The sequence below is a fragment of the Mastigoproctus giganteus genome, chromosome 7, assembly GCF_048544385.1.
Source record: "Mastigoproctus giganteus isolate SK-2022 chromosome 7, ASM4854438v1, whole genome shotgun sequence".
Taxonomy (NCBI): domain Eukaryota; kingdom Metazoa; phylum Arthropoda; class Arachnida; order Uropygi; family Thelyphonidae; genus Mastigoproctus; species Mastigoproctus giganteus.
The window spans coordinates 202,471,799-202,530,302 of record NC_143581.1 but is presented as its reverse complement, the minus strand read 5'-3'; the positions used below and the strand labels follow the sequence as shown (position 1 = coordinate 202,530,302).

General features: G+C 39.2%; 1 protein-coding gene and 1 pseudogene across 1 annotated transcript; one reads left to right on the top strand and one right to left on the bottom strand.

Annotated features, from left to right (window-relative positions):
- Positions 1 to 8,221: 8,221 nt before the first annotated feature.
- LOC150083592 (cytochrome P450 4c3-like) lies at positions 8,222 to 34,252 on the top strand. The gene is made up of 11 exons (XM_090378534.1): positions 8,222 to 8,285; positions 15,015 to 15,127; positions 17,239 to 17,324; positions 17,991 to 18,181; positions 20,254 to 20,320; positions 20,839 to 20,968; positions 22,770 to 22,958; positions 23,171 to 23,344; positions 29,742 to 29,808; positions 32,723 to 32,902; positions 34,083 to 34,252. The coding sequence occupies exons 1-11, from the start codon at positions 8,222 to 8,224 to the stop codon at positions 34,250 to 34,252; spliced, it is 1,431 nt and encodes a 476-aa protein (XP_090234660.1).
- An 8,955-nt stretch (positions 34,253 to 43,207) lies between these two features.
- Positions 43,208 to 44,374, bottom strand: LOC150083591 (retinol dehydrogenase 12 pseudogene; annotated as a pseudogene).
- Between the last annotated feature and the right edge of the window lie 14,130 nt (positions 44,375 to 58,504).

Sequence of the window (58,504 nt, the reverse complement as noted above, 5' to 3'; positions counted from 1 at the left end):
GGACGAAAACAGAGACCAAGTGATTGGAACGGTTCCCGACTGCACAGATCAGAGAAGAGCAGAACAGAGACGACCATTGTCAAGAAGAATCTGACAACTCCTACCAATCTTGAAAAAATAAATAAATAAAGCATGGTGTGAGGCTCAACTACAAAGAACAACTAATACGGATACAACCGAACCAGAAGCGGAGGAACGCCAAGAACCCAGAGCAACCAAAGTGAAAACAGACGAGATCACGGTATCTAGAATAGAAGAGTGGAAGAAAGCGCTAGCACAATTGGAGGCAATGGACCCCACAAAGACCCACACAATGCCGAAACAGAGACCGAACAGAATCCTGTGGCAAGTCACACACCACCTCAATCGGTGAATAATACCGAATTTCCTTAACAACAACGAAGCAACACTAGACACCATCCACACAGTCATTTACTATACCGCTGTAGAAGCAATCAGGATGAACGGGAGAGAAATCAGTGCTGGGGAAAGAAGGCAGAAGAAAGAAGATAAGCCAACTAACCCAGTACTAACTGGGTAACAGAAGTAAGAAGCACATAATAAAAGTAAAAGACATCCTCAAAAAAGACAACATCCACAGCAAAAAACATGAGACCTATAATCAGAGAATCGAAGAATACCTTGACATCCTCAAACAGAAACGCCTGGCACTCAGCAAGGGACTTCACCGTTACAGGAAGTTTCCCCAGAAAAAAAAAACAGGATATTTCAAGGAATCCAGACAGCCTTCTAGAGGAAAATTGGACAGGAAGAGAAGGAAGACAACGGACCCCACAACCAACCAGAAGGCACTTGAGGGGATCTAGGGTAACCTGTGGAGCAGCGAAGTTAAACATAACGACTACCGTGTTCCCTGGATAGATCTAGAAAGGAAGAAAACTAAAGATGTACAAAGATACATTATGGGAGATTGGGGAGAAAGACGTTCAACAATCGATCAGAAAGTCCCACAACTAGCCAACCCCAGGAACAGATAACATCCACAACTACTGGTACAAGAAGTTCAGCTTCACACACAGGCACACAGCGGAGCGATTCACCCAGATAACAAGGCACCCTGACAGAGTCTCCGACTTTCTTATTCAAAGAATCACATACCTGAAGGCTAAGGACCCAAATACAAGAACCCCAATGAAATACAGACCGATTGCCTGCTTCCCAACTATGTACAAGATCTTGAGCAGCTGCATAACTAAGAAATCAGACCACTTGGAGGGCTAGAACATCATGACCGAACAATAGAAGGGATGCAAGCGGATGAAGGAAGAATACATGGAGAAATTAACAATTGACACTGCAGTTATGAAGCAAGACAACAAGAAGCGCTGCCACCAGTACATGGCCCACCTCGATCATCTCAAGGCGTTTGACTACCTGCTCACAGCTGGCTGATAGAAACACTGAAGGTCTTCGAAATCAACCCAACACTGACACGCTTCCTGGAAGCAACCATGGCAAAATGGAGCACCATCAATGTCAAAAATCACGACGAGACCTTGGAGGAAACTTCCAAGGAGATGCAATGAGCTGTCTACAGTTCTGTCTAGTCCTCAACCCACTATCCACCATGCTCAAGAACAGCAAGTACTGATATACCCTAAAAGAAGGGAGGAAGAACCTGTGTACCCTCTCCCACCTGATGTAAATGGACGACATCAAACACCATGCTCCAACCGAAAATCAAATCCAACAGCTTTTCCGGATAACCGAAGAGTTCAGAACTGTCGTCAGGATGTAATTTGGTCAAGACAAATGAAAGAGCTATAAACTGCATCAAGAACATCCAGTCGGACGAAACTACAGCTGAAAACCGTTGAAGAGATTGAAGGCATGAGGGAAGGAGAGACCTACGGCAGCTTCAACATGGCGTGCTTTCTCTTGACGAACAAGCTCCGATCAGTTCAAAAGTTCTAATCTGGGAATGATGCAGGCTCAGTCAAACAAGGAGATCAAGGCCAGCCTGAGTGAGAAATATCATCAAGGCTATGAAGCCTGCTAAAATCAAATCTAAATGGCAGAAACATGGGCCCAGCTATTTCGCAGTCCCAATACGAACGTACTTCTTCGGGATCATAAACTGGATCAACACTGAACTGGAGGAGATTATGAGATTGACCAGTATAATGAAAGTCAAAAACTGGTAACACCACCCAAGTCGGCCATCGAGAGACTGATCACAGCCTGGAAAGAAGGAAAAGAAGGGCTTGACTGACCTCTTTGAACAAGAGAAGAAGGCGATTAAGAAACTGCGGGATTACTTCCAGGAAAACTGAGCACCAATCTACCAAGCCATAAGAAAGATAGACAAACGGCACATAACATTCAACCTTAACAAGGAGATCCTATTCACACAGACAGAAGAAACAAAGACAAAACGATGGGCAAAGAAGGCATCCCACGGTACACTACAATGACTTTCATCCAAATTATTATATTAGGGTCACCCGTAATTTCTTACATAATCTGCATTTGTGTCTGTAAATCCTGTCTGTTCTCTGGTCAATTTCACTGACTTGCTGGACGAAAAAACTTTCCTACCTAAGCCTGAATGACCTTCATCAAGACTACATATATAAAAGATGTCTTCAAACGAATGGCTTACGAACGGAAAGCCCTTTCATTCCAGAAACCGCAGGATTCATGCTCGCCATCCAAGACCAGTTCACCAATTTCAGGAATTACAGGAAACGCATCGCAAAGGATCGCAGATTGACAGATGACATATCTTGACGACGCCATCTAGCCCAAGACACAATTCAGCACATCACCAAGGAATGTAGGGTGATCACCAAGACGGAGTACACTCACAGACACGACCAGGTCTCCAGAATAATACACCAGAAAGCTAGTGTAAAAATACCAGTTGTTCAAAGAAAGCATTACAAGTATGAACCTCAGGCTGTACTAGAGACCCTACTCACAAACTACATTGGGACTGTGCCATGATAACGGACAAGTCGATCTCACGCAAGAGACCAGACATAACCCTTATCGACCAGGAGGAAAGACTACCTGCCTGATCGACATGGCGGTGCTGTTGTTGTTGTTGTTGGAGGATTTTAAGATCATCGGCGAATAAATCCATATTGCTCTGCGTATATTGTCTGTAAATTTCGATTCTGGGTTCAATTTTCTGTTTGCTGGACGAAAAACCCGAATTTCGGTGAGAAAACACCACGCTACTTTCGCCTGAAACCGACTAACTCAGCCACGTTATGAAAAAGGCTCATAGAGGATAATAAAAGTTTTATAATAATAATATAAGGAAGCCTTCCAATTCCTTCCCCTACTATTTTTCTCCATCTCCTACTATACCTTCAACAATCTACTACTGTATTTCCTTGTTGACCCCCTCACTTTTCAGGGGTGAAATACTTTCCCTTCCCACTCTTCGGACTCTCCTCTATTTTCCAAGTTTCCTTAGATGTCCTTCCTTGTAACCTTGTAAGCAGGCAGCAACGTGAGGGCTAGTGGCCTTGGCCAGCCTTCTCGCCTTAAGCCAGAGGAACCAGGAAAGACTTCCTCTGTCTTAGGGAAACTCCTCGCTAAGAGGGGTTCCCCCAAATACCGCTCCGATGAAAGATACAATACAATATACGATTATTCATTTGTGTCAACCTTTTAAATTGCATTTCTTAATGAGGTAGACTTATGGTCAAGAGGAGAAAGAAACAAAAGTGATAAATAGATAGAGGAAATGTTGGTTGCTCTTAATATACAAAGTTCCTTGTAAACATTGACATAGCAGGAAGAGAACGCCAAAAATACTTGTGAAAGACACATGATTTTGTCTCATTAACCTGCGTAGTGGAACTTTTGAACTGACCAGGGCTTGTTTGTCCAAAATAAAGCAGCCCATGTTGAAGTTACAGTCTGCTACATGTGATTTATGTGAAATATCGGACATTGGACCATGCCTTGCATTCAAGTTTGGTGATTTATACTAATACGAAGCTATTGCTTTGCTTGAGTGACGTTAATCGTGGAAGAAAGCAAATCCCTGCCAATTTCAACCCTTGAGTTTTACTGGATATATATCGATGTCACCCTATGCCATAATGGTTGATCAATTTGAGAGATTGTTAAGAGATTGGTCGCCTGTTAAGCATGGATGCACAGAGATCCTTGCTTTTTAATTAATCTTTGTATGGTGCTGCTTTTATGATTGTTGTTAGATTGGAGACTCAGTTGTGCAGCAATTATTTTGGAAAAGAATGTGATATTTGTTTCCTTTATCTGGAGATTCATTTCTTCAGTATTTTATTGTTCCACACCAAATTTCAGCTCCATACATTCGGATGAGATATCTGTTAAAATCTCCAGGACACGCATCTCTGAACACGCTTTAGTAATAATGATTTGTTTACAAGGGTGGCAGTTAACCGCTCGATGGCCCATCCAGCTTAATGGATTTTTCTCTGAGAAAGAAGCATTTAATGGTTGTCGAAGGATTTCTATAATTGTCCCTCAAATTACTGAGAGAAAATTACAGCAACCATCTTTTATTAGTTCCGCATTACATTACTAAATAGTTTTACAATAATTTTAAATGTTTTTCCGCGTGAAACACGTCAGACATTTTCCTCCTGGAAGGTTCTATACTTTCACCAAACACCAAAATTGGTCCAATTCTTGCGATTTTCCCAATCTATTAAGTAAGATCGTTAAACATTGCATGCGCTTCTGATTTTCCAAATGTATCCGCATTGTAATATTCCCTCATTTTCGGTTACTGTCTAATTCCCTCTAACATTTCATTGAAAAAAAACCATTTCCTCATCTGTCAAAAAAGAGTTGAACCGTATCATTACGAAAATAGACTCCAGCTCATGATCTGTCATTTTGTCTCCAGTTTTGCTAATTGCTGGTAAAATATCCAAAGACTTCATTGCAGAGTTCATTGAACTGTACAGAGAAAATCCTTGTTTTGTAAAAAGTTAAATCGACCTACTACACGGGTAAACATTTAAAGAGTAAGATGTAACAATTCGGATAACTCGAATTCTACGAATTCGGATAACTCGAATTCTCGTAGAATTCGAGTTATCCGAATGCAGCATTAGTCAATAGAACTTTTGCAATTTTATCTTGTGTATATAATGAGAATGGTATTTTTTTATAATTATTTTAACTTAAAATTTTAAATTAGAAATTTTAAAATGTCGATTCAAATGAGCATTTCTAGACCCCCCTCCGTACTAATGTTACAGGGGAGAAACTTTTCACAGAATCCCTCATCCAGCTCAAGGCGAGTCTCGAAAATTCGTGCAATTGTACGCGCTCAATAGACCAGAAGCTCATATTGCGTGCGTGCGTGACTTAGATTTACAGTTGGTCCTCCTGGGGGCGGATTTTCACACTAGTTTTTCCTGTCATTTTACGCCCGGCTATGCACTAGCGGCTACGATAATTGACGATGTGTGCGTGTGTGTGGCTGAAGTACACGAGATTGATATCGGGTCAATTAAGCGTTTTCTGTAATGCCACTGTAGATCCTTCGTTTCATTCACTTCTGTTTGGAATTCAATTAGATTCAATAAGATACACAATGTGAAGTCCTACAATTTATCTTATCATTTTAACGCATATCCGGAAAGGATTCTAAAAGCGGAAGTAGATCCCATTTGAGCTACAGTACCTGTTTCCACAGTTATTTCCATCTGCAGTTAATTTTGCTGCTTGGGATAATTGTCTTCCTTAGGGCGAGTTTCTTTTCTTGGCACAGATCTGCTCGAAGGAAATAAGAGACTTCAATAGCTCACATTACTGACCCATATCATCAGATAAACGTGTACCAATGTTATCTCTCCTCCGATTGGAAGTTTCCTCAATCGTTAAGGTATACTCAGTGATACTGGCAACAACCCTTGCACCACCTTTTTTCAAATATATATCGCCTCTACCAAATAGTTTCCTTCTTCCTACAACTGCAGACCATGTTGATAAAAATATCCCTCCACCCAAAAAACGCCTTGTAAAGTAGTACTCACAGTACCACTTAAATTTTTTAAACTTACAATAAAAGAAATAAAGTTTAATAATCTGATTTTAATATAATAGCTTTAATAAAACCAAAAGAAAATTCGGAGTAACTTTTGCACTCAATTTCTTGAATTATTTTTGATCTGTACACTTACCCATGCATTGTCAGTTTAACGTTGAGTTTATAATTCCTGTCGTGCAGTCTACTTGCTCCCATTAAGACAAATGATCCACTTTCAGAGTCCTTTCATAACACGACAAAATCGAAAGAATAACGCCAAGCGCAAAAGATATGTCCTCTTTGGAAAGACGCAATAGCCAGTTCAGTGTCAGAGTCACCTTCCTCCAGGTTATTTATCCCTTTCCTTCAAGCATTAATCCATTCTCTCCTGGAATGTAGAAAAGCCCTCCAACCTCCCCAAGGAGACTTCATTTCAACATGTTCTGAAAGTCAATTAACACTGATAGTCATGTCCGGTTTTTGGCCATAATGACTGCTTCAATGGTGTTGGTGGCATTTTCCTCCATGCCTGTCTAATGTATTCCTGAACTTCGCTAATAACTCCAAGGGAGCTCCACTTTGTCGTAATTGTGCCTTCCGGTTAATTCCAAAGTTGATCACTTGGGTTGAGATCTGCATTTGTAATGTCCAAGGCAATATACCCATGTAATATTCTACAAACCATGGTTCCAATCCTTGCTTTGTGCTCGAAACCTTGCTGTGTTAGAAGATGTAATCGCTATTTCCTTAAATTAGCACAGAATTGATCCCAATGTAGGACCACGAGAAACATTCTCAGCCAACCACTCCTTCCAACTGCACAGTTGGGACCAATAAGGGGAAGTAGGATTGATGTAGAGGCCTTAGGCAACCCAGAAAAGAAGTGTATGCAGACCGGCACAAGTTATTCCTTTATCAGACATACCAGCGAGTCGAATTTCTTTGACCAAAAAGATTTAAACACTTTTGATTCCATACTCTACTATTGTTTTTGTGATGGTTTAGGCGCATCAGCGAAGTAGGCCATATTGCCTCGTATATAATATGTCTGTAAATTGTGTGTGTTTTGTGGTCGGTTTGCTGTTTGTTGGATGAAAAACCTTTCTGGGAGAAAAAACCAAATTACCCACGCCTGAGACCAACTGACCCAGCCACGTTGTGAAAAGTGCCCATAAAAATTCTTCCTGCCATCGACAGAACCCGAACTCAGGTCTCTTCCACCCGGTGTGGGGAGGACAGCGAATCTACCAACTGTAGAACCTACGAGGACAGGTTCAAATTGAAAACAACTCAATCCCAACTTACATGCAACATGGATTCTAGTAACAATAGACAACAGTGTTGTTGTGGGGATTCGCGTTTAAACATAAAGCAATATTAAATACTTTTTCTATCGAGATTACAAAATTACACCTTCAAACGGTGGATAATTACATTCTTCATAACTCAGAGCGTCTTGAGGAAAAATATGGTAAAAAAATTTTGTGCTTAAACAGAGAAAATGAGAGGAATGGACTTCCTTGTCATTCAAGTAAAATGACAATATTTTTAGTTTTTTTTATTTATATTTAGATTAAGGAAAGTTTCTCGTATTACATTAAGGAAATTTTCGAGCTTTAAATCAGACCTTGAGTTACTATTTGTCATATTTCAAAATAGGTCAGAAATCTGCCGCTGGTGATGATGAATTTCGATACACGGAAGACGGAAGTGACTGAAGGATTACTTCCTTTAAAAACCTCATAGTTTTCGCTGTCTGGCAGGAACCAACAAAAAACAAAAAATGCTAATTTGCCTCAAATAGCTTAGAGCATGGGGGGACCCTTCCTTCTCCATTCCGCGCTGGACAAGTTCGGGTCAATGACTCTCCCCCCTCTCATCATGGACATCACATTTTGGTATGCTAAGTGGAAATTTCCCTTTCTGTTGAATACATGACATCAGCGCAATTTGCCCTAGAAATACTCCACAGCACGTGCTTTGGTTGATCTTCTGCACTCTGCCACGAAATAAGACAGGTCTAAGTTAAATGTGGAAGTTGGAGGAGAGAAAATAGAACAGATGAAGAGTGTAGGTATTTGAGAAGCCTATTGATGGTAGAAACAATGAAAAACAGAGGAACAAGAATAGCAGTGGGTGAAAAAAAAAAGATTTTGAAAATGGAAGAAGAATATTATGTGGGAGATTGGGAATTGATCTAAAGGAAAGATTAGTACGATGTCTGATATGGAGTGTGGTATTCATGGAACACAAACGTGGACATTGAGAATGGAAGATGATGGTAAAAGATCCTTCTCCACACCACACATCTGACAGTATTCAGATGTGGGTGTGGAGAAGGATCTAAAAGAAAAGATGGGTAAGAAATGAGGAATGAGGAGGCGTTGTGAAGGTTGGAAAAGAAGAAATGTTTATTGAAATAATCAGAAGGCAGAAGAGAAATTGGATTGGAACATCTGTGTTGCGAGGTGAATCGTTGTGGATGTGGTGAGGAATTTTAAGGGAAAGAGTCCTAGCGAGAGATTGAGAAAAAGAAAAACTATGATAGATGAACTGAGAGGGAGAGGCTGATATGGAGAAGTCAAGAGGCGGACTGAGGATAGTGAAGAATGGCCTGCCTTGCCAGGTGGTGATGATAAACATTGATGATGGTGGTGATGAAATTAAAATGGATGATAATGATTACGATTAAAATTGAGGATGATAACACTCATTATTAAAACTGATAATGATAACACTGGTGATAGAGATGATTAAAATTGTATTAACTTTTAGATTTTAGATTAAATAATTATAGTTTTGCCTAAATCAGCTAAGTTTTTCTCAATGGGGCAACACCCTGTCCTCAACTTAGTCTAAAAAATCGCCAGTATACATCTGAAACGAACGTGAGCCGATGTTATGAAACAAAAACAGGACAAACAACGGTTGTATGTGTTTTTGGCTCTTCAGTACGCGTGTTTGGTGTATGAAGACAGTAGCGCATCTGACTCCTCATGCCTAAGACGAATTTTACTCCATAATTGCTTTGTGCACTCTACCATCCAAAGAATCTTTTCTCTCGTTGCGTTGATGACCTCAGAGAATCGACATTCGTTTCCGGTTTCAATGTTCGCAAGAGATTACATCATGCTTTCTAAATTTAATCCTTTTTTATTACTGCCTGAAGTAGTTCTATTTTGAATTTAACTTCTCGCTTTCCGTTCTCCTTTTGCCTTTTAATTTCTTCTAAATGTAGACCCACGCGAGAATAGTATTTCCCTATTGCTTTTCTATTATATAGAAACAATAATTTGTAAGACGAGAAGATTTACAGCATTCATTCATTCTTTGTTTGTCAATACGTACATAAAAGCAATCAGCGCCACAAAAAATACTCGAAAATGCTTTATGGCTGCTATAAAGCTCGTGTTCTATTAACTCAAGCACCGTTTCAAGTAGGACAGTGGTGGATTTATCTCTAAGTCGCCTATAGGCAAACTCTTTTAAAGGCGTTTTCCTCACGATGGACAAAACCTGCAGTCGTGGTCAGAAAAGAGAGAGAGAGAGAGAGAGAGAGAGAGAGAGAGAGAGAGAGAGAGAGAGAGAGAGATACCCATGGATAAATTTCAGATTAAGTTAGCTATTCTTAGGAGAAAATAATCAGCTAGATTAAAAGCAAACACTTGGAATATTTTATGAAAATTTGGTACCTCACTATTCAAATAACTTAAATCCTTCAGTTGACAAAAATTCTTTAAAAGAATTCCGGATCAGATCCGGATAATGGCTCCTTTGAAATAATATTAAGAGATATTCAATTTAGAATGGTTTCCGTACAACGAAATGATTCATACACCCCTGAGAAGTTCGTTGTAAAAGGATTTTACTGTATTACTGGAAGATTTAAACCCACCCATATTTAAATCAAAGATTTTTCATTTGATCTTCGATGCTTATTTCAAATACTTGCAAAAACAGGACATTCATTTCGAAATCCTAAGATAGTTCCACCCTACAGAAACAAGGCATCGCTCCAAAGATTTTTCACAAACTATTCGGTAACACTGGAAGCCGGTACATTTTTTGAAACGTTTATCTCAGATCATAAATGGATTGCAATGAGAATCTCTCCAAATCCAAAGATTATCAACAATGCTGGAAGCAACAAAACCAAAAGCGTGATTAGGACTTATAATCCACATACACCAATTTTATGACTTAGGTTCAACACTTTCCCTTGGTGCACTGAATGATGTAGAATTGGATCCTGCTGCTTGTTGAATCCCACTGTGGATATCTCTTATTGCCAGAGAAGCGATGTCAGAAGACACCTTCTGAAGAAGCAATGGCAAACCCTGGAAGTTTGCAGTTTACTAAATGAAACTGCCACCGTGGTATTTTCTTCAAACTTGTCATTCACATTAAACTGTTAATACACTGATCTGTCTTCATATCGTCAAAGTTTTCTTCATATCTTCCAGGACAAAGGCGTGGTAGAAACCGTACTCTAGCCACTGCAATTAAGGGAAGATCCATACGCTCCACTGCAACTTAGGTTTCCACCATACCCATCCCCAACAGAATGGATGCAAAGCCAAGAACCGCCCTTCAAATTAAAAGGCCATCATTATTACCAAACAGCAACACCGCAGGATTTGATGATACGTCACAATCAAATGTCTCAGACCATTTCCTCTACATCCTCTTCTGCGTGGATAATTGCACTTTTCTGAACTCGTCTTCCCTAACCAACAGATTCAACGCTCAGTTGTTCCTTCCAAAGTTAAATGCACCCATCCGAATATAGGCCAATTTCAACTAGTGTCAGCAATACACTGCAGGGGGCAGCACCACTTCTCAGTAGTAACACAAGATAAACAGAACGTGCGTCCTGCCAGTCTCGCTGTCGCGGCCGCTGCGGTCGCAGTTAATGAACTGTGCGTCTTCACCGCTCTGGGATGGAGAAGTTATGAGAGCGTGAAAGAGGTTGTAAGCGGTTGCCAAGGTTACAGTTTGTTATTTTCAGTGCTGTTTCTCAAGCTGGACGATGCAGAACTACACTGACAAGGAGGATGCTGCCTTAGTGTGGATTTTTATTGACAAGATTTACGTTCCCGAGTTAAACATTCCCATTTGCATCCTCCTCTTATTTTTAACGACTTCACTGTGCCACTATCGATATCAGTTCCACCACGCGCTTGCTAATCTACCCGGCCCTCGTCCGCATATTTTGATAGGCAACTTCGATCTTGTGTTCAAGAGTTTCCGAAGAAGTGGAAAGATCTGTTTCCATACACGTAAGTGGAATCTTTTCGTATTTATATAAATGGGAAAAAAATTTATTTTCTTTCTGCTTCTCTTTCGTTTCAAATTTCATTGATGACGTGATGCAACTCCACGTCGTCAATTTTTCCCCCTCTTCATCACCAGCTTCAGAGCTGGTGATGAAGAGGTCTTTGCTGCATGGAGTATTTCTTTTTAACCGCGTGTATAATCTACTGTACTTATGGATCTTTTCGCGTATGACATTAATGCAAATACAAAATAATTAAATACCTTTTTGCCCTACATGGATTTTGGTCCAAGAGAGGATTCTTTTAAATTCCAGTCTGGTTACTGAACTGGATCCATAAATCTTGTCCATTCTTTATTTATTTAAAGATAACTTTGTATAATTTAATACACATGAAACCAAACAACTGTTTGCTTTTCTTGAGATATAAGTTCCCTTTTCAATTTTATCCGCCATTGTTGAACTTCTCTGGCTTAAATTCTATCAGATTCATCTGTTGCCTCTATCGTTCTCACAGCTCCACTAATCACTTGGAACTCTTTGACCTCCTCTCTTTGAAACTCGGCTTGCTCCAGTCCAATTTTCCTAATCGTGAGGTAATTTTATTCGGTGATTTTAATATCCACGAGCCCAGGTGGTCGAGATATTTAACTTTTAGCAATTACTGAAGATCTTAAGGGTGGGAAATTTGTTCATCTACCTTCCAGTACACTCTGTGCAAAGTAATAAAGAAATCCATAAAGCACCAATTCTTTAACTACCTCTAAACCTTCCCTCTGATCAATGATCGCCAATATGGTTCCGTAATATATTGGCTTATGTTACTCATTTTTGTACCAATTCCATTTAAAAAATTAGGTGAAACTCAAGCAGTTGCTCTTGACATTGCAAAGGCTTTTGATCGTGTTTGGCATAAAGATCTTCTAAACAAGCTTCCATCTTATGGATTTCCGACTAGTTTTTGTAATTGGGTATCCAGGTTTCTCCCTGAGATTGGGTATCCAGGTTTCTCTCAGGTTTCTCAGCGTATTTTACATAGATAAAATATTCTACTAAAATAGTATGAACATAAAAGTTGAGTGACGAATCTCACAGCTGATAATCAGAATTTAATCAGTAATCCTTGCCTATGAAACCTGAATTTATAAGGCCTAAGGCAAACCGAATCCGAAGAGTATCACGCTGTTCCTTCGACTACACTTCGTGCAAACCAGTTAGTACATAGACTTTCCAAAGGACTGTTTGGGGATGTAGATCGACGGGTCACTGGTAATGAATTTATCCTCCTCGGCCGAAGATCACGGAATATTCTTTGTATACTCGATACTGACCAAACTTCTTAGGTCAATGTCCTGATGCGTGGTAGCAAACGCAGTGGGAGAGCCGTCGGACAACAAAAAAAAAATGTTTCAGCCATGCGCAGAAAGATCCGGGTGTATATTTCACTTGGACCGACAAATTCTTGCAGGAAATATGTTTAAAAACTCAGATACGTGCTTGAAAATATCTCATCACCCTCAGTTTTCAAATATCGCAGGGTAATAACCGAAAACTAAGACCTGTAGTTGGTTTAATCATATTTTCCATCTATTTTATCTCTTTTTTTTCTTCTAGAGGATTTTGGAGATTTCTGCAACATTCGAGAATGTTCCAGAACGTTTTAGAATATTGTTACGTGCAAAAGAAAGGTCAAGGTGTTTCTTGATAGAACTTTCGACGGAGTTCTCTAGAAACTTGTGTTTCAGAGGGTGAGTTGTGAACAAAGCAAACAAGTGTTTTAGTGAATTAGTGTTTATAAACAAGTGTTTTGCGCATTAGTGTAAATCGAGAACTGTGTTTAGATTAGAAATAAAAATCTACAGTTTCTTAATTGTGTTCTTATGAACGCGTATCTCAACTGTACATGAAATATGTCGTGTTCTTGCCGAAATAAGCCTGATAGCTCTTTCTTCATTTGCGGAAGCCACTGTCACGACTTGAGAGAAAAGCCTATTCACTCTATTTTAGATGTAATGTTGAAAATCAAGAAAAAGTATTGGCTCCAAAGATTTCCTGTAGCTCGTGTTCAAGGACATTAACAGGCTGGCTTAGAGGTAGTCATAAATCTATGTTTTTTGCTCTTCCGGTGATAAGGTGGAAACCTCGAGACCAGATAAACGATTGCTACTTTTGCTTGACCAATATTTCTGGTTTTTTTGGGTAACCCAAGCATAAAGTAGAGTATCCCAACATACCGTCTACTCTAAGGCCGTTTCTTCACAATGATACAATGCAAGTGCGAAAGCTACCAGAAACTTATGGACTTAACTCTTATTCTGGACGGAAAAGGAGTCTCAAGAAAATGTGGAACCCAGAACGAGTACAGATCCACATTTCAACTCTTGATACACCAAAGCTACGTCTAACCACTCAGGCAGAATCAAATGACTTGGTCAGAGATTTGAACCTCTCCAAAACCAAGGCTCAATTACTAGGATCACGGCTTCAGCAGTGAAATCTTCTTGAAAAGGGTGTCGTTTTATAGGAAGAAGCAATTTGACATAACGACCTATTACTGTCCCACTCTTTGGGTTATTGTAACGATGTCCAGGAATTATTGAAAGAGCTATATCTGGAGAACGTCCCCGAGTAGTGGAAGCTTTTCATTGATTCATCCAAAGTCAGTTTGAAAGCAGTTTTACTCCATATACTTATTTCCATTATGGAATACTCCATAATGGAAATAAGTATCCATGTATACATCACATGAAGGAGACGTACAAGAACCTACAGGTTATTTTTCCAAAAATGTGCCATCAAGAATACAAATGGAATATCTGTGCCGACCTAAAAGTGGTAGCTTTGCTGATTGAGTTGCAAGGGATGAATACACCAAATACTGCGAGTGGGACAGCCGAGCGAAGGATTGTCACTACAGGGTATAGCATGGGTGTTAGGAAAAAATGCCCATTCTTTTGTTTTTCTGTGGTATTTTGACGTCCGCATAAAAATTAATTATCCTGAGTAAATCTATTCGATTTGTATGATTTTTATGAAACTTAGACTGGCTCGGCAACCTTTTCTAAAATAGCCATGTTTTTCTATGAAATTCATGCTGTTCGTGGGTGCATATTGTCTGTAAATTGCGTGTTCTGTGGGCGATTTTCTGTTTGCTGGACGAAAAACTCGAGTTTACGGGAGAAAAAACCATGCCACCCTCACCTAAGACCGACTAACTCAGCTACGTTGTAAAAAAGGCCCATAAAAAGCCCGTCGTTCATTGACAGGACTCGAACTCAGGTGTTTTCCACCCTGTGTGAGGGAGTGCGGCTATCCTACCTACCCACGAGGGCTCAGTAGAAGTTAAAACCCAATTTCACACAACCCTTTCTTTCTATAGCTTGTAGAAATCAAAATCTACCTCTGGAAAGAATAATACCTTAGATTCTCCAAAGAACAAGTAAGGATCTTCAGATACAGATGATTTCTTAGATAAAACTAGCTTTAACCCTAATTCCTAAAAGTAAGATGATCACATCAAATTCAAATTAATCAATCTCATGTTCTTCATGGATTCAATCTTATTCAAGGATTTTAGGATCACGTACGTGTACAACGAAGAAAAACACTAAATTGTGCTTCTCATTCAACACATCTTCCAATTAAATTAAATTACTGAAAACGGATAGAAGTGGGTACCCACTTCTATCCATTTTCACTTATTTCTTGTTAATTGTGTGCTTTTATAATCCACAGTTCTAACTCAGGAAATGATGGCATGGATGCATTTGTTCGCCAAGGAAAAGTTATTTGTTACGTGGACTCCCTTTAAGCCTATTGTCACGTTAAAAAACGGTGATGCTATTGAGGTAAGTCAATATCTTTTAATTATTAATAAATAAATAAAAAATTTAATTGTAAATATAAACGTTGATCAACTCAAATTAAAACCATTTTTCAAAATTGGTTTTAATTTCTGATGTTTTAATTAGAGATAAGAAACTGTTCTTGCAGCCTTTGACCCGCAGCTCACGAGAATCCATGCAGTTGGTCAATTTAGCATTTTATACGTTTTGGCCCTTGCCAAAAATCGTTGGACGCCCTGTACGAATAACCACTATGCTATCCGAGCAGACAAAGGACAATGGACATCGTTAATAGTGTAGCAGCTTGACCTGCAACACTAGTAACGATAAAACATTCCATCTTCAGCACAATGGGTGGAAAAACTTAACTTTCAAAGCTTGTCAATGACGCGAGGAACTGTTATGCATTTTTGTACTTCGTGGCTGAGCTAGTCAGTCCTCAGGATGGGCAGCAAGGATTTCTCCCAGGAAACTCTCGTTTTTTTTCAGTAAAACAAGCAAATCGAGCAGAGAACCATGCAAATTACATTCATAATATACATGTGCATTAGTCCTTTGGTCCATATGACAGTTTTTTGTCCAGCGACATTGACCTCATTTCATTTACGGATGCTCCAAGTGCCTTCATTGACGCATGCAGTCTTTTACAGATCTATCCTCTTCAAGTAAAGCTGCAACACTATTAACGATGTCCATTGGCCTTTGCCTTTGTGGGTAGCGTAGGGGTTATCCGCACAGGGCATCCAACGATTTTTGGCAAGAGCCAAAACATATACAATGTTAAATTCGTCGAACAGAAAACCAATGACATAGATGCAAACTTAAATAACTTCAAGGGATGTGTCAGGGTACCAAACTTTCCTGGAAAAATTATTCGTAATTATGTGTGGCAAAATTTATGAATTCATCATCCTCCCACACTCCGCGGAAAGGTCTAAGTTCAACTTCCGTTAGTGACGCGAGCAATTTTTATGGACTGTTTTCACAACGTGCTGAAAGCTCCGATCTTCTGTTTTTCATTGCCAATTCTGAACAATAGGGTCCTTGTTATAAACCAACTTTGACTCAATATTTCTGAAGAGGACTAAGTCTCCAAGAGATTTGCCTAAACAATCATAATCGTATTGAGACTGAATTCTTAAAAAAAAATCTAATGCTTAAAAAATCTAATCTAATCTAATCTAATCTTTAAAAAAATCTAAAATGTTGCGAACAGCTTATGGAGGATGAGGACCTGTTCCACGACTGGATGCTTGCAGAGCTCATCCACCCTCCTTATTCCTCTGACTTGGTTCCAGCAGACTTTTTCTGTTTCCCAAGGACTATCACCATCACAGTAGACGACTTTTCCAAGTACTTTTAAAATATATATGGACGATGTAAAAGAATATTTGGTCCCTTGAGGACTATTTTGAGGGAGTAGATTAACAAAATATATTTATAATCCAAATTTGAATTCAATATTATTCCTTTTTTGGCCATCAGTACGTTTGAATAATCCTACGGCTGAATCTTATTATAAAATGAATATTTTTATCGGTGGAATTCAACTGTGAATTCAAAGTCTGGATTGAGAAAATCTCCAGCTTTCCACCCACTTTTTACTTAATTACAAAACTTCTTGCCCTGCAAAAACCCAAGGTTCGCAGCAATGTACTTTATCTTAACAGGGAATTTCCATGGTGTTGCAAGCGCTTTTAAATACATTTCTTTGATAGAGCGCAATTGGCAGATTAACCTTTTGGTGATGTTGTTACGTCACCAAAAGGTTAATCTGCGAATTATATCGTCAAAAAGTTAATCCGCCATTTTGCCATTGCCTCAACTTTTAAATAAAGTGAATATGAACCTTTTTGGTGATGTCATTTTTGAAGGTAGCGTAATACCAGGGGGAGTCGTTATCAAGGCGAAGTTTGTTCTGCTTCTAGATTTACAATAAATACCACTTAACTAAGCAGTTTAAATCTTGCTTGCGATTGGAAAACTTAAGAAAGGACAAGATACCCCTCTTAGCTTCATATACATGTAATCAATGAATATTAAATTCTGATTTAATGTCAACCTTGCATAACTGGAAGCACTGTATCATCTCCATTTTTTTCTTACTGTTGCAGATGATTCTGCGTAACACCTCTCAAACTAATAAGTCAGCAGAATACAGATTCCTCACACCATTGCTAAGAGAAGGATTATTGCTGAGGTGAGAATTTCACTTAAGTTATTTGATGAAAAGTGCCCAAATAAATTATATTGATTTTTAACATTTTTTATCTCATAGACATTTTAAAGTAGGTTTTGTTGTTGTTGATGATGTAGTTAGGTTTCAGGAGAATCAGTGAATAAGGCCATATTGCTCTGTGTATATTGTCTGTAAATTGCGTGTTTTATGAGATCGATTTTCTGTTTGCTGGACGAAAAACCCGAGTTTCCGGGAGAAAAAACCATGGTACCATCGCTTGAGACTAACTCAGCTACGTTGTGAAAAAGGCCCATAAAAATTCCTCGCTTCATGGATGGGACCCGAACTCAGCTCTTTTCCACCCGGTGTGGGCAAGATGGCGATTCTACTAACTGTACTACACCTGTCGCATCTTGGTAGCTGCGATCTCTCGAATGTTTAGGCTCAATATGGTCTAAATCTCTGATTCACCTTAAATCTTAAACTAGGTTTTTCCAATTTATGTCCTTTTATGTGTGTTGTCTGAGAAAGAGTAAGAATATCATCACAATTTAGTTTATTTAATCCACTGAAAGCCTTAAACCTTATTCTATTTCAAAACATGTTCACAAAAATCTTCCCTCCAGCCAATTATGATATAATTTCAGCCATTCCTGGATGGAAAAACTGATAACGTGTCTTTTACAGTTCTGGCGAAAAATGGAAGAGCAGAAGAAAGTTGCTGACTAAGGCATTCCACTTCAGTATACTGGAAGAATATATGCACGTGTTTAACGAGCAGAGTTGCATTCTTGCTGAGAAATTAAAATCCACATTCGATAAAGAATGGATCGATGTCGTTCCCATTGTCTCTGCATATGTCTTTGATGTCATCTGTGGTGAGTGAATGAACTGAAAACAGTTACTTTTATCATTAGAAGTGGAAGTATTAGTATTATTATTATCATGAATCAGTTTATTGAAGTATATCAACGTCCTGGAAGGCCAAGCTTGCTTGGAGGTCGCGCAGGTGGAGTAAAAATTATCACATAGCTGCCATTCTCCATATTTACGACGGAGACTCAATTTTTATCCCTTTTTATCCGTCTTTCAGTCATAATATAGTTTTGATCAGTCTCTTTCGCACATGAATAATAACTAAACTAAATATGAATCTGTAATAGACCAGTAATATAAGCCAGAAGTTTCAATGCTATATTTCTTATGTTTTTTTCTTACAGAGTTGAATACGTGATACCATGGATAAAGTTGAATATCGTGCATTATCAAATTCCTGTTTTTGCTAGGCAAACAACCAAGGAATATCCATGAAGATGTCTACGGTTTATAAGGACATCTGTTCATCTCAATACATTGAAAAACACTGGTAGAGACAATCATTTATGGCCGAGAGAGCGTTCGTGATGAGGAAAAAAGTAGGCTGTCATCCACATTTAACCCTGCTGAATTCGTGTAGAAAATTTAACAGCTGATCATTAATGACTACCGGATAACAAATAAACCACAGCTGAGACTGGGATAAGCTGTGGATTAGTAGAGCAGAATTCACAATTATTTGAATATGAATAAGGTCTTAATACGCTTGCTCACCGTCTTCAGACAGAAGAAAGGCAGACCTGTTCTGCTGAATTAATCGCCATGTCTGACAGCGATCCTGAGCTGTTTCCTTTTCCGATTGGTGATTATGGATGAATCGTGGATACATCGCTTCTACTCAGGTCCACAACGGTTTCAAAACAATGGAAACATCCATCATCACCAACTTCCAAAAAGGCCAGAGTGCAACCATCTGCAGGGAAGGATGAGATGGGCATTGTTCTCAAATAGTACCTGGAGTAGGGTTCCACCATCAATGCACATTAATACAGTAATTGTGTGAAGCAATGCTCGGTAATGGCATGCTGGTACTTCACGACAACACACCAACCCACACTTCTCTCTCAACCACTGATCTTGCTCGGAAGTTAGAACTTCGTATCTTTCCCCACCTACCTTATTCCCATGACTTGGCACTTTCTGACATCTTCCTCTTTCTGCAGCTGAATCGTTTTTGCGTGGAATGCATATTTTTGGCAATGCAAGGGTAATTTCTGCAACAGAAGCATGGTTTCAAGAGCAAAGTTAGACCTTCAAAAATGGCATAAGGAAGCTCGGCGAAGGCCGGGAGAGATGTGTTGCTTTGGGTAGTGACTACATAAAGAAAGAGTAATATATATTCCAAATCTCAACCTCCTGGGACACGTAGAACATGGTCAGGAGAAAAACTTTATGATATCCCCTCGTATATATGGTGCAAAGCTAAATTTAATTTAACGATGCCCCTCAATAAGATGCCAAAGAAATACGATTTCTCGTAGTTTTTCGAACACTGGGAAAGGTAGCCCGATTGTTTTGTATGTCGATGAGATTTTTCAGTTTCAAAGGGTGGGAAGGATGCAATTTAATCAAACATCGTCCATCGTGCCCGCTTTTTTCAGATAAAAAATAGGTAATGTCCTGCTTTGCAAAGGGCAAAGGTTGCCAGTTGCATATTACAGTTGAAATTTTTTGATCACACCAGAGTTCGCCTCAGGTAAGTTTGGGATCATCAAATTCGTTCTTTGAAGGAAAGTTAAATTCATTACTTGATTAATAAAATCAAGACTGGTGGTGGTGGGTTGGAGACCCGAATCTGCAATTGACCACCAGTATTCCCTGTACTTTTAATCAGTGGTTTTCAAGCAATGGCCTATTTAATAAGCAGAGTATGTCAATGGTTTGCTGAAAGTCTGAAAATATTAATTATAATTTATACTTAGAGAAGATCATATTTAGAAATATAATATAAAAACAAAATTTCATTTTCTTAATGTTAATTACTTCTGAATTCCATAAACAATTTATGAAATTATGCAGTAGAATTAAAGAATGTATATTTTGAGGTCTAATTTATGTATAATTTATTGTGCAGAGGCTACCATGGGAATTAAAATCGGTGCTCAATCTGGCAATACAGATTATCCCAAAGCACTTCATTAGTAAGTTTCAAATTTTGCTTTATTTTTGGTTAAAACATTTACAAAAGTTCAACCTCATTAATGGTTTTATTTATGTATTTATAAACAGTATTGGGCGAGCCTCGAAAGTTCTTATGTGATTCACATTTTTCATTATTCACAAAACGAACACAACTGCAGTATATGTCAAATGTTTTATATTTTATAAGTGTGGAGAACACGAAATTCATTTATGGATAGTAAAAGTGAATAATATATGCATAAAATAAACTGTTGTTGGAATTACTTCTGTAAATTACCTCTATTTTTTACAATTGCACTTCATTGGAGTAACTTAGACCGAATAAGTGGGCCACGATGCGAAAAATCACCAATAAAAATTGCTGTCATGCAGAAAACTTTGTGACACCAGGAATTTCCTGTTGTCATCACGTTAATTAGCCACCCATGTCAATATTATAACGAGATGCTGTTATTAACTCAATTTTCGTAACTGTTTCTTATCAGAAATTGTCAACTCATAACTTATTTTTGTTTAGCGTAACTCAAACTACATTTTATCGGACATTTTCTCCCTGGATGTGGCCAGATTTCCTGTTCTTCAACTTTTTTCCTTCAGGAAGGCAGTTTAAGAGCGCTCTTCATACAGTGCACAGTCTCAGTCGGAAGGTGAGTACAAATTGGGATTCAATTTTACGTTTTTTATATCGAGCTGAGCAAAACATGTTTTTTATGAATCCCATTTCTCTCATTTTTGTAAAGGATTCGATTAATAAAATTAACGGTAGATTAACGGTAGATTAATGGTAAGATTAACGGTAGTCTTTAGCAGAAAAGTTTGGAATCACATTTCATTTTTCTTAATTTTTAAAGATTATATTAAAAATGAACCAATCTGTTTTCGAATTTTTCTTAAAATGCTTTCTATTATATAGAAAAATCAAAAAACAAATAATATTTAAGGAATTTCTAGAATATTCTCGAATATTCTAGAAACGTGTAGAAGGTTCCTGATTATGGTAGAACACTGTAGAAGATTCCTAAATGTTGAAGTTGATTCTAGAAAGTGGGAATATTGTTTCAATATTATAGAAGCTTATAAATGATTCTAGAGTGTTTTGAAGAGTAAAAGCTGTGACTTATAAAATCGAAGACCCGTCATTCAGAAAGAGGGTTTGGTGCAAGTTTTGCGTGTATCTGATAAACATGGCAAGAAATAAGGAACTGAGTGTTGAAAGAAGAAGTGTTATTATAACTCTGTATAAAGAAAGTTATTCCATGAAAAGTGTTGGTATTGGAAATGAACTAGGTGCTTAATTTAAAAGAGTAAAAACTACCATTCGACGATTCAACGAGACTGGCAGTTTAAAGAACAAACCAAGATCAGGACTACCGCGCGAAACAATGGAAGTACAAGATAAAACCATACACTGATTTCTAAATGCAATCCTCGAATTACTGCACCCGAAATCCGAGCTGAATTCAATACCAACAGAGAAACTCCCGTGTCTACATCCATTGTAAAACTTCGTCTTAAACAATCAGGACTTCATGGTCTTGTAGAGGTCTAAAAACCCTTATTAAAACAGGAATATCGAAAGAAACGGTTGATTTGGGCTAGGAGCTATCGATATTGGACAATTGAAGAGTGGGAAAACATATTGTGGACGGATGAATCCAAATTTGAAAATTTTTGATTGAAGCGTAGAGTTTATGTGAAACGATCAACTGAAGAAAACATTGTGTCACTTGTTTAGTTCGAACAGTTAAGCACGGTGGTGGTTCCATCATGAACTGGAGTTGCTTCTGCTTTTCTGGAGTGGGTGACATCGTTAGAATTAAAGGAATTTTAAGAAAAGAGGGCTATATAAACATTCTTGAACATTTTGCAATACCCTCTGGACATTGTGGAATAAATTTTATATTGCAACAAAACAATGAACCGAAGCATAGCTGTGCAAGAACTTTCTAGCAACTAAACTACAGTGGAGGGAGTGGGAGATATTGCAAACTATGGTGTGGCTACACCAATCGCCTGTCTTAGACCCAATACAGCTTTTATGGGATAATCTGGACCGCCAAGTCCGTGAAGTCTGCCCATCTTCACAAAATTTATTAGAAACTCTGCTGCAGATAGCTTGGAATAATGTTAGTGAAGACACTATTCAGAATTAATCGCCAGAATGCCACGTCTCTGTAAGACGGTGATAAAATCTCGTGGAGGATATTTTGATGAAAAACCACTGCTGTTAATATTAATCATTTCAATTTTATTTTGCAGTAAATTTTTCAGTGCTTAATAAAAACACATCTTAAAATAGTTTGTAGTATGTTGTTTTTTATATTAAACCTTACATTATCATAGCTAAATTCAAGAAAATGTACGAAAACTGTTGTCATATGTCGTGATTCCAAACTTTTAGCCGGGAGTGTAAGTGGAGTGAAAATGGTGTTGTCTTCCTTATTCCAGGTTATCGAGGACAAAAAAATCTCATATCTACAAAACTCCACATCCATTGAAGAGGAGGATCCTAACCAAAATGGATATCTCAAAAAGAAGAAAATTTCCCTGCTGGATCTGCTGTTTCAGCAACACTTCTCCGATCCATCGTTCACTGAAGCAGATATCAGCGAAGAGGTGAACCAGTTCATAATTGCGGTAAGTCTTGATATCTTCTAAGAAAACAGAGTCCTCACTACTTTAAGAGGAAAAATTGGGGCCTGCGAAGCAATTGGGATAAAAAGCATAAATATAATGTTGTAAAAAACAATTCCAATGAATTTTTTGTATTTATCTTTGAATGTCAATGTTACTTGAATTCAAAACTTATTTTAACTTAAGTTTTCGTTTTTTATTATTGCTTTTTTCAGGGCCATGACACAACAACATTTGCCTTGTCTTGGGGTCTCCACTGCATCGGACTCTACCCTCATATACAGAAAAAAATTCAAGAGGAACTGGACTCACTATTTGCGGATGATATCGATCGTGATGTAACAATATATGATATTAAAGCCATGAAGTACCTAGAATGTGTGGTGAAGGTAAATTTGAACGTTAAGTAAAACAACAGGGTTGAGTTTTTTGAATGTTACACTCAGAAAGCAAAGTGGGTATAGACTTGTAGACAAACGTTCAGGTAGAGACCACTTTGCGCACTGTCTATTAAATTGAATTCAAAGTGCAAATGAGTAATCAAACCATAAATAATCTATATTTGAATATGAGAATGATATATCTGCTATTTTTTTTATGTGAACCCCAAACACAAGAGGTATTAGAACCTATAGTACTTAGTACTGTGCTTGGGTTGGAGGTTGCGAAGACGAAAGAAGATATTTGTTGACATTGGACTTGAACTTCTGTCGAATGTAATTTTCAGGAAATACGTACGAAGGAAGGTTGTTCCAGAAAACGGCAGTTGAATGAATAAATGAGGAAGATGACAAGTTGGTTCTGTGAGATTGAAGTTGGACAGTAAATGGATGTTGGCTGGTGGCGGCACGTATTCGGACTGTTTTGAAAGAGAGAGCGGGAATTATAGAAGCCAATTCAGAAGAACAGTGCCCATGGAAGTATCTGTAGAAGAGGCATGCAGCAGAAACAGTGCGTCTATGAGACAGCGAGTGGAGAGACTCTGTTAGAGATGAATCATTAATTAACCTAACTGCCCTCTTCTGAATGGAATCAAGAAGCCTGAGAGACGTTTTGGGGGCACCACCCCAGTTGTGGGAACAATATTCCATTGCAGGGCGGATTTGCGATTTGTACAGAGTGAACAGCTGTTTGGAAGAAAAGTAACGCCGAGAGCGAAAGAGAAAACGAAGTTTTTTAGATGCAGAGGAAGCAATATTTGTAATGTGCTTGTGCCAAGAGAGATTAGAAGTCAGGGTAATCCCCAAAAGAGATATATCATTTTGCCTAGAAATCGGAGTGTCACTAAAGATAAGCATAGGAGCAGAAGAATCCTTTTTGCGAGATATAAGACAAGACTGAGTTTCAGAAGGGTTGAAATCAACTAAGTTGTCTTTGCCCCACTGGAGAATTACCTGAAGATCGGCATTTAAGGAATTGGTAGCATATTTTCGGGCATTTGAAACTGATTGAACAGGACAAGGTTTCTCAAAATGGAAAGTGGAATGCAATGTGCTATCATCAGCAAATCTATGGATAGGATTTCCAGTCAATGGAAGAAGGTCATTAATATAAAAGAGGAAAAGAACTGAACCTTGGAGGACACCGGCATTAGCGGAGAAGTTAGAAGACAGAGAGCCATCTACCATCACCCTCAGTGAGCGATCAGAGAGAAAACTGGATAACCAATTACTAAACACAGTTGGCAAACCATAAGATGGAAGCTTGTTTAGAAGACCTTTATGCAAACACGATCGAAAGCCTTTGAGATGTCAAGAGCAACTACTTGTGTTTCACCGAACCTTTCCATTGAATTAGTCCATAAATGGGTAACATAAGCCAGAATATCACCAGTGGATCGACACTGACGGAATCCATACTGGCGATCGTTGATCAGACGGAAGGTTTCTAGGTAGTTTAAGAGTTGGCGGTTAATTGATTTCTCCATTACTTTAGAAAGAGTAGAAGTAATTGCAATGGGACGATAATTGGATGGGAGGGATTTGTCACCCTTTTTAGGAACTGGCTGAATATCAGCAAATTTCCAAGCAGAAGGAAAACACCTTTGGAATGAGAAAGAGAAAAAAGGCGGCAAAGAATAGGAGTAAGTTCAAGAGCGCAGGTTTTGAGAACAATTGGAAAAATACCATCGGGACCTGGAGCTTTCTTAGCATCAACATTCGTAAAAACCCTTCTGACATTCTTTTGACGGAAGACCACAGGAGGCATTGAATGGAGCGTGTTGGGAATGGCGGGAGGTGTTTTACGAAGATCATTAATACATGAGTTCGAAGAAAAATGGGATGCTAGCAGATCAGCTTTATTCTTGGCTGAAGTGACAACACAACCATCTAGTTTTGACAGAGGTGGGAGCAGAGATGGGCAAAAGTTGCGGCCAGTAGCTTTGGCAAGAGACCAGAATGCTCGGCTACCATTAGGGCAAGAAGCAAGTTTTCTACTCTTAGCCTGTTCAAACTCTAGATTGGACTGATTAATAACTGCTTTACAATTGTTGCGAGCTTTGGTGTAGGCAGAAAATGAAACTGAAGAATTAGAAACAAGCTAATTACGATATGCAACATTCTTCTCTTGAACAGCCTTAGCACATTTATTGGAAAACCAAGGTTTAGATAAAGGACGAGATTTTAAAGTAGAGTGTGGGATAAAGGATTTCATTCCTGCAAGAATATGTGCACATGTGTTTATGTAAGGGGCGGCTCCTAGAACGTCAGTACAACTCCGCCTCGTATCTCCGTGAAGAACAGTATCACTACAAATGGGCCAGATATGTGTGTGACAGAGGTTTGCGTGTATTCTGTGTGTTCTGTTGTTATGTTCTGGCCACTTGGCTACCCAGAAGCATCAATCATCTGGACAGATGATTCTGGGTACTCGTCCACACCACGGGAAAGTGGGCCAGTTCCAGTAGATGGGAAACCTATGGTCCCAGAGTATGAGACAAAAGACAAAAAAAATCCTTCTCTGGAGCCCACTTCAGAGGGGAAAAAAAGAGAGAGAGAGAGAGATAAAGAAAATAAGAGTAGATCTTCCAGTTGTGCACCCATTAAGAACGGCAGCATCAAAATACTTCGATGCCTCCAGCCAGATGGATTTGATCAACCTCGTATCACTGGAATCATACTTTTCTTTAGTTCAAATACTTCTTTAGCAAATACCTGGAGCATCTGAAACTTACTACAGTCTCTTAAAAATATGGCTTCTTCTCCTGGAGCTATACTCTCAAGAATTTCACGTATCTCTGTCCTGGCATTGTCATATATTCGACAATCAAATTGTATGTGCTGCCAGCCTTCCCTGGCCCCCTCAAAAACAAAAGTTACTTAGTCCTAATGCATATAATTTCTCATTCATCGACCCGTGCCCTGTTAACAAAAATGACGACTGTAAACTAGGCGTAAACCAATTGCGAACTTTTTTATCATTGAGAAAAGTCACGTTCGGGATAAACAAGTTGGTCACTCTTCCAGTAGATATGGTATCCCATCTTGTCTGCCATAAATTGATTACTTCGTTCATACATCTTTTATTTTCGCTTCTACAGTCAGAGCGAATATTAATCTCCATACCAAAAAATTCTATAGGAATTTCCCTCTTAATACGGTAGCAAAAACCACGATACAACAAATGTAGATCCAAGGGTAGCGCTCCGGCCTACACCTGTAGCGCTGCAGTGGACACCGTTCTGCACACTCTTAGAATACCAAGAAGCATGATGCGCTGTATCGAATTTAGTTTAGCCCGAAACCTAGCTATTTTAACTCTATGGAACCAGGCTCCTGCAGCGTACTTAGTTATAGGAAGGAATACTGCCTTGTAATACAGAAACAGTGTTTTATGTGATAGGCCCCAGTCAGATTTTGAAATTCTAATGATAGCACAAGAAAATTTCCTGATTTTATTGCTTAAATATAATAAGTGCCGGTGAAATGATAACTTACTGTCAACAATAATTCCAAGGTATTTGCTGTCAAGGATCATAGGTAACTGTACACCATTCAACTTGATCTGAGGAGGTCGATTTATATCCAAAGCTGTTTTAAATAAAATCATTTTAGTTTTGTAAGGACTAATGGCAAGCTTATAGCTCTGAGACCAAGAACTTAAGTCTGTCAGCACACTACTAGCTCTCTGTTCTAAGAGTGATCGAGATCATCCTGCAATTATAATTGTCAGATCAAATGCCAGCACCTTACAATTAGGGAACGTGCGAACCAACCAATTCTGTAAGACTAGGTTTCAAATAAGGGGTCCCAAGACGGAGCCTTGAGGACACCCTCTCACAACCCCGTCTTCGTAGCTCAAAGTGGTTGGACTTCACTAGCACACATCTGTTTGAAAAGTAACTGTTGAAAAGCATATATAATTCCTTGGAACAATCAGCGTTTCTTAAGTGAGCCATCGCTGCCTCCCACCAAACTGTATCAAATGCCCCTTAGAAATCCACGTACATTGCTAATTCATATTTGGATGTAGAATTCTCAATATACGTTCGAAATGCCACTAGATAATCTTCACAGGATTTCCCAGGAGTGAACCCATATTGCTGAGGCGATATCATATCCTGTTGCACTAGCAGTTCGATTACCCGTAATGCCATTAACCCTTCAAGGATTTTACCAAGGTTTGCCAAAAGAGCGATCGGGCGATATGATTTAGGTTCAGATAGTGGCTTCCCAGGTTTTCTAACTAACTTGAATAGTGCAATCTTCCACTGCGTTGGAAACAGCCCTTCTGTTAGACATTTGTTATACATTAATAAAAGGATATTAGGTAACGACTTATAGAATCTCGTCATAAATATATTCTCGACTAAATCAATTCCAGGACATTTTGTGAGATTAAGCTTCTATAAACTCCTGTAAGTTCATCCATCGTTAACACCGCAGTATGTTCTCTAGCTACATAGAGCCGATTATCTCTACGTATACCAGTTTGATACTCAGTATCTTCCTGAGGATCGTCAGTTGGCAATAGCTTACTTAAGATTATCTCAACGGAGTCCTGAAAGAATTCCTGCAAGAATAATTTCACTGACACGATCTGAGCAAACGTTGACATCAGAACTTTTGAAACAGTAATCCGACCAAGGAAAAGAAGAAAAGAAGTCTCGCAGGTCATCCCATTTTGCATTCTTGTAATGTCAAACACGAGGTTGGGAATAGCCATGAGATAAAGGCTCCAATGGAGAAGAGACAATCACCAAGTTGTGATCTGAGGTGCCTAAAGGACCTCTCACTTCGACCGTGTACTTAGAAGGGTTGTTTGTGAGAAAAAGATCAAGCGTATTGGCTGTATGATTCGGATTGTCCGGTATTCTTGTAGGTAAATGAACAATCTGTGCTAGGTCATTGGTAATTGCAAAGTCTCAGCATCTCGACCAGCTGGGTCGGTGTGACTAGAAAACGGAAGCCAGCTAGAGTTGTGAACATTAAAATCACCAAGGAAAATTACCTCACTGTTAGGAGAGTTGGACTGGAGAAAGTCAAGTTGCAAAGAGAGGAAGTCAAAGAGCTCCAAGTGATTAGTGGAGTTGGGAGAACGGTAGAGACAACAGATGAATTTGACACAATGAGGTAGAGAGATTTTAAGCCAGAGAAGATCGAAAAGAGGAGATTCCAAATTACCAAGTCTCTGACAGGGAATATCAGAACGAACATATGCACAAGTACCACCTTTGAGGCGAAAGGAATCATACAGCGCATAATTTGGGCATCTGAGATGAGCAGTAGTTGAATCAACCGATAACTGAGATTCTGTCAGAAAAAGTACATGGGGTTTGGTAGACTGCAAGTGGAAATGGACATCGTTGAAATTAGAATTGAGACCAATCAAATGAGCAAATGTATCTATTCTTTCAAATAGAGATATTGATTCTTCACGGATGCCAAGCATCTTTGGGTAAAGTTTTATGGTGATATAGCAGAGACACCGCATGAGGTAGAGAACAGTGGGCAGCATGAAAGGGGAACCAGTCAGGGTTAGGAGAGTTCTTGAATGTTCATCCAAACACGTCCCAAAACAGGACAACTATTTCGTAATAGTTCAGGATGGCCCAAAGCCCAGAATCGGTGAACAGTCAGAATTGGAATAAGTATATCAGTATATCATGCACTACTGCATGATACACTGCCAAAATTGTTAAACTCTGTGTCAACTTTGTAGGGGTATAGTTGGTCCTCAGTTACGTCCATTAGATGCTAGTTCCTCATTCTCCATCGAGCAACACTGATGGAGAATTTTCTTCAGAGAGGAAAGCTTGAATAAGTGTAAGATGCCCCTGGCATTCAAGTTTCTCAAATCGTTTAAGGCCTTAGACACCTTGATAAGATTAGCGGGTGTCTGGCTTCCAAACACTAACTTAAAAATCTCAAGTTTTGTAAGTTAGTTACTAGCAGGAGTAAGCCAAATCTGTTATAATACTTTTCAAACACCCCTTAAATGTTAAAGTCTCTGATAACTGTGATTGATATTTTCTAATACTGAGCGATACTGTTAAGGCTAGTTATAATGGCAATTAATTTATGTGCAAATTAATTGTCATTATAGTTTAGGTGTTTGAGTTTAGGGTGGATGTCATGCAGTGTCGAAGAAGTTTAAAAGGCAAATGAAATAATATTAAATTAATTAAATTTCTTTTCTAGTGTGACGAATGAATAAAAATTTAAGGTGGCTTCTGAGATGATTTTCGATTGTGATTAATTTTAAATTTTAACCAAGCGAAAATAGTGATTTTTGATCATGGTTTTCAATAGAAGAGTGGTTTGTTGATGTGGTTTCATTCAACAGGAGGTACTTCGCTTATACCCTTCGGCTCCAGTAATTTTCCGTTGCTGTGCAGAAGATATCAATATTGGTAAGAAAGATTTCATCAAAGTTATTTGAGGAATTTACAATTTGTTTAGTTGATAACAATTATCAGCTTTGCAGTTAAACTTAGTGAGATCCAATTTATTCACTGCTATGTTATTAAGTATTTCTACATTTACTTTTATTTAAACTTATAGAATTACTTCGACAACTTTTTAAATGATATTTTTGTCCTTGTGCTGTTCAGTTATACCAGAAACATTTTAAAAGATTAAGTCCAGTAATCTGTTAAAATGCTTAGAGAGCGGATCCATCACTGTTGAACCAAGTGACTCCTTCGAGACTCTCCTATAAGTATCGATGGTAAAAGAATATTTCCTAACCACTGATTTTGCTTCATTTATAGTTATAGCTACAAGTTTTGTAGGAGTATTTCGGCAATTAGTTATGTTAGAGCCACAATCACAGCAAATGTTCACATCCTGATGGGGAGTTGTCCAGTGAATAAGACAGCCCATAAACAGAACTTTTGAGGTAACAGCTCCTTGTTACCTCAAATAAGGATAAGATAAGGATGGAGTTTCCTTATAGTTCAGTCAGTTGGAGAGGTCCTTAAACAGGTAAGTTTTCTTTCAAATAGCCTTCTTGGAAGTAGATTGAAACTGAAGGTGTCATCATACAAAAGAAGCGATGGGATACGTCAATCATAATAATATAGACATTAAATTCAACAGAGATATTTTACCAAAACCAATAAAGAGTGATATTATCGATTTTAATTCAGCTACAAGACACGATATTCACAGGCCATGTAATTCTAACGAAGGTTTAAAATATCAAAAGTACTTTGACTGAATTTGTTTTTCTTCAGGAGAAAAAAGAAAAGATTAAAATTATCTAAGAACATCGAATAAGGAAATAAAATATAAATCAGGTCAGCTTTAAAGATAAATTCGGTTTCGTGGTTGTTATTGAACGAAGTATGTTAAAAAGAGAATTGATAATTAATCACTAATTGGGGTTAAGCTAACACTTTCCTTTAAATTATGTTCCTCGCTGCATAAGCCTGCCCAACCGGAATCCGGGATAATTTAAAGTTTAACTTCGACATTAGTGGACTTCAAATAGAGTTCCTGCATAATAATATGTGTAGAGACTTTTAAAAATGAATGGTTATACTGCTTTAGGTCAGATTACAACGCTCTCGTAGGTACTACAGCTGGTGGAATCCCCGTCCTCCTCCCACCGAGTGGAAAAGACCTGAGTTCGAATCCCGTTGATGATGAAGAAATTTTATGGGCCTTTTTCACAACGTGGCTGAGTTAGCTAGTCTCAGGCGTGTGTAGTGTGGTTTTTCATCCAGCAAAAACAGACAAATGGACCAGAGAATACACGCAATTCACGAACATATTACACTTGGGTTGTTGAACTAATGTTCCGGGTGACCGTAGTGTGACATTTATTTTATATATATTTGTAAAATAGTTTACTGATGTATACACACCATCGAAAAAATAGGAACCTTTATTCAGTATCGAATCGAGCCGCCTTTGTTTCGAATACGGCGCGGCATGGATTCTATAGGGTTTTAGTGCATTTTGGTCTAACTGTCACCATTCTTCCAGCAAAATATCGCTCAAGCGCAACAAAGTTGAAGGAAAAGTCCTTCGTCGCCGAATAGCTCTCTCCAGCATATCCCACACATTCTCAATAGGATTGAAATCAGGCAAATGTAGGGGCTAGGGAAGATTTTGGAAATCGGTGTCATGTTCTCTCAACCATTCTTTACGATTCTGGCAAGATGTGCTGTTGCATTGTCATCCATCGCGTGGTCATACCTTCGGAATAAAAGTGTAACATTGCAAGGTGCGGTAGATCTGATACAAAATTCAGGTATTCCCTGGACGACATTCGACTCTCCAACAGTATCAACGGATTCAGTCCGCGCCAACAAATCATTCCCCATACCATGATATCATCTCTAGATGCTTGAATTTTCTTAACAAGGCAAGCAGGATTCATCAAGGTTTTCGTTTCGTGGGATTCTCACTGCACTCTCTGCCTACCATCAGTGCAAAACAAAGTGTATCGTGATTCGTATGACCACATGACTTTCTTCCATCGTTCCACTGTACTATCGCAAAGTTCTGGGCACCATTTCTAGTGGATTTTTCTGTTTTGCCTAAAACAAGCGGCTTCCGAATAGGCAAGCGACTGCCAGAACCAAATGTCTTCAATTCCCTACGCATGGTACGGGTTCAAATAGGACAGTTCTCGGATTGGTTCAATTCAGATGTTATTTGCTGCATACTGGATTTCCTATTTTCCCTTAGAGTCCTCCTCAGAGTAAGACGGCTTTGCTCTTGAAGTATTGTTTCTCTGCCACATTTATGCCTTTGAGATGCGCAAGAATCACTTGCTTTCCAGTCATTAAAAAGATGGATGCTTTTAAGGAACCAGTTATGTCTTTCGTTTCTTGAATCGTGGCTCCTGCTTAAAGTGCCTCCACGATAAGAACATTTCAAGGTCTCATAGATCACGCGTTTTCCCCATTCTGGTTTCGGATTACTGAAGTTGAACAGCCTGCGCACTCTTCATACTCAAGGAGGAAACACGTCATCCCCCCACGTCACGCGATGTATTTATAAAATACATGTGTTTCAGCGTGCCACAATACCGAGGCAACTCGTTGCAAAGGCAAGTTTATTCTGCTGTGAGGATTAAGGCCATTTTGATGCAGTTTAAATTCTTCTCGCAGCACAATCAGATTAAAGGACAAGATAGTCTGTAAGAAAAAAAGTCACTGTTTTGATCCTTAAAGACCAATTCGATCGTTGATATGAGTGTCAGATTACTTTAGTAATATTGTAATAAATTTTGGTTTTTTGTAAAACGTACCAAACTTTAAAACTTCCGGATTTGAAGGCGTGTTTTACAAAGATTACACCTTATCATTCCAGACGGCCATCTTATTCCTAAAGGTACAACGTTGTTCATACCAATTTTCGCTTTACATCGTGATGAAGAAGCTTTCCCCAATGCAGAGGTCTTCGATCCCAACAGATTTTCACCACAACCAAACAATAAACGCCATCCTTATAGCTACATTCCTTTCTCAGCTGGTCCTAGGAATTGCATTGGTAAAGTATAGTTTTAAATATTAAAAATAAAGGTAGTTTTGATACTTTAACTTAAATAAGAGGTGTTCCAAAAAGACAGCCACAGTTCTTACTTATTAAATAACAAGAGAAGTAGTACAAGTATAGGTAGGATGGAATTTCGTAATTTTATTGATTCATGCCTAAATATCCATTTCTGTTTCACAAAAGGTATTTCATAACATGTCGGAAGTTATGAAGCATCCTTTACTTCATAGATATAATATGCCAACGCCTCATGGCCTGATACTGCCTCAGCACTTTTGCCTTAAGAAAAACGTCTGTCTGTGGTGCCACTCAACCTTATTTCTGGATTATCAAAGCTGGTTCACCGCAAGAGTGGTCTGGACTGTTTATGTGGTGCAGACCATAATGGCTAGTCAGCCACAAAGAAACTCCGGACCCCCACACAAAAGGTCTTTCATCACAAAAGACGATCTGATAATGGAAGGAGATGTTTATGGAGACCGAAGATGTGCCCTCACGAGGTGGTTCTAATCTCCCATCTCACCACAATTTCCACAATTGGGTGGAAATGGCCTGAGTTCGAATCTCCTCAATGACGTGAGAAATTTTTATCGGTTCTTTATAAAACACAACGTGGCTCAGTTAGTCGGTCTCAGGCGAGAGTAAAATGGTTTTTTCTCCAGGAAACTTAGGTATTTCCCCAAGCAATCAGTACAGTTTGGAGACTGATTTTCTTTTTTGAAAATCTAAGAGTGCTAAAAACATCTAAATCCCTCTCGTATTGGGAACATTTAACTACAAGAAATCAGTTTTACAAAGAGGGACAAATTCTGGCATCTTTTAAATTTGTTCAATAAATTATTGCTTTTAATTTTAAATTTTAAAAATGAAAGCTCCATTAAGATGTCTTCTTGTGTTCAGACAGATTGGTTCATGAAAGAAAGTCAAATCCGTCTCTGAAACTGTTTGTAGAAACTGGATAGAACTTTGTTAGCTGGAAAGGTTTTAATGAATCTTTTTATCAGCCCATGAATCCTTGTGGCATGAGAGACATTGCTGAATATATGGGCTACCGGATGGCTTAAACTAACGATTTAATAACGAAGTGAAATTAGGCAAACAGGTAGTTATGAAGGATAACTGAAAATTTTGTTTTTCTCCAACCTTGTTTTGATTTTTGTTTTTAATTTTGCAGGCCAGAGGTTCGCCATGATGGAAATCAAAGCGACGTTAGCAGCCATTCTTCTCAGGTTCAACATCCGTTCTATCGATCCCAGAGATAAAGTTTATTTCTTACCCGAAGTGGTTCTTCGACCGGCTGATAAGCTTCGCATACAGTTCAGACCAAGAAAAGAATGCACGTGAAATAAAACTCGGACAACACATTCAAGTTTCTTCTATAACCCAATTCATCCATCATTTTGTACTTCATGAATTAATAAAGATCATTGTAATAACTTAGTGCGTGAGGACAATACAGCCAACAAAGCAGAAACACGTGAACATCTTTAAAAAAATAATAATTCAAAATGGTGGCGTTTTTGAAACGCTTTAACAGAGAGGGGGCGCTAGTAGTATGTTCAGTCTATAAGCAGAAAGAAACGGCCATTGTTATACTGTTGGTGGTATTACAATATTGTAAACTATCGAATTTATCTCATGTAAGAATGTTTACAATTTAACAAGACATATTTTATTTTTTGAACTTCAAGAAACGATTTTAACACATTTTATTTTTTATACCACGCATGCGTGGATTTCATAATCAGATATTTTAGATTATAAATTATCTTTTAAAAATATCAGTTGTCCTAATGGACAACTGATATTTTAAAAATCTAATTAACTAAAGATGAACAGAAGAGGTGCAAGGTTTCTTGCTAATATCATTGAAGGTTAATTAAGGGTTCAGGAAAACTGCTAATTCGGAAGGCTAGGGAAGTTGTAGGATTTATTTAGATAGAATAAATCTATCTAAATAAACTAAATTAATTAAATTATAAATCGTTTGATTAATTAGGAGTAATTAATATAATAATTTCACATCAGTAATATTTTGCCTTTACCATGAGTTGCCTCGGTATTTCACTACTTTCAAAAATAAAAATCTCCAAAGAGATTAATCCATTTATTTAAAAAGATTAAACAATTATTAGATAATAATTTAATAATTAAGCAAATCAATAAATAGTTAATTAAATAAAAAATAGAAATTAATTAAATAGTAAATTAAATAGTATTTAATTAGTTAATTACCGTTAATAAATAATTAATGGTAATAAAGGGTGATTTTGTCGATTGCCTTATTTTCAAATAACTGTTTATTTATTAAAAGTAGTGCAATGCCAAGGCAGCTGATTAAGAAGATAATGTTTCCTTTGAGCATTGAAACTAATCCATTAACTAATCTTTTGAAATCATCCCTCTGGCTGCAAAAAGACAAAAGTGAGGACAGGATATCCCTTCTAACTTGGTATAATTTTAATAAAACCAAATATCATCTCCTATTTTATTTTAAAATTATTAAATTCGTATCCAAACATTATCCAAACTGTAGCTTTGATAAAAGGAACTACAGACTTTCATAATAATTTATTCAGATAATAAAAATAGTTGCCATTTTTTAAAAATAAATCATGAATTCTATTGTTCTGTCTTTTCTAACTCCATTCTGTACAGAGACCTCATTTTCGTCCCCTATTTATTCTACTGACGTCACACCAACACAGCCATAGTGGTGATAAGCGAATAAGACGTCACTGACAATTTTTAGAGAGCTCGTGATGTTAGGTTGGATATAAGTTAAGTGTCAAAGAAACTAAGGTTACGAGGCGTCAGTACATACCTGTAAATGCGAGTATTCTCCGATCTGCATGTTGTTGCTGGATGAAAAACCATAGTTTCCGGAAGGAAAAGCCATGCTACACTTGTCAGAGACTGACTAACTCAGCCACAGTGTGAAAAGGCTCATTAAAATTCTGTGCGTTAATAAAGGGATTCGAACTCGGTATTTCTCACACGATATGGGACATCGGTGATTATAACTACTACTCTACCCGTGGGGTCGCGATAGGGGAAAGTTATATTGATTGGGGAAATTCGGGGTACTGTCTTTGAAAACCGAAGACGCCTGGTAACTGTACATTTGAGGAGCTTAGAAAAGCTTATAAGGGGAAAGCTTTTATTTTCTCGGCCTATTCTGTACTAGTTAATTGAATAAATTCGTTTTTTTAAAGATGAACAGAAGAGGTGCAAGGTTTCTTGCTAATATCATTGAAGGGTTATTAAGGGTTCAGGAAAGGGAATTCGTAGGAACCATCCGTAAAAGCGTTATTTCAACAGCTATCAGAGTGGTATGATGTTTGTAGAAATCCACTAAAGAAAAAAACTTCTTTTAGTTCGTGAAAGAACTGAAACTGGTTTCTGTCTAATTTCTAAAATTATTTTTTTGACAAATGCCAAAATCCATAGTAAAATGTCCATCGAACACAATATCTAGTATTACTTTTCGACAAGAGAGGGCATTACCATACAATGACGCTACGCCAGCTGTTAACGTATAACAGGATTGCATTTTCACGTGATAAGTCAACCGGAAGAAGAATACCTGTTTCTTTCCCATATCACAAGGCCACGGCCGGATGCTGCCATTGTTGAAAAAAGCGCAAGTTAACTGAGCGTTTAAAAAACACAACTTATTTCCACCAACATTGTTTTCAATTCAGTTATTATATTGCCTAACATATTTGTTAGCAATAGAATTGTTTTCTTGGGCAAAACAAGTCTCCAAATTAATAAGAAGCTAGAGGAAGTTAATTATTGTTATTATATAGATCCGGAACTTGAAAGTACATCTCAGCCTTGTACACGCGAAGAATTAAACATGTCTGGAGAATATTTTTGAAGGTTGCGGTCGTTGTGAGAGATCTCCAAAAGCTGAGAAGTCGAAGTCACTGAAAGCCAGTTGTAGGGTGAAATAATTCTTCTTTAATGGTAACTTAAAAATAATTAAAATTTTCTTTTATTACTTCTACTACCAGAGGTGTAAATGTCCTTGACGTGACCCTCACTATGGATCTAAGTATTATCAAAGATTTGACATTGTGGGAACCACTAGCTGGTAGGGCCCATACTGTTATAAAATAGGGAGTGGGGGTGTCCAGGACAGTTTGGTATTGAGTATCAATGTCGCTTTCAAAAATAGAATCAATTTTTTGGTGAAGCTTCCTTTGCAATTCGGGATGTAAACTAATATTATGCGTGGCCCAACTAATGCTCATTGCCATGGTGTCTTACTGTATTTAGTTAAATGGCACAGGTTGAGAAAAATACGTTTTTTATGTCTTAACTTGAAAGTATTTGGAATTTTGGTCAGGCACGAGGAGGGAAACACGATGAGGTCCTTATAGATCAGTTCAGCTCTGCAGCAACTGTGCAAGGCTCGTGGGGCAGGATTTTTCTCAACATGGCCTGTTCTCGTTAACAGAAGATACTATTTTACAGCGTTGGATTACAATTAAATAGTTGGGGGTGCAAGAACTCCTCCATTACTGCACTTCTGGGCTGGCTACTCAGCTACATAGTTATGACAGAGTTTATAATAAGTTTTATTTCTATTATTATTACTACTAAAATAATTATTACAGAGATTGCAATAAATATTGAACGACTCGTCCTTGTCAAACTGCTACAAAAGATAAAATTCAGAGATTGCGTTTGTTCAATTATGAACACGTGCTGTCTTCGTTGTAAACGAGTAAACACGACAGGTCAGTGACTGACTGAAAGTTGACATACAAGGTGCGGCTAAAATGAAACGAGAATCGTTGCTAACCAACGCCTTACTACTGAGCATATTCACATTCACATCGTGCTGGAGATTGTTTTTTCCTGTACAGATCAGTTTTTGTTTCGTTGTCATTGGGTTAAGTTTTGATTAAACTGGGTATCTTTAAGTGAATCAGGGTTTTAATCCATGGGCGGAAAAAAATTAGTGATCGTAATGTAGAGCAAAGAATTGTTATTAAATTTTTAGCCAAACATGATAAAAACAGTGGAGAAAGGTTGGAGATGTTATGATAAGTGTTCAGTGATGGGAGATGAATTTTGAGTCTTTCAATATGATCAACAAACGAAGTGTCAAAGCATGCAGTGGCAAATTCTCTTTTCTCCCAGTTTAAAGAAAATTCAAATTATTATATTAGGACCACCCGCAATTTCTTACATATTTCCTTTTGTGTAATGTGTCTATAAATTGCATGTGTTCTCTGGTCGATTTGTTTGCTTTGTTAAACTTAAAACGCCCAATCTCTGAAGATCTAGCTATCTACTCCTGAGACCGGTTAACTCGGCCACGAAGTGAAAAAATCCCACTAAAGTTCCTCGCGTCATCTACAGGATTCGAATCCGGGCCTTTTCCATCCCGTGTGGGACGGTGAAGATACCAGTGTGCTACTGCGCAGACCCAGTTTAAAGAAAGCAAGAATGTCTCGATCAAAGATCAAGTCCATGCTTGTCGTAGGCACTTTAAAGAGGATAAACATTGAAATTGTTGTATTTAAATGCTATTTGTCGTTTCGTTTTAGCCACACCTTGAATAAACAACATCTGAGGACGACCACCACCAGTGCGTCTACCGTAGTAGGCGAAATCATTCCATCAACTTCACTGGATCATTAACACTTACATTTTGGGTCCGATTTTCAGACACCTTGTAATATTCTGAAGATGGTAAACGAACCTCGCAAATGAATGTTTACTTAGAAAGATATGATGGCTACTTTTAATCTCTGCTAGGTAAGCTTTGGCCACCTTTACAAAGTAACAAGGACTTGCGTCCAGAGAAAAAGAGTCAAAAGGTTCCCATTTCCATCAGTGTGTTAACAGAACCGGCAATACCACACCCTCATTGCTTTATGCAGTTTGAATAGCAGCACTGAGAAACAATATCATCACGAGAGGATCTTGTCGTCGGTGGTGGAACTAAATCATTCCAGTGACAAGAATCCAATTCAGACCATTTCAAAGATTAGTGAGCACAATGAAAGGGTTAACAGAATTTCAGAGGGGAATCATAATTGGGTGAGACACGAGGAAAAGGTGTGTGTGATATTGATCACAAATGAAACGTATCCTAGTCGACAACTGAAATGGAGGTCCAGGAGTGACGTGGAGTTCGATTGAGAATTTGGAGCTGTGACGAGCCACAGGCAAAGCTGAAAGTGTTTTCACAATAAGTAGGTAACTGCATGAAATGGAAACGCGAATGCTCTTCCTACACCGAGAATAGAACACTCGGGTCCTGTGTGACCTACATCGAGACACTCTGTACACAACGGAAGGCTGTAAAACAGGCTATGCTCACTCAAACAGACGGTCAAGTCTGGTAATTAACAGATTGGTTCCGGTTAGGAGTTGCACTCCCTCAAACATAGGGAGGCGTGGGAACACCACTGAATGCAAGTGTGGATATTCCAACTGAAGAATTTTCGACATCAATTGAGGTCAGATTTTATAACTGCGTCCCGAAAAGCGAGTAATAAAATCTAACCGGAAGTCGATCATCTTGTAACATCCCTCTAAATAATTAAAAATATAATTGTTAATAGTCCATTTTAAAAATCTGTAATACACATCTGTAGGTAAAAGCAAAAGTAAATGATTTTAACTTTAAAATACAAGTAGAATTTAATGAACGATGTGTGAAAATTAAAAATAAACGACACGCAGTCATAAAAATTGTGTGTATTTAAGGAATGTTGTCATTTACTTAATTCTGGAAACCTAGATTCGAAGTTTAAAATGTTTTATAAGCAAAAGACAGATTGATAATAAAATGAAATAGATTTATTGTTTGCATCTAAAACTCCAAGTTTCCGGAAATAAAATCATGCTGTCCTAGTCTAAAACCGGCTAACTTGGCCACCTTGTAAAAAAGACCCATACGAAAGCTGCCTCTTTCTGTAGAAACCGACAGATTCGAGTGGAGTGGTGCCACCACTTTAAGACTGGACTGTGGAGCAGTGGAAAAAAGATCATGTGATCTGAGGAGCCTCAATTCGTATCTTTTTGCACCAATAGTAGAGTTTAAGTGTTGCATGAATCTCAAGAAGCATCCAGCATGTCTCCTGTCTCCTGCCCACCACTTTAAGTAGCTGGAAGTGGTATCATGGCATAGTATATCTTCTGTCGGTACAGATTATATCCGCTCATCGTTTGTGGTCGAATTATCTCCAGTGGATATCCCTCTGTCACGTGGAACCAACTTTGCTCCTCAGTGCTTCATCTGTACTCGGCAGCGATGGATTTTTTCAAGATGGCAACGCAACTCTCCACCTTGCAAAAAGTGCAACTAAATAGTTCTATAAACATAAGCAAGATTTCCACCATCTGCCCTGGCTGCCTAATTTCGAACACAAAAAAGTATACATGAACTTCCTCATAAGTTTAGGGGAAGCCACTTTAAATTCAATTGGACTAAAATGGCCTCGTAGCGTTAATGAAAAGTGTCGTGGTAACAGTATACGTATTACAAAGTTATTTTCTGCAGCGCCATATCTTGTTGTTGTAGTTGGGTTTTAAGAGCAATATGGCCTTAGTCCCTGATGGTGCCGGATAAAAAATTCATTCACCCTGGCTTTTACAGGGTACTGTCACCGATCCATAGAACTAAGCACAGAACTTAAATACTTGGGAGTCATACTGGATACCCACTTATCGTTCAAACGTCGCCTCAATTATCTCAGAAGAAAAATATGGAGCTGAACCGCCATGATAAACGGGATTGCCCGGGGAAGACTGGGGACTAAAACAACGAGCAATGATGCTCTATTACGAAGCAGCATTTCTACCAATTGTAACCTACGCAGCCGGTGCAGGGTACAAAAAGGCCATCTGCGTCGGTGGCAGCATGATCCCCCTCCCCACACTGGTTGTAAACGGCCCGGGTTCGAATCCCGTCGAACCATACAATCTCAACAAATGAATCCGCGACCCAATCAAAACGTGAATGAAGACTCAGAGACTGAAACTGGATAACATGAAAGAAAACTGCAGATGAGTACCAAAGCAACACTGTATTATGATAAGACTAAGGATGGAGACCAGAATTAAGCCCACCTGATCACGGAAGCTGAAACACCACCACAAAATGTGACTACGCACTTCTAACAAAGAACAACATCTACATCTGAATCTAGAGAAACGGACGCGGAATTCAACTGCGTGAAAGACCACAATCCTGGACTGAACCAGTGACCGGATTGGACCACACCGACCTAGACCACGCAGCCTCGCTGCCGACGCGCCTTGTTGGCGATCTGAATCTGACTTGATTCCTTTTTAATTCCCTTCCCCAGCGGGGTAGGGAAGAGACACTCTGTCTCCTCCAGATGATCAGTGGGGCATGCCCCACTGATCATCTGGGGACACCTCCCTATCGTCCCCATACTTCTACCTTTACCCCCAGTCATCAATCATTTTCCCCAGACATCAATCCCATCTTGCATCTGCGGTTTGTGTTGGAACAGCAACTCCGATCTGCAGCGTCTCAACCACAGACCTTACAGGAGTTGAAGGATCTTCTGGTTACGGGTTGGTACCAGATATCAGAAGACACATTTAGAAATCTTGTAGCGTCCATGCCTCGCCTGGTACGAGCTGTTTTGGCTGCACGTGGAGAACCAACATCATTTTAGGTAGGTGGTCATATTGTTTTGGCTCATCGGTGTATACGAATGAAGCGCCAGTAGTTTGCCTTGAGAAAATCATCTTGGTAAGATAATTGGGTCTGTTTTGTTTTTCTTTTCTCCCTCTCTCTTTTCTGAGCTAAGCTGAACGTTGTCTAACATTTAATTTTCTCTTTGCAGTTGGGTCTTTTGTTTCCGAGTTGTTTGTCAAGTCAATTATGTCTTCTTCACATCGAACGATCACTTGACAATCACATGTCTGTCTGTAGATGCGTTTAGAGGACACGATTATGAAATTTGCAATCGTCCTACGTGGAAATAAACACTGCCTTCCATCATTCCTTCATCTCTGCGTGGTAGAAAGTGCACGAAGATCCTTTAGGGCTGTTACAAACTTCGCGTTCTAGTCATGCAAGAGACAATTTGATGTAGCACAAGGGCGGGTTAAACTGCCAGTTGCCCTCAGGCAAGTTTCTTTCTTCGTGGACACATTTTCAATAAAAGGTGTAGAAAATCTGATACTTCCAACAGACAGTTCGATTTAGGGGTAAGGTTAGGGGATAAGGTCAGTCTATTTCTTGACTGAATATAACAGCTTTGATTAAACACTCTCCTGGGATATTTCTGATCCAAAACAATTTTATGCCAATAAATTGGAAAGTGAAGCAACTGCGTTCAAAGATTTCTTTAAGAAGGAAATCTTTCGACACAGGTGTGCGTAGAGGTGAGCTTCGCAAAACAGGTCGGTTACTCACTCACCTCCTGCAATTCGTCTGACAGATGCTCAATGGGTTAAGGTTGGACAGCAGGAAGTGGCCATGACGTCACAGTACAGTTTTATCGCTGAGGGGAAGTACTGGGTTTTCTTGAACTCAGGTGGCAGGCCCTAGAGAGCCACATTTGGTCTTCCACCTTTATGACGCTATGCTCGTGACTGCGGATGAACAAAAGATCAACACAGCCTTCACTAACACTACCAAAAACTCACCAATCCACTCTGTCTGGCCTCAACACAGTTCTGCATCCGACGCAAAATTAACGCGCTGAGTTGGCGGAGCTCCCTGTGGGGCATGGCAAGACAGGCTTTCAGTTAGATGCACTTACACTTATTATAAATAGAAAAATTGTTTTGGTGAGCGTCGATAATCATTGCATTTTTAGAGATAAATCCACTGGAGAAAAAATAGCAATGGCATACTGTACATCCCCTAGTAACCCATCCATCAACATGCGCGCTTCTTCCAGGATTAATGGTGGGTTAGATCCTAAGGCTGAAAGGTTGCCCCTACTCTATAGATGTTTAATTTTAGTGATGTTTTACCAATTAACAAAAATTTCCAGGGGCAATGCGCATCTAAATTATTCTGATCAAACTAAATTTAAAACTTCATAAACAAATTCTTTATTCAAGTCGATGTTGAGGAGGATACAGTACTCAAATTTGAGAATAATATACAGTCATTCATTTGATAACTATCGAGTTAAACACATAATATCCTTTTAATTCGGTTCCAGTGGAACTCGTCAATTTAGATTTAATTTATCTCTGACCAAAAGTGATGTCGATAGAAAATTATCTTAACATTCCCTTTTGGTATGGTGTTTAAAAATTATTTACTGCAATATGGGGTGTTTAACAAAATTTCTGTTTATACATACCAGATGAAGAATTATTTACTGTAAAACTATTTTTCAATTCACACCTGTCCATCTTCGACATCTGAGACTCAAAGCTCCTCTTCTAATTTGGTCATTTTCGCAGAAACCTCCCACAACTCACGTGCTAATTTTGAATTCCTGGCTTTTGGAGATCTCGCAGCCAGACTGCATTCCGCGAAGTATTTGCCAGACACGTTTTCTAGGCTTTCCTCTACAGCCAAGTGAAGGGTTGTTTGGGCCCCGTCCCAACAGCTCTTCGCGAAAGGATACAACACGGGAACGACCACACATTTAACGAGTCCCTTACAGTCACGAGCGATGGACGTTTTCACTACTCCAGGATGCAGAGCGTTCGCTGTAACTCCCGACCCACGAAGTCTTCGACTAAGTTCAGAAGTAAACAACAAATTGGCCAGTTTGGTGCTGCAGTATATCCAGGATGGATCCCGACTGTGCTTCTCCAATTTCAAATTTCCAAGGTCCAAAGTGGCGCCCCAATGCGCAATGGATGAAACGACAATGATACGAGAGGGAGCACTTTTCTTCAGCAGGTCCAGCAGGAGATTCGTTAGTAGAAACGGTCCAAAATGGTTGGTAGCGAACATCACTTCGAGACCTTCTTCTGTCATCCGCGACCCGGATGGAGCAGTAATCCCGGCATTGTTGATCAGGACATCGAGACGATCCTCAGTTTTTTTGAAGTCTTCGACGAAAGCGCGCACCGATTTCAATGAACTGACATCCAGCTGTTTGATGACCACATTGTCCTTCCCAGTCGACCTAGCGATGTCGAGAGCAGCCTCACTTGCGCGTTCCATACTTCTACAAGCCATAATGACCCGTGCATTCCTCTTTACAAGTTCCCTCGCTGTCTCCTTTCCAATACCCGAGTTCGCACCCGTAATGATTACAGTTTTTCCCTTCATGTCTCGCGTGCTCTTGCATTTCCCCGTTGTCAGCATAAAATAAGATTTGACAACGACAAAGACTAACAGTACAACAAGAAGAACATTTCCAACTACAGGAAACAGTATGGACATCATTTCCGGTTTTGAATGCGTAGTAAATGAAGATCCACAGTTAATCCTTTCCTTCCAACAACAATCGTTCAAAGATTCTAATTCTTATTCGGAAACTAAAAACCTGTTTTCACAAAAGTAAACTATTTTAGTGCTAACTTACGATTTAAGGAGCATTCATTGATGATACCCGGGCAAGGAAAACTTGCTTCTTGTCTTCTTTCTATCTTGTGAATTCCTTTCCCGGAGCATCAACAGAAAATTCCCTCAAAAAAAAAAAAAAAACAACAAAAATCAAAGAGCGTTGGTTGGAAATCAAGTCTTAAAAAGGTACCACAGAACAAAACTCTTTTCAAGCATTCACTCAACATCCGGCCTCGGCTGTTGTGAGAGAGAGAGAATGAAAGTTTTCTGCACGTGGGTGGCGTTTCTTCCTGGGTTAAATCTCGCACGGTTGACGTCACGTGCGTCCCTGGAGAACTCTGCCGCGTGCCAGATTGGTTCGCACATGTTCGACGAGATTCATTCTTTCACCTGGCTGCGCGTCACCAAATAAATCTGCACCAATGACGTAGTTGTGACGTAATAAATGGATTCGTATTTTGATTTAACAAATGTTTGGATTAAAAACGCTCTTCGGTTAAAATGTAGATTTATTTTTGTACAGTTGATGCACTCAACGCGTGCTCAGTGAGCTGTCTGCGTATTGCGCTATTTTAAATACCAGAAAATGAAAATAGTAAGAAAGGGTGTTCCAGTATTGGTGGTGGATGACATTTTTGCCTGCAGGTGTCCCTGATCACCATCGAAGTACCGCTGCATTTATTCCACACAAACTTATAATCGCTTAAAAGTTTTAAATATATCTTCTTAATTATAAACATAATAATAATAGGAATTTCATTATTAGCGAACCCTTTCTTTGGAATTAGAAGGACCAGATGCATATTCCTATGGTGTCCCAGACATGTAACCCAAGAGGGCACAAGGTGTGCCCTCTGGGGTTGAGTGCTAGCTGCGTGCGGTTTGGATCCTACGCTTGATGATGTGAATAGCATCGTAGAAACTAACGGAACTCCACCAGCAATCCACCTCCACCCAATCGACTACATTTGGGTGATTATGAGGTTGTTTAGGGTTTATCGTTCACCACACACGCTAGGATCCAAAGAGATACTGATGGCAGGATGTACCTGGACTCATCTGTGAAGAAAGTCCATATCTGTGCAGAAATTTCGGATAGTTTGGGTTGGCAGTCGTGTGCCTGACCATTTCTGCAAAACTGGGTTTTTTGGAACCGATTCAACAACCTGCTCGTGATCCTTTTGCAACACTTGGTGTTTTGACTACGCTTCTGAGGACTTTTCAAGTGGTAGATCCTGGTACTCGTCCGAAATGGTATTTTCAAGTACTTCAGTACGATAATAGGTAGGTGTGTATTGTATTTTCAGAGAGAGAGAGAGAGCCATGAATCACTCTGTGGCTTTATCACTTTGTGATAAAGTCAATAAAAAGACGTTGTAACTGCTAACCATTTTGTTAGCAGCCATTCTAAACTTCTTGACTCCCCCTTCCCTCTATCGCGTCTTGTAATTCTAGTTTTTCTAACAAGAAATATTCGTGCAATATCGCGGTTCTCTTTAAACGTCAGCAGTTTAGAGTTCACTGCTGCGTGAACTCTAAACTGCTTTACGTGAGTCTAAACTCTAAACTCACACAAAGCATTTCATGGCAACACTAAAAGATTCTCGACATCAGAGTGGTTTTTATTTAAGATTTAAGTTAGGATTTAAAACAGAATTAAAATGTGCTCAAGGAAGTAGAAGCGCACGTCTTCGTCCTTGGTTGTCAATGTTGAAATTGGAACAATTGAAGTTATATGGTTGGAAACCGAAGGCCAATAGCCATAACAAGTGGCTTTCGTTTTACAAGTCTTCAGTTGGCAATGGTAGGATGAGGGTGACGTGTGTATTTAAGAAGACTAAGTTTGCTATTAACTGAGAGGGAAGTGCAATTGGGTAAGGTCTTGGGTAAGGTTTGTAATGTTGACGGTAAATGTACATTAGTGTACAATGAGACTACGTCAAAAGAAGCAAGGATGTCATCATTGGTTATTGTGATAGAATTTATTTTTCCCAATTTATTGGGAGGTATTGTTTACTTTGAATTTCGAAAATCAGGTGAGGGGGGAGATAATTTTGACCAGGAAAGAAGATAAATTAGTGAAAGCTGATTTGCTGAAGGATATTATGGGTCTTAGTGGGTGGTTGGGTTTATGGAGTTTGGTAATACCAAACGTATGTGGTAGAATATTGTTTCGGATGGCAATCTGTTGAAGGGTGTATAAATTAATTTCATTTTTGGACCTTAATTTCCTTTCGGATGCCACAATTGGCATCCGAAAGGAAAGGAGACTTCTTTTCATAATGGAAGTATTGCTCAACTTTAGCAGTGTACCCAACTTAAGCCTTTTCCACACGATGCGAGAGAAAGTACGCTGCCCACTGAGCTGCTCAGGTGGGCTGAGGAGCGCGTGTTGGTGAAAATACCATTTTGCAGATAATGAATACAACATGACTGGATTATTGTAAGCTTTACCTTGGTTGGAAAAGAATTTGTTTTCTCATTGTTTGCCCATTTTCGCACTTCAAATGCATTTATCTTTCTCAGTACAACCTCCCTTTATCAACTGTAATGGACTCATTGGATTATTAAGTAATTCGATTGAAGTTCGACCGTTAAAACAAAAGAAATTTGTTTCTTCCTTTTCTTGTGGTCTGTCAACAGAGACGGTTACGTTCCGGCATACTTTTGTACTGCGAATATCTCACGTTCTTGGATGAGCATAACTACAGTGGTCAAAGCAATTTGTCAATGACTGCGCAATCATTTGGACAGTCTATCTGGTTTGGTAACAATCACAACATAAGTCCACAGACTGACTAAATTCTCCAAGGAATACAGGCTGAAAATATGTAAATTGGCACGTGGCCACTGCTTCAAATTGACCATGATCTTTAAATACTTGACCAAAGACAACACATCTGTCAATTAGCGCTTCCGATGCATCGTTAAGAAGCACCAGCAGTGTTACAAAGTGTTATCTGAAAGCTTTGGAATCGGTAAGGTAAAAAGTGGTAAAAAGCTGGATCGTAAGGTGTTCAAGAGTTTATCGGCATTGCCATCAGCTGTTGAACACCTCCGAGCTACTCGGAACTCTTTCCAGCTTTTTTACCTTTGAAACAGCAACAGAGACAGTGGCGTCAACGCAAACCATTAGAAATCATCTTCACTGACACGCACTTTATTGGAGACCGTTGAGTGCCCAACGCCGTAGCGCCAGAAGAATGTGCACTTGGACATCGTAATGGATGTAACTGGATTCATCTGTGAAGATGAGTCCAGGTACATCTCGCAGTCGAATTTTCATCGGATGTTAGTGTGGCGGGAAGGTGAAACCCTAAACAACCCTGTGTATATACAGGAACACAGTCAGTTCGATGGAGGTGGACTGAATGTATCGGGTAGTATTAGTTTCTCTGGTCGTAGAGGAACCACATTATCAGAAACGGGGTGATGGCTGCACACAGGTATAGGGACCAGATAAGCAGGCCTTGAGTCATCGCTGTGCTGGTGCTGTAGGCAAAGTAGAAGAATTCGTTCTAATAGTGCACAGCTCGAAAACACAACACGTTGGAAGATTGGACATCGTCCGTATGGACTGGTCTGCCTGCTAATCCACCTTGAATCTCATGAGCACGTCTGGTTACTATATGAAGACAAGCACTGAAGACTGGCTAATTCCTCGACTCCATTGACCTTGATTTTATCGATGCATGCAGGTGGAAGTCCTGTTTGGAGGTTGCTAGGGGCTATACATTATAGTAAGTTTGTTGAACGTGCACATACCATCCTCCATGGTGACAGAAAAACGCCCTAGGCAGTGCATATAAGACAACTATCTTTTGAGAGCTCCCTCGTGCGTGTGCTGACGCAATTGCTGATTCCTTTTCCTATGCGGCTTGGCATCGGATGCTGACGTTGGTTTCAGCTGATCTGGTCAGGGTGGAAATGTCGCTCGCCAAGACGAACAAGGAAAATCCTCTCACATATGGTACTCTACCCCTATGACATTTATTCCCCACCTTCCAAGGTCCCTGCCCATTTCCTCCCCATCTCTCCTTCCATACTTTTCACCTGGTGAGTCCTACCACCCTAATTCTATGCCTGCCTCTTAACATTGCCCCCAAGAAAGAAGATGGATGGCTTCTGCAGAGGTGCCCTTCTACCCACTTCTGCTTCCTATTTTCAGGTGAACGTCTTCCTATCATCCACCTCCTGTGCCCTTCGCTTTTGTCCTAAACTCAAACTGTCACACCCACGCTCCCTTTTAATTTTTTCCCCCACTTTTACCCTTCCTTTCATTTCCTCCTGTTTCTTCTAGTTTTTTTTGTGCCTACTGTCCTGGCCCATCTCTCCGAAGTTGTGACGGGCAACGGGGAATGCCTTGTTTCCAAGCGTCCCGCGGCTAAGAGGCTAGATGAACATAACAACACAACCCTACACTTAAACAAACAGAATCTGGTCTTTGCAGTGAACTGCATGTATCACAGAGGTACTAACACGGAAAAGCTGGAGTTCCAATCTCGTTAATTACGCGCGAATTTTTCAGGCTTTTTATACAACACGACTGAACCTTAGACTGTCTCAAACTGGGGCTGCATGGTTTTTCCTCCCGGAAACAGTTTTTCATCCAGCAAAAAGGCAAATTCACAGGCATAAATATAAACGGATAATCCTTGCTTCTAACGTGCCACATTCCAATAAAGCTGCAATTGGTGTTCATCCTGGAGTCGGTTTGAATTTATTTCTAGAATTTATTTGTTATTTAAAAAAATATATACTTTGTTATATGGAACCAAAATACTTTGTTTTCTACTCTAGCTTTAGAGAAAGCTTGCTCTTTTAGCGAGTTAGCACGTGTATGCATAAGCGCCTATTGTTTTCACCATGCCCGTCCGTCCGCACGTAATAACTTTACTCCCAAAGATCTAAATTTATATTTAGATCTTTTAGAAAGATTTTTCGAGCAGCCCCAAATTTTATTAAAATAGAGACCAGTCATTTATTTTTTTTCCCCATACATATCATATAGGTTATTCATATATCTCGTATTTTAGCTGACGCACTCGATATTATTCTTCGTTGTCATGCGTTGGAGGGGAAATATGGTTCTAGGTTTGCCCATAAAAGTCGTTACAGTTTGAGAAATTCGTTTTTTTTGTTATCAATTTACTAAATACATAAACCGTGAAGCATTTCTACTTATTATATTTATATTAATCACTACAGAAACGTTAAATACGATTTCAGATATTAAAATCCAAGAATAAATAAATAAAGTGCATTACGAAAGCGTTATCTCAAAATTACTCCACTTTTATGGAATTTAGACTGTAAATAGGGGACTTTCTTGTCCAAAAAATATCCAGACATCCCCGTTTTCATAATTCATCGGATCTTTCCGAATGGTCCAGTGGGTGAGTCAGTTTCATAGGGGAGTTGCACGAGTCACGCCGTTCTCATCGTGGCACCAAACAGCTCAGTTGACCCACTTCGAGAAGGCTATGATTGCTGACATCGAATGGCGCAATTCTTGGACGAATCCATTTGTTTGACTGTCCAACGTTAAATGAAATTTAACGGCCCAAATGTGTTTTTTTCGAAAACGCTGTTGGCAAAGCATGATCGTATAGTGCTGCCCTCTCATGTCAAAAGACAATACTAGAGGATGGCGTTTAATTATTAAGAGCAATACAACAGTGTCATGTGTTGCAAGAACCACGAAACGAAAAAAAAAAAAAAAACTAACGTACCATCCATCTGTCCATCCCCCTCCAATAATCTGTCTAGTTCTTCCATGAATTGATTAAAAACATCCATTCTACAACAACTGATTAAAGTTTGTTCCAATAATCAACAATCGATCACTGAAAGCCAACCTCCCCGCATCTATCCTGCAACCATTCCTTCCTCAATTTGAATTTATGCTCCCTCATGAAGCGGGAGGAACAATTCCATCAGCAATGGGCTTCCTCAATCCATTCAAGGCTTTAAACGCCTCAATGAGATCTTCCAGCAAGTCTGCAGATGCTGCAATTTGCAGAACTTAAACCTTTTTGAGGAGACCTCCCTTATTCCTGCTAGCCAAGTTCCTGTATATCATTGAGAAAACCCAATGAGTTGTCCTTTCAGTCTATCTGCATTTCTCAGAGAACTTCATATCTGACTGCACAATTACCCTAGATCTTTATGTCCCACTAACCTGAGTGTAGTACCACGCACCTGGGACCTTAATCTGGGATTTCTGCAACCCAACATGCAGTACCTTGCATTTGCCAATAACAAACTTCAACTGCCATTTCTCAGTCATCTGCGTAATTTTTTAGATCTTTTTTGCGGTAGTATCATCTAAAAACTTGGACTTTAAGCTCTATTTTCTTTCATTAATGTTATTAATAGATACAGAAAACAACGAACAGTGGACTGAACCCTGGGGGACTCTACTAATAACATTAGCCCACAAAAAGCAATATACATCGATTGCCACTCTCTTTCTTCGACCTCCCTTTAGTAGTTACATCTTTGAGTAATCCCACATCAGTACACTGCGATCACTGCTACCTAGTGGTTCCTTTACCTGCAAATACTTAATGCATGAATAATCACCCCTGATAATCAGATCAAGAGTATTGCTCTTTCTTTCTAGTTGTCCCTCTGACATGCTGACCAACCCACAAATTCCAATCAACACCTGAAAAGTTAAACTTCCCCATTATGAGACATTCTGATTTACTGGCCAACTCTATTCCTCCATGTAGCTCTTTGTCATACTGATCACAGTCATTTGGGCTATAACGCTCTCTTACTGTCAATTTTGTTTACCCAATGCTTATGCCACACCTGACTGAACGTTGCAGTAGCCAGTAATGAAGACTGGATGATACTTTGAACACTGACTTAGATTTAAAATGCTTCTTAACTAAGAGCATAATCTCCATCCTCTCGGTCCTTTCTGTACAGATTGTGCTCCCATATTAAAATTCTGCATTGCAAAGTGACACCATGTTTCCATTGTCCTTGAAATGTCTACATTTGATGCGTTGACCAGCACTTCAAATTCATCAAATTTATTTACTATACTTCTAGCATTAGTATATATGCACCTGTTCTTACTTTTGGTCACCCTAACACAACCCATGTATCTTCTTGTTCCATGATGACTCCCAGCAGCTCTTGAAATCCCCAGTAACTTGCCTTCCAGTCTGCTGCTCCACCTCTGGCAGCAGCCACTGTTAATCTATTAGTCCTTGTATCCCTCCCCGAGCTAGCAGTTATCCGACTCACCTAACACTGCCTCGATAGCATCAGCAAATACTCTTGCACCCTTTCTATTTAAGTGTATCCCATCCCTGTAGAAGCAGTCTCTTCTGTTAAGAAGCACAGACCATACTGAGAAATATTCTACCCCTTCAGCTTTGCACAATCTCTCCAGGGGCGAATTGATCGACAAGGCTCTCATCATGTACTCCCTCCTATCGTGTCTGGGCAGAATTGCAGACGCTTTCTCATACAACCCTAACTCCCGACCTTTTTTTAACATTTCCCTCTTATATCTGCTATTCTAATAAGTTTCAATGTGTACAACAATACCACATTTCATGCACTTAAAAGATATCTGCTCTACAACGTGATCTTGCACATACCTTAAGAGTTCTTATCTGTTACCCCAACTGGACGTATTATCTAGATGTTCTGGGGGCAAAGACGTTTCACGTGAGCGGGTAGCTAATATCAGGGAAGAGAGCCTAAAAAACTTCAAGGGTTGTGTTAGGGTTGTTAAATATACAAGAACAGTAAATCTTAATTGTTTATACAGTAACGTTAGAAGTGTCGTCAATAAAATGAGCGAATTCGAACTGCTGGTTAAAACAAGTAACGCGGACATAATAGGGCTTACAGAGACGTGGTGCCACCCGCAAATTGGGGATGATGAGTTTCAGTACGGCTTGTATAATGTATTTAGGAAGGATAGGGTAGATAGAAGGGGTGGTGGGATAATGCTTCTTATCAGAAGCAGCCTGAGTGCGACGATAGCTTTCCCGGATTCAGACATTTCACATGCTAGTATAGAGTCTGTATGGTGTGAGATAGTTGGAAACAAAGGTATAATGCGAGTAGGAGTAATCTACAGACTAGGTGATTGTGACGATTATGACAAAAGCCTCTACATGCAAATGGAATGGGCAAGTAAGCGTCAATGCCTTATTATGGGTGATTTCAATCTGACTCTAATTGATTGGAGTAAATGGGAAGGAAACTCGACATGGGGAACAAAATTTTTAAATCAACTAGATGACTGTTATTTGTATCAACATGTCAGAGAAAGTACTAGAGAAAAGAATATCCTAGACCTCATCATCACACATGAATCAGATGACATAACAGGGCTGACGGTAGAGGAACCAGTAGCAGGAAGTGATCACGGAGTTCTACGGTGCATGATGACGAGAGAGGTAGCAGAAGTAAAAGGCAAAGGAATGGGTTTTAATTTCAGAAAAGGAAATTACGATGCCTTAAGGTACTACATGGCCTCTATTAACTGGGTAGATATCGTGCAGAGAATGAATACAATTGAACTGTGGTACGCTTTTAAAACATTAATCACAGATGCCTTGAATGCGTATATACCATTAAAAAAATACTCCACGAGAAGGGTTCCAAGTTGGATGAATAGTGAAGTTGCCGCATTACTTGAGCAGAAAAAGGTGGCATGGAAAAGTTACAGAGCAATAAAAAGTACTGAAGCCTATAACAGCTACAAGGTGATGTGTAATAGAGCCACAGAAAAGGTTCGACAGGCAAAGGCAGTTTATGAGAAATCACTAGCAAACGGAGCAAAGAGGGGGGATAAAGAATTCTTCACATATATAAATGCCAAGAAGAGCACGACAAACCAGATCGGACCTTTACGTAAGGGAAAGGGGATAGTAATAAATACACCAGCTGCCGTTGCAGATGAACTCAACAGTTATTTTGCATCGATATTTACAAATGAAAAGCCTTTTGTGGCAATGGGAAATTGTGGGAGCGAAGTTAAAAAATATGTAATTAATGATATTGTAATTTCGCAAGATTATTTAATGAAAAAACTTTCGAGCCTACAGACCAGTAAGGCTCCTGGAGTTGATGGAATATACCCTATAATCTTAAGGGAGGCGGCAAGCGAGTGCATTGAACCATTGAGGCTAATTATGCGAGCATCACTAGGCTCTGGGGAGATTCCCTTGGATTGGAAAAGTGCAAATGTATCTCCCATACATAAGGGTGGCTCTAAAAGTAAAGTGGGAAATTATCGACCTGTCAGCCTGACTTCAGTAGTAGGGAAAATCATGGAGGCAATGATCAAGGGTGGAATTCAGGATCATTTGGATCGAATTGAAATTCTCAAGGATACTCAGCATGGTTTTGTAAAGGGAAAATCATGTTTAACAAATCTGATTCACTATTTCGAAAGGATCACTCACGAGCTGGATTTAGGGAATAACTTTGACATTGTTTATTTAGATTTCAGCAAAGCTTTTGACTCAGTCCCACATGAGCGGTTGCTGTATAAGCTGGAACAGGTTGGAATCACTGGGAAAATCCTTAGATGGATAGAAGGATGGCTTCAGGGCAGGAGGCAGAGGGTTGTGATAAATGGCTATTCCTCAGATTAGGTTGATGTAAGAAGTGGGGTTCCCCAAGGATCAGTATTAGGACCACTGTTGTTTTTAATTTTCATAAACGACATTGATGAAGGGATATAGGGCGTGATGTCTAAATTTGCAGATGATATTAAAATTGGTAGAGTAGTTAATGATCACTGTCAAGCTGAGCTTCTTCAGAGAGACCTAGATAGACTTCAAGAATGGTCAGAAAAATGGCAGCTGTGCTTTAATCCAACAAGGTGTAAGGTATTACACCTGGGAAACAGTAATTCCAAAAAAACTTATTCACTTGGTGGAGTCCAACTAAACGTAGTACTGGAGGAAAGGGACTTGGGTGTTACGATACGGTCAGACATGAAATTCTCTGAGCATTGTAAACAGGTTGCAAGGAAGGCCCATGGTGTCCTATCAATGATCTACCGAACTTTTGCAAGTAGAGATAGGGACGTGATAATCCCATTATATAAGGCTTGTGTTAGACCACACTTGGAATACTGTGTTCAAGTATGGAGACCGCACCTGAAGAAAGACATCGAGCTTCTTGAAAGGGTGCAAAGAAGGGTAACTCGCCTGGTGAGATCGGCAAAAGGGCGTCCTTATGAAGAAAGACTTCGAATATGTGGGTTGCAGAGTTTGGAAACTAGACACCTTAGGGGAGATTTGATTGAGGTGTTTAAGGCTCTGAGAGGCATCAGTAAAATGAACGAGGACAAAATTTTAAAGATTATAAATGATGCTAGAACTAGGGGACATAAATTCAAGTTACGGGGGGAAATGTTTAGATTGGACTGCAGGAAGTTTTATTTTAGCCAGCGAGTTATAAATTACTGGAATAAGTTGCCTTCATGGGTGGTAGAGGCCGACAGTTTTGGGAAATTCAAAGGTCATCTGGATAGTACTTTCGGGTAAGGGAAGCGCATAGGATGATAGGTTTAATTTCCTTTTTATTTATTTTTTATTTATTTATTTTTTTATTTATTAATTATTATTATTTAGTTATTTATTTTATTTATTTATTTATTTTTTGTTTTGTTCGGATTTTATTTTTTTTATTTATTTATTTATTTATTATTTTTTTTTTTTGGCTGGTGCAGCATAAGCCATAGGCTTTCTTGCACCATGCGGCCGTTACTAATACTAATACTAATCTACTTTTGCCCCCTACCCCTGGTCCTCTTCCACCTATTATCCTGTTTTCTCAACGCATTTCCAGTGTCCTTAACAATAGAATCACTGACAATAAGTTCCTCCTCAGGGACCAGTGTATTCTTCCTTGGTGGTTGCCACTGTGTTTCTGCATGCACAAGTAAGGACTCACATGTTGAGATGGGCAGCTGAGAGCTTGATCGCCTACCATTTTAATTTCTTCCAGGGCATCTACCTTACTCTTCAAACTCTCATAGGCGCCCATCTGAACGCTGAGTTAGTAATAGTAATCGTCATATAGTGGAAGGAAGCCACGCGCTTTTGCTGTACGGGAGAAAAAAAAGTAGATAAAAAAAAATACAAATTATATGCTTCCCTCCTCACACAGGTAACTGTCCAATTTACCTCTGAATCTCCACTACTTGCGAGGACAACTTGTTCCAACGATTCGTTGGCTAAAAGAAAACTGTTGACAATCTAATCTAAATATCAACCTCTGTAATTTCATTTTATGACCTCCTAGTTGTGGAACTCTTAATAGTAGTGAGAATTCCACCTTCATTCATTTTGCTAATCCGTCTAAGAGCCTTAAAACCCTCAATCACGTCACTTCTGAGGTGCCTGGTTGTCAATCTCTGTAGCCCACATAACGAAGTCTTTCCTCGTCCGGTCTTCCTTTTACCAATCTCACTATTCGAGTTGCCCATCTTTGAATCCTTTCAAGAAACTCAATGTTTTTTTTCAGATGAGGTCTCCATACTTGAACACCGTACCCTAAATGGGGTCTTACAATTGTCTTATTACCTCTGACAGTGCCGTTAAGGTTTTGTAAAGTCAGGGTACTTTGCGCATATGTTTCCACCTTACAATAAAGATCATATTTATTTATAATTTATACAGTGGGCTTATAATCTCCCTATCTATACAGGATAACGTTCGATAAATCATCGATAGGACACCATAGGCATTGTAACTCCCAAGTCCCTTTCCTTCTCAACTGTTTTTAATTAAACCCCCACCAAGTAGGTTGAATTAAATTTATTTGTGGGTTGCTACACCAAGTATAAGACCTCGCATTTTGCAGCATTAAAACATAGTTGCCAATCCGCTGACCATCTCTAAAGTCTGTTCAAGTCTTCCTGAAGGAGCGTTGCTTGGCACTGATGATTAACAACTCTACTAATCTAAATTTTGCCATCACGCCTTTTATCCTTTTGTCGAAGTCATTTATGAAAACAACAGTGGTCCAAGAACCGATCCTTGAGAGATACTACTCCTGATGTTACCCCAATCTTAAGATTATCAATTAATCACAACCATCCGCCTTTTGTTTTGCAGCCACCCAGCAGTCCATCTTATAATCCTTTTAGTAATCCCAACCTGTTCTAGCTTAGTAAGGGACCGAATCAAATGCTTCGCAAAAGTCGAAACAGACTGTGTTGAATTTGTTCCCTAAATCCAGCTCATCAGTAACTGTCTTAACAGCCGACTAAGTTAGTCAAACATGATTTTCCCTTAACAAAACTGATTTGCTGTCCTTCAGAATGACATATCTGTCTAAATGTCACTGGACTGCACTTTTAATCATTGCCTCAAAGATTTTTCCTACCATTGAAGTCAGAATAATCGGTCTGTACATACCAACTTCACTCTTAGAACGGCCTTTATAGATTGCAATACATTGGCACTTCTCCAATCCAATGGTATCTTCTAATGGTCTGAGGAAGCCCTCATAATTAGCCTCAATGCACTCTCTGGTGGTTCCCTCAAAACTACCTGAAATATGACATCAACTCCGCGCGAAAGCCATGAGTTGGGGTTGAATTTGAAAGTGTCTGCAATTCTGCCCAGACACGATAGGAGGGAGTATATGATAAGAGCCCTGTCGATCAATTCTGCCCTGGAGAGATTTAGGCTCAAGGAGTAGAATTTTTCTCAGCCTTGTCTGTGCTTGTTGACAGGAGAGACTGCTTCTACAGGGATGGGATACACTTAAATAGAAAGGGTGCAAGAATATTTGCTGATGCTATCGAGGCAGTGTTAGGTGGGTCGGAAAACTGCTAGCTTCGAGGGATACACGGACTAATAAATTAACAGTAGCCATAGGCAGAGGTAAAAGTGATTCTTGCACTACTTCTATTGAAATGCAATTGAGCAGCAGCCTGAAAAGCAAGGCAACGGGGATTTCCTGAACTGTTGGGAGTCATGGTGGAACAAGGTAATACACGGGTTGTGTTAGGGTAACTAAGAATAACATTGGCTGTGTTAGGAACATGTTCATGTATACTTGCATGTACACCAATCCTGGAAGTATAGTAGTATAGTTAATAAATTTGATGAGCTTGAAGTGATAGTCAAGACATTAAAGGCAGATGTTGTTGGGATATCAGAGACGGGGTCTCGCACAGACATAAGCAGTGCAGAACTGGAATTTGGGGAGTACAATGTGTACAGAAAGGATAGACAGGACAGGAAGGGAGGAGTGGTTATGCCGTTAGTTAAGAAACACATAAAATCTAAGGAAGTGCATCCAATTGATGTGTGTGGACAATACAATGTTGAGTCAGTTTGGTGTGACATAAGCATTGGGAGATCAAAATTGAGAGAAGGAGTGTGCTATAGGCCTAATGACTCTGATGAGTATAATAAGGAACTGTACAGGGAAATAGAGTGGGCCAGTAAATCAGAGAGTCTTATAATGGGAGATTTTAATTTCCCAGATATTGACTGGAATTTGGGGGCTGGTTACTCACACACTAGCAGGGCTTTTGTGGATTTATTGGATGATTGTTTTCTACATCAGCATGTTCAGGAGGCAACTAGAGGGAGTAATACTCTTGATTTGATTATCAGCAGTGATTCTTCATGCATTAAGAATCTGCAGATAAATGAACCACTAGGTGGCAGTGATCACAGTGTGCTGAAGTGGGATTTACTCAAAGAGGTAGTATTTACGATGGACTGAGACAGTATTTAAATTCTATACAGTGGGACCAACTGATGATGTTACCAACAGCAAACTCAAAATGGGAAGCATTCAAAGAACTTATCTTGGAAGCTACTAGGCTTTACATACCAACTAAGAAATATTGTTCAAGGTTTAGGCCAAAATGGATGTCAGATGAACTAATGAGACATATGGCAGAGAAGAAAAATGCATGGGATACATACAAATTAACACGTGACACAGAAGCCTATGATAGAGACAAGTTGATCTGTAACCAAGCTACAAAGGAGGTTAGGCAGGAGAAGGCAAATTACGAGAAATCTTTGGCAAGGGATGCAAAGAAACACAGCAAAGAGTTCTTTACTTATGTAAACTCTAGAAGGAAGGGG

Excerpts from the sequence above, each read along its gene's own strand:
- LOC150083592 (XM_090378534.1), top strand. The coding sequence starts at position 8,222 with ATGTCTGATATGGAGTGTGGTATTCATGGAACACAAACGTGGACATTG. Across the intron at positions 23,345-29,741 it reads ACCTAGAATGTGTGGTGAAG|GAGGTACTTCGCTTATACCC; the intron begins GTAAATTTGAAC and ends TTCATTCAACAG. Across the intron at positions 29,809-32,722 it reads TGCAGAAGATATCAATATTG|ACGGCCATCTTATTCCTAAA; the intron begins GTAAGAAAGATT and ends TTATCATTCCAG.